This window comes from Malus sylvestris, chromosome 7 (genome assembly GCF_916048215.2).
Source record: "Malus sylvestris chromosome 7, drMalSylv7.2, whole genome shotgun sequence".
NCBI lineage: Eukaryota > Viridiplantae > Streptophyta > Magnoliopsida > Rosales > Rosaceae > Malus > Malus sylvestris.
This window is the reverse complement of record NC_062266.1, coordinates 13,036,382-13,108,470: the sequence shown is the minus strand read 5'-3', so window position 1 is coordinate 13,108,470 and position 72,089 is coordinate 13,036,382. Positions and strand designations below refer to the sequence as shown.

The 72,089-nt window shown below is 37.4% G+C and overlaps 5 protein-coding genes and 1 long non-coding RNA gene across 11 annotated transcripts in view; 4 read left to right on the top strand and 2 right to left on the bottom strand.

The window, feature by feature from the left end:
- LOC126630011 (uncharacterized) overlaps positions 1-1,841 on the bottom strand; it is a 2,724-nt gene extending 883 nt beyond the window's left edge. Inside the window, exons 1-3 of the long non-coding RNA XR_007625925.1 lie at positions 1,303-1,841; positions 1,110-1,155; positions 901-928 (exon numbers count right to left, since the gene is read on the bottom strand). This is a non-coding gene — a long non-coding RNA (uncharacterized LOC126630011). The remainder of the gene's footprint in view (positions 1-900; positions 929-1,109; positions 1,156-1,302) is intronic.
- A 4,270-nt stretch (positions 1,842-6,111) lies between these two features.
- On the top strand, positions 6,112-7,192 carry LOC126630355 (uncharacterized). The gene is made up of 2 exons (XM_050300447.1): positions 6,112-6,965; positions 7,058-7,192. Exons 1-2 carry the CDS (start codon positions 6,614-6,616, stop codon positions 7,108-7,110), a joined length of 405 nt encoding a protein of 134 aa, XP_050156404.1. The 5' UTR covers positions 6,112-6,613; the 3' UTR covers positions 7,111-7,192.
- A 21,368-nt stretch (positions 7,193-28,560) lies between these two features.
- Positions 28,561-30,366, top strand: LOC126630101 (uncharacterized). Its single transcript, XM_050300253.1, has 2 exons — positions 28,561-29,046; positions 29,170-30,366. Exon 2 carries the CDS (start codon positions 29,521-29,523, stop codon positions 30,364-30,366), a length of 846 nt encoding a protein of 281 aa, XP_050156210.1. The 5' UTR covers positions 28,561-29,046; positions 29,170-29,520.
- A 4,017-nt stretch (positions 30,367-34,383) lies between these two features.
- On the top strand, positions 34,384-34,800 carry LOC126630100 (uncharacterized mitochondrial protein AtMg00810-like). The gene has a single exon (XM_050300252.1). It carries the CDS (start codon positions 34,384-34,386, stop codon positions 34,798-34,800), a length of 417 nt encoding a protein of 138 aa, XP_050156209.1.
- A 16,303-nt stretch (positions 34,801-51,103) lies between these two features.
- LOC126628101 (uncharacterized) lies at positions 51,104-54,290 on the top strand. 5 transcript variants are annotated; one of them, XR_007625257.1, is made up of 5 exons: positions 51,104-51,469; positions 51,552-51,673; positions 52,429-52,489; positions 52,775-52,878; positions 53,328-53,666. XR_007625257.1 is itself a non-coding variant. In XM_050297683.1 (5 exons), exons 1-5 carry the CDS (start codon positions 51,467-51,469, stop codon positions 53,784-53,786), a joined length of 312 nt encoding a protein of 103 aa, XP_050153640.1. In that variant the 5' UTR covers positions 51,104-51,466; the 3' UTR covers positions 53,787-54,290. The 5 variants fall into 5 exon arrangements, 1 of the variants encoding a protein (XP_050153640.1); XM_050297683.1 differs by lacking the exon at positions 51,552-51,673 and adding an exon at positions 53,738-54,290 and having other exon boundaries at positions 53,328-53,422; XR_007625259.1 differs by lacking the exon at positions 52,775-52,878.
- A 227-nt stretch (positions 54,291-54,517) lies between these two features.
- Positions 54,518-57,311, bottom strand: LOC126629967 (putative expansin-B2). 2 transcript variants are annotated; one of them, XM_050300137.1, is made up of 4 exons: positions 57,053-57,311; positions 56,825-56,937; positions 55,333-55,520; positions 54,518-54,906 (listed from the first exon to the last, which is right to left on the bottom strand). In XM_050300137.1, the coding sequence occupies exons 1-4, from the start codon at positions 57,237-57,239 to the stop codon at positions 54,576-54,578; spliced, it is 819 nt and encodes a 272-aa protein (XP_050156094.1). In that variant the 5' UTR covers positions 57,240-57,311; the 3' UTR covers positions 54,518-54,575. The 2 variants fall into 2 exon arrangements, with proteins under 2 accessions (XP_050156094.1, XP_050156095.1); XM_050300138.1 differs by having other exon boundaries at positions 54,518-54,894.
- Positions 57,312-72,089: the final 14,778 nt, after the last annotated feature.

Genomic DNA, 72,089 nt, shown 5'->3' with positions numbered 1-72,089 from the left:
GCATTTAGAAAATAGATAACCCTTACATAATGCGGCCTGGAACAAAGCTCGTAAAACAAAGAATTGAGATCATCAAGCACCAACTAAATTAACAATTTTCGGATAGTAATTGCATTGTGTACATACAAAAGTCACTCGCTAGTATAATGCAATAGTTCTTTGGTGGCAGGATCAACAACCAACTGCCAAAACTGGTTCCAAGATTCAACAAAAACTTACAGATGAACCCAAAAACGAAGTATGGCATGATGAAAAAACAAGAGGAAAGAACATCAGGAATATGGGGGAAAATTGCAACATTATTCAATAGTTCAAGCAATCTGTCAACAAACGACCCTTTAATTACTAACATTGTACCCATCACCTTATATCCTTTATGAGCATCTGCAATGACGAACAAGAAGAAGCAATAAAAGGAATTAACTTTTCGAAATCTTATCTATAATTCCAAGCAATAATCACAAGTAATTTTCATTAAATTCCAGAAATGAATTGTATAGTGGACAACTAACAACTACTAATTGATCTTTTGACATGTCACAACAGGCCACACCGCAATCAAAATTTAGGTCCAGTGACATCAATCGCACTCTAGATTAGAATTTCATTAACCTTCAATGTTTATCGTGTTTGAACTCCAATCCAAATCAGACATGACTATGTATTCGAAATATGCAAATGGATTTGAGTGTGTAAAAAGGATTAAAGGCAACTGCAGAAGAAGATGGGATGGTGCTTAGATAACTGCACATGCTTAGAAACAGAGAGCTATTCTTCCTGCCATTCAATCAACAAAATTTGAAACATCAATTTGTTGCTTTCCTAATTTTATTATGCCAATGCAAAATGCAATGCCAATTAATATGCAGTAAACTGTGTTTAAGATTAAACAGTTCTTACCAAAGAAACATGCGAAACCCGCCAGGGCCTAGCTCGTCCCATAATTATAGCAAAGATTAAGAAATAATTAGATGAAATTAAAACCCATAACCTCATGTATTCCACACACAAAAGTAATAGAAGAAAAAAGCACAGCAGACATGCAGAGTTATAAACAATCAACTTAAACAAAATTAAGAACCAAACAGATGAGTGAATTGTTTTCGTACCTCAAAATCGCTTTGACTTTGTAAAATTTGGAGTCTGGGACCTAACCTACGAGCAACCAACAATATGGAGTCAGAAGCCATGCCAAAATTTAAAATTTAAAATCCGAGACACCCAAATCATAATTTGAATGGAATATGCAATAACATTGAAAACCCATGAACCATTTTTCCAGAAAATGGGAAGAAGAAAAACCAGAAGAACTCTACGCTCGTACGACCGGAACAATGGGCGCATTTGTTGCGTGCTTTAGAGCGATATTGGGCTGACAGAACCGAAATTTTGAAGCTTGGTGCGGATCGAGGTCGAACCCAAAAGCGGAAGCTTGTTGAGGTAGCAATGGAGGTGCGGCTGACTCCGAATTCAAAAGCTTCCACGACGACGACGAAATATTGATGAGGACCACGACTCCTCACTTCCCCTTTGACTTGCACCTGCCCTTCCCTCACCAACACCTCCTAACCCGGCACACCTCATTCCCATGATCCCTCCCTATCAGACTCGGATCCCAACGCGATTTCCCATTAAGGCTCTACATCCACCGATCTTCCCAAACCCAACCCACCCCCTCCCTTGATCCCTCATACCAGACCCCCGATCTTCCCAAACTCAAGAGCCTCCACGATTTGTCTGGAGAACGTAGAGAGAGAAAGAGGGGTTGGAGAAAGAAAGATAAAGGTAAGAAGAAGAATCTGAGGGAGGCAGAGCGGAAGAGGAAAGTAAAGGAAAAGAGATGGAAGGGACCCGGGACAGAATTAGGGTCGAATTTTAATTATTATTATAAGAGTTAGTGGGCATAATTATTATTATAACAACTATTTTTTAATTATTATTATAAGAGTTAGTGGGCACAATTGTGTAATGTGGTGGTGGAAACCCAAGTTTTTGAATTTGGAGAAGAGGAAACTTAATCTAAATCCAATTTTACAAGCTTGTCACTCCCCGATCTCGACATAAATCCCGGATTGACACTTGATGTCATCAAGTATCCGTACGTCTATCATACCCTGCCTCCGGGATATGGCAAAGCGCAACTCAAGCATCAATTCGCATAGTAATTTATTTTTTCTTCCTGATTTCTGATTGGTTGCTCAACCCCTTATAAATTCTGATTGGTCCTCCACCATTTATATTTTAGTGAAACGACTTTAAATGTCTGTAACTATACCATTATAATCCGAACTCGCAAACGGTTTTCGTTTATACGTTCGTGGTCTTGAGATCTATTTGAAAACATCAATTGTGAACTTGAAAGGTCAACGAATTTTAAAGATTGATTATGAAAATTCAAACCCAATAGTTATTCGATTTAATTCAAAAAATCAACGGAATTAAAATTAACTAATGAAAATAACATAAACGTGAAATACGAATTTAAATAACAAGATATGTAATTAATAGTGAAATTCTGAGAACGGGATTTCACAAAGCCATTATTAGTTATAGTCCAATTTTGTTTTAATTTTGAAGTTCTATCAAGGGTTAATTGTGTTTAGCAAGATAAAAGGCTTGCGTTGTTCTTTTATTTATTTTTTCCTTTTTCTTTTCGTTTTTCTTTTTTTTCTCTGTTTTTTTCTTTTTCTGTATGAACCAGACGGGAAACATAATTGTCAACAAAAAAATATACAATGCTGAGAGTATCTATATCATGGGCCAATTAGAAAGAAAACGTTATTATATTGTAATACTACATAAGTTGATAAAAGGACCCAAGAGGAGTCTAGCATAGCATAAGATAATTATATTTTCACACACCAGTGAAATATAACATAATACAAAATATATTAATTGTGCTTGTCATCGCTGCTTAAAATCTCAAATGTAACATTATGCATATTTCATGGCTTATCTGTGGGAGAGATAGGCCTTTAGGACGGATTTGTGCTTGATAAGTGCGTGGTTCTTCACTAATAATGATAGAACTAGTAGACTCTTCAGTTGTTGTTTCAACAGAAACCAAATTGACAGGGTATTGTTCTGTCCTACCTGGGTTTGCCCATGCTGGCAATACACGTCCTTGAGGTGCGCTTACACATCCGTTATTGGAGGGTAATACGTAGCCAAGGCGATCATCAGCAACAATAGTAAGAATGTATTGATTATCAATAGAACGACGCCCGACATTAACAAGTTGTCGTGGACGTTGAGCAAGAGGATTCGTTGTGGAATTTGTTGTTGTAATGTTGGAAGCAATAGAAGAATGTGATGTTGGAGATTTGGTTCCAATTCTAACTCCATGACATTGCCTGTCCGCCATTCTCAATGATGTAGAACTTGATCAAATTCAAAAGAAACACAAGTGTATGAAGCAACCTTCTAAATTTCCATATACAAATTAGTAAGGAAGTGTGGATGTTTTATACTAGAATAAAGGCACAAATCCATAATTGTGCCAACATATTCTTTTGCTATAGAGTGATTTATTATTTATTAATGTTTACTGGACACAATTTCTAACATTTGTGTCAAAAAAGGAATTTATAATTATTAAGATATATTCTCTATTTGAAGACCCAATGAGAAGTAAAGTGATTGATTATTTATTAATATTTAGTGGACATAATTTCTATCATTAGTGTCATAAAAAGGAATCTACAATTATTAACTCATTTGTTTATCTGAAGACCAACTAAATTTTGCACAGAGACCGACCCTAAGAGCACAATTGTTGGTCATGAGTCACTGCAGGTAGGACTTTTAATACATTAAAAAAAATAAATAAACACTTGCTATAAAACCAAAAACCATATCACCAAGTATAAAAAACAAACATGCAGGAAGATAACAATCTAAAAAGCAACTAAAAAAAGATACGAATCTAACAAACATTCTTGCACCTGGAAATGATCCTTTGTAAATCTAAAACACGTCATTTAGTATTATGGTGTAGTGGTATTCTTGTTTACTTATAAGTGAGAGATCTGAGGTTCGGCTCTTGCGAAAAAAAAATTTGAACAACATTATTGCTAACTTATTTTGAGGCTAAAATATTGAGAACATATAGTGCCTCTAACAAATAATTTTTATAGACACAAAATATTTTTTGTGCCCATATTCAGTAAAAAAGTTGTCATTTGACCCCATTCGGCACGGTTTCCGTGCCCATTACTGTTTTGTGTCTGCTTTTTTTAACATTGGGCACAATAGATGATGCCCTCTATAGAATGAGAACTGTTTAAGCTTTTTGGTGATCAAACTGACATAAAATTCTCAATTGTGTCATTTGTTTTGTACCGAAAGCTCATTTTTTTTGTAGTTTCACACAGCAATGGAGTCTCGTGTGAAGAATTCAGAAACCACGTTCGCAGATTTGCAAACGAAATAAAGTCCAACTATGAATTGATTCTACAGAAACTCCAATGTCTCGTTGCGAGGGGTGGTGGGGGGTCTTCAGGTGGCGACAATTCATCAAAACTGATGCATACAGATCCCAAGATTCGTCAAAGGATGAACCCTAATCTTGGCCCCAACATTGGGTATCCTTATTCCTGTCCCAATTCGCATTCGCCGTTCATCAAAATGGCTTCTCACATATCTGTTGTTAAATCGAATCAAGTCGTTCTCAAGCTTCAATCATTCCATGAGGAAAAGATTCAGGCCCGAGAGAAAGCATATGAGTTCTTCTCTCCGTTTCGTCTGAGATACAAGCCCAAGACTCGTCCTTGTTTACAACCCATATTGAAGAAATTCACAAAGGTTCGCGACTACGGTAAATACCACGATGGTGATCTGCACTGTTCCGTTCCAATTCCAAATTTCAAGAAAGTTTTGGGTTTTTTTGGGAGTGATTTGGCTGGGAAGAACGAAAAGGTTTTCGATTTACTCGACAAATGATTGTGATCTTCAATTAGGCTATCATATGCCAATTTCTGACACCGGGGGTACACATATTCGCGGGTTCTTTACTTCGAATGTTTAGACCAAAAATGCTCGGAGTTCTAAATGTCTTGTTTGTAATGGTGAAGTCATGAAAAATGGTACTATTGTGCATTTGAAGCTTAGCTTCCATGAGTTGATTCGTGACATAGGAGGACATCTAGTCCAGGCCTCTTTAATTTGAAGTCTATTGGGGACGATGTTTTGGAGACAGCCATCTACTGAGGACGATTTTTTGGAGGCAGCAAAGCCCTTTGGGTTGGATGATGAGACGACCTTTCTTGCTTTCAACCTGTTTGATAAAATGTGTTACTCAAGTTCGATCCACTACCATATCAATCAAAAGAATACTGGTGGAATTTCCAAAGTTAAAACCTTGAGGACAAGGTTGATTTTTAAGGGAGGGGTAATGTTAAGATGCCAAGTGGCATAATTTAGTTAGCCCAGGTATCTCAATTGTTGAGTTGGAGATCTTTAGCCTGCAACCAGCTATATAAAGCTGAGATATGTGTAGATGTAAGGGTGAATGAATATTTGATTGTATTAGTGTTCTTGTTAGTATCTCTTACATCTGGGTAAAGGTAGAAGTGGGGTTCTATCACTGTCTATTGGAGGAAAAGAAGTACTCATTGAAGCTGTCTATCAGGCCATAACTACGTATAAATGAGGAGTAGTGCTTAAGATGTTCGTAGGGTCGTGAATTGTTAAAACTGGGGCTAAGGTGGTGAGCAGGAGATGGCAAGACATCGTATTTATGGAGAAATTTGGGTGCCAGGGAAGCTTTTTTTATTTTTTTTATTTTTTATTTTTTATTTTTTATGGGGAATTATGTTCCTACACTTTTGTTAGATAAGTGTGTGTGTGTGTGTTATTTGATGATAGCAAGTGGCTCGTGGAATATTCTTATGGTTTATGAGAATTTTGAATTTCAGGAAGCGGAAGCTATTCTTTCTATTCAATTGTTGGGGGAAAACCACGATCCCTGTATTTGGCACTTCAATTTAAATGGTCGATATATCGTTCAAAGTGGACACTAGGCTGCTATTGAGTGTAGAAATTTGGTGGAACGAGTTAATTCTATTCAGGGAAGGTCTCCTATATCTAAAGTATGGCAGTATATTTGAAGCTTAAAGATCCCACCAAAGTTTTGTCATCTTCTCTGGAGAGTTGCACATGATATCCTTCATACGAGAGTTGCATTTTTTATTTTTGCGGAGAATGGTCGACTCGCCCAAGTCTTTTAGATGCCATCTAAGGGCAGAAAGTAGTTATCATGCACTTTGAGAATGTCCAGTAAACCAAGAGGCATGGAGGAAACTTGGTTTCCCGGATGCGGCTAATTTATGTGATTGGGTGATGCAAGTTTGGAATGTTCTAAACCATGTACAGCAGTGTTTGTTTGCTATTGGTGCATGGACATTGTGGAATGTTCGCAATTCTTTGTGGCTTCGAGATGTGAATACGGAGGTAGTGGAAATTGTTTGTTTGGTGAAAAACTATGAGGAAAGCATTCAATAGGCTCTTGATCAACCTCATATGAGGTCTTCTTTTCTAGCTCCTATATTAATTGCAATGGACGTCCCCTCCGGAGATAGGTGGTTACAAACTTAATGCGGATGGTGCTCTTGATATGTACAGTGGCTATCATGGTGTGGGTGCAGTGATGAGCGATGGTTATATTGGTGGGTTCGTTTGCGATGAATGCACCAAGTCTGATTTATGTTTTGGCAGTGGAGTAGTACGCAATGAAAATGGGCCTTGTGTATGCGGTGGATGTTGGTTGGTTGCTGTTAACATTAGAGTCGGACTCCTCCAATGTTGTTCAGACGGTTATGGGGAAGATGTTATTTTACAGCGGAGGAAGCTTTTGCGGATGTTATTCGTTGTCTCCTTCGTTCTCATCAGCTGCCTGTTAACTTCGTTCCACGTCAAGCAAAATGTGGTGGCACATCGGGTGGCTCACTGTAGTCTTAACCATCAAGGTGTATCATTTTCAGACGATGTCGGTCCCTATGATTAATGAGTTGTTTGTCTAATGATTATAACGTAATGTGATATGTTTTTTTGTTTCTAGCATGGGCGGCTCTTTTTCCTCCCTCGGGGTTTTTCCTGGCTTACCTAGGATGAGGTTTTTTCATGGCCACGTTATTTTCGGTTTCTTTTGGTCTGTTATCAATGAAATCCTTTATTACCTTAAAAAAAGTGTGACATTCTTCCTCCCTCTAATTCTTCTTTGTCTCAAATCCAATCATCTTGTTGGATCTACGCTTTTCCTACTTTGGCAAGCGAACAAATCAAGAATATTTAGCAAGATGGTAGATGGCTCGATACGAACAACTGTGGCGCTGCAGACAGATTTAAAATTTATGTGGTTGGATGTTTTAAATTTTTTTGTTCTTGCTATGTTTTGTACTTATATATATATATGTACATATTGCAGACAATTCATTTTAAATTTCTTTTGTTATTTCCCTTTTGGATATATTTTAGTTTGTTTATAGTATGGATTTTCCGCTATATGTCTTTATGCGGTCTATCTCTATTGGTGGTTCAGTTAAGTATGTGGTGGTGGTGGCCGTTGAACCAGTGATTTTTCTATGGGATGGTACTATTCTAAACTATACTTAGGGAAGGGGGAGGTTCTTAGTACTACGATTTAATGGTATTATTCTATAAATCTTAGGTTTCAACCTCATGAGTTTGATACCAATGTATCCCCCAACACTGTAATGTAAATATATCTTTGTATTTAAAATAAAATAGGAAGGGGGAAAGTTCGAACTTTAGTTGCATTCGGAAGAAGAGGAAGACCTTATTTACCAGGTAAATACATCACCACTTGCGATGTGTTAATTTCACTAACACTCCTAAGTTTTATCGTGTTTTCAGAAAATCCTTTTGAGTTTGATAACAGTCCATGAGGTTTTAAAACATATATTTACAAAGATGCTATAGGGTTTCATATGTAGTTTTATTAATGTTTAATGAAAATTTTTAGGGTAAATTATAATTTCAACCTCAGGTGTGGGTGAATTGCAACCTCATATGTCATCTTTAAATCTTTACAATGTTATACAAGGAGTTACCATTTAGTTGCAATATCATGCATGTTTACATTTTTTGTCAAATTTATGGTTAATTGATGATGTGGCAAATGTAAGTCCATATTTATGAAGATGTGGCAGTCAAATTTTTCCACGGGACAATATTTTGTATCTCCCTTCATCTCTCACCACCCCTTGACCTCTCATCTCCTTTGGTCTCACAAATTCCTTCTTAGTTTCCCAAAATCATGATTTTTAGATGATAAAATTCACAATTTCTTATTTTTCCCAGCACTCTGGACTCTGGGTTCTCTCATCATCTTCGTCATCCTCGATTTTATCTCATCAGCAATTTAGTAGCTCTGCCCTCAGCCCATTAACTAGACAGCACAGGTTGTCTCTATGACGGATAGGGATTGTAATTTTGGTATTGTTCATGTGTGTTGATGGGTTTATGCTTGAGTTGTTTAATTCGTTTAGTTTCTTTTGTGTTTTTCAATTCTGTTGTGTGGTTTGTTTGAAAGTTGAAAGCTTTTATTTTGTGGATAATGAAAGTGGACTGCAAATATCTACTTTGCAGGACACCCTTCAATTTAATGTGAGTGCAAAAGTCTTTGGAAAACATTTGGCAGGGTCCATGGAAGTTCCTATTGAAGTATAACCCTTATAGCAGATTTCATCCTTTAAAGTTCTTCATTTCAGGGTTTTAATTCATGTTTCTAGCTTTGTAATAGACGACTTGGATTATAACATCTTAAGGGTGTGTATTGTGTTAACTGTCGTAGCACATGTGAGTGTGTTTTAAGTGAGTGTGCGATATGCACCTGATCAAACACACACGCTGAAAGTGTGAAGGAATTGTAACGGCTATTTTCCTTTTTTTAGGACCAACATACTCCACCTTTCTTCCTTCATTGTTCTATACAACTCCAGCTCGCTGAGCTAATCAATTTCTCGTTAATTTCATTTCAAATTCTACCAAAACAATCCACAAACAAATACAAACACTAACATGGTCTTAGAGCCTGATTCGACTTGAATCAAGGGGCGTGGATCTGCGATTTAGTTATTGGAATTTTAATGAAGAACTCAGTTGAATTTAAGGAAGAAATGGCCAGATTTGAAGCTGAGCTTCGAGCTTCAATCTTCACTAGATGCAACTATGACTTCTGGTGCATTAGGATGAAAACAATTAGAGTCCCATCATGACTCTTATTCCTTGTATTTACTTAATAAAGGTCCATAATTGATTGCATTTAATTAGGACTCCAATACGTTTATTTCCTTAAGGCACCGAGAGTCCTAGAGATTTCATTAACTTAATTGCCAAGTCAATTATTCCCTCATTTATTCTTGGCATAATTCTTTGTCATTCACAAAATGGTTTTACAAAAAATTCTCAAAGAGGATTGTAGACAAGTTATTGATTAGTCTTACTTCAACATCTGAGAATATAGTGTCTGTGATTGAGGGAACTAAGAAAATCAGTGAGGTAGATCCAACATAGTTTATAGCAACTCTCAAGGATTTTGAACAAAGGTTGTTGATGGAGATGTGAATGAGAGGGCCTTCAACAGTCTTAGTATTCAATTAAAGAGTAGCTCACATGCTAGTTGTTTCAAGGGCAAGAAGCCTTGAAAGAACATGGAGAAAAAGATATTTGTGAAGCCTAATGAGAAGACTAATGCAGTTGTGAAGAATACTAGAAATAGGGATAATTTAAAGTAGAGTTTGTAGGACTTGTGGAAATTTACACTATGGTGAATGTTGGTTCAGGGGGAAGCCAAAATTCCATTGGTTTGGCAAATTTGGTCACATTTCCAAGAACTGTAGAAGCAAAGCAGTGCAGTAGGTTCACTATGCCAAAGAGGTTGGAGAAGAAACAGATATGTTCTTTGCCTACAATTCTGCATCAGTTGTTAAGGATGAACATGTGTGGTACATTGATAGTGGTTGCAGTAACCATATGACATCACATAAGTCATTTCTGATCAATATGGACAGAAATGTGAGTACAAGGATCAAAATAAGGATTTGACAGATTCTACAAGCTATTGCAAAATGGATGTTGGTGAGTGAGACCAAAAATGGTACTAGGAACATCAAGGAAGTGATGCTAATTTCGATGTTGGATAACAAATTTTTAACTGTTTGACAATTAATGCAACATGGTTAGAATTTCTGTTATTTGGAGATGACAAGGTTAGAGTATTTGAAGACAAACAATTAAAACATTATGTGGTCACTGTACAAATGACTACGAATATGTGTTTCCCTCTAATAATGGAAGATATGAATCCAACTGCATTGAAAACCATTGTTAAAGAGAATGCTTGAGAATGACACAAAAGGCTTGGTTACCTAAATTTTCAAAGTTTGCAAATTCTAGTCGACAGGGAAATGGCTTATGGCTTACCTAAATTGAAAGAAACAAATAGAGTATGTGAAGGATGTGTAGCTAGGAAACAACATCTTTCAGTAGAGAAGTAACTTGGAGAGCAAGTTATCCAATTGGATTGATACACTCATATGTGTGTGGTACTATGTAGGTCACAACAGTTGGTGAAAATGCATACTTCTTAACATAGATGATTGTACAAGAATGTGCTGGTTGTATTTCTTGAAACACAAGCTCGAGGTGCTTGAAGCCTTCAAGAGGTTCAAGCTATGGTTGAGCTTCAAAGCTATTATCAAATCAAGAAATTGAGAAGGGACAAAGATGGTAAATACACTTCTATGGAGTTCTAAGGGTTTTGTGAAGATTTAGGATTTAAGAGGCAGCTCACAGTGGCCTATTCTCTTCAATAGAATGGTGTTGCAAAAAGAAAGAATAGGATCTAGTTGAAATGGTTAAGAGTATGCTTCCTGGCAAGAAATTACATTACTTCTTATGGGGAGAAGCAGTTAATACTGCGGTGTGTATTCTCAACATATGTCCAACAAAAGTAATGGAAGATAAAACACCGTTTGAGGCATTCAGTGGTAGAAAGCCAGGAATCAAGCACCTCAAAATGTTTTGCTACATTTGGGACTGGAAAATTGAAAAAGATGTCTTGAGTCATTTCATTGAATTTGGATGTGAGTTAGAGGTACAAAGAGTCTGAGATAATTCAAGTGACCACTAAGAGAGAAATTCAGTTAAAGGGAGTACTTCTCAGCAACACATATTTGTTGACTCACAGTATGAGTTTAGAGAATCAAGTAGTCCAAGTTACACCAGTTAAATTGAAAACACTCAGTTGTGTATATGTTAGATGTAATTTGAGCATTATTTAGCCTGAGAGATGTGAAGAAGCGACAACTAATAGTGCTTGGAAAAAAGCAATAAATAAAGAGATTGAAATGATTGGGAAGACCAAAGCATGGGATTTGGAGGACAAACCATCAAATAAGCATGTTGTTGGAATCAAATGGGTGTTCAAGACCAAGTTGAACTTGGATGGAACTATACAGAAACACAAGGAAATATTGGTGGCTAAAAGATCGACTTCCATGAAACTTTTGCTCATGTGGCAAGGTTAGACACAATCAAGAAATTTAATTGCACTGGCAGCACATAAAAGCTGGAGATTGTATTAGTTAGATGGGAAATCTTCATTTTGCAAGATTAGGTAAAAAGTCGACCAATCTGAGGATTTTGTGATTGCTGGAGCTGAGGATAAGGTATATAGACTCAAGAAAGCCTTATATGGTGTCAAACAAGTGTCAAGGGCTTGATATGAAGAGAATAACTCTCACTTGCACAAGTGTGGGTTCACAAGGAGTCCAAGTGACACTACTACAAATTTTTACATACATGACGCATTTTATGGGTCATGTTAAAAGTTTAATGACACAAGGGTTTAGCGTCATCTTTGTGGGTGTCATTAAAGATATTTTTAATGACGTTGAAAGAATGTCATGTATTACTTTTAAGGACGCCTAACAAGCGTCATTGAATTAAGAACTTGTGTCATCTATTACCATTTAAGACATGAAATAAGTGTCATAAACATAGGAATAAGCGTCATGATATACTAATCATGACATACACACAGTGTCATGTATAGCTTTTAGAGACACCTAACAAGCGTCATTGAATTAAAAACGCGTGTCATCTATTTCAATTTGAGATGCAGAATATGTGTCATAAACAGAGGAATGAGCGTCATGGTATAGTAAACATGACATCTGTATAGCGTCATTTACCATAGCACTGCAGTGTCATTGAATATTACCAACGACACACAAAGCGTGTCATAAACGATTCAATACATGTCCTAAAATATGTATGATGACATATAAGAAGACTTACATAATTCATCCAAGAAGCAAGATATTTACCTCAAATTAAACAGTATTGCTTCATAAATTTGTAATTCATCCACTACCAAAGTATTACAAAAGACAATATAATGTGTAGAGTTTCCTACTAAAATAAAACTATAAGTTCACTTAATTTAAAATTTCACAAACCAGCTAATCTAGTGTTTCATCTATTGGGATGAAGTCATCAACATACTCAGCCCACTCTATTCTTAACGCATCAATTTCATGTTGAGTGTATGTAGCTTTTTCTTTGAACTGCAACAAATCACAACCAAAGAGAACATGTCAGGACAAAAACTAATTTCAATCATTTAACTAATAAGGAGGTGGTCAATTAGCATCAACTAGCCCAGAAAGAACAAGGGTTCTCTAGTCGTATTTTTCGCTAATGTGTTTTTTTTTTTCCACTTGGTATAGAGCTAATAAAACGTCAAGCGGTCTAGCAAAAGATTTAAACTTTAAAGGCCTCATCTTGATGGTAAATAACACCAAGCTCAAACACAACATGGCTTAACAAAATCAGCTCTGAACCTATTTATTTATCACATTCAAACGTAAACAAAAGATAGACTAGCATTACAATTTTATTGAAGACAAAAAAAAAAAATCAAGAATTAGAATCTGAATCCAGACAAGAAAAAAAAAACAAACTCATTGATGACTTGAATCAACTCAATACACGAATACCTAGGATGGTTTTGAAGAGCTAAAATCCAATTGGGCATCTTTTGGAAGATTCAAAAGTTCCAATTTCTATTGTAATTAACTTTAATTAAACACTACAAATCACGCTAACAACAATCCATCTCATCATCAATAGTGTGAACATTCAAGTAATTTAGTTCAGTTATGCCGATTTCCTTCATGGGTTGCCAATGATTTGAGTAAAAACCATGGTTAGCTGTAAATTAATTTGCCTGAACTATAAATTACCTACAAAGAACTAATACTAATAAGATAGTAGCGAATACACCCGCTTAAGTGCTCTTTGTAATAGTAGTACTAACCTTGGTAATAATTGAGCAGTTTGGATCATTAATGATTTCCTTCATGTATTTCATCACATAATATCCACATTCTACAGTTCCTTCTTGCAAAGGGCACTGCATATACAAATAAAAAAGAATAAAATGTAAGTTAGTCAGATTAATTTAAAGTCAAAACACAATGTTCCTTACCTTTACTACTTTCCAATTGATGTTTTTTCGACCCTTTATTCCCTTTTGAGCTTTAAACATCTTCAGTGCTCTGCACATAGAGGATAAGAACACATGAATATATACAAATCTTGAAATGCATGAAATAAAGACAAACATATATCCAAATACTTACAGTTCAACAATGTCCTTCATTCCAGGATCTATCTGTATCCAATTAAGCGAGTCCATATAATACACTAATTCCTCATAGGGGTCAATAATAGCCAACAACCAATGAAACCTACAAAACATAGATAATTGCATTCTTTATTACACAATGGTCAACTACTGATCTGTTAGGAACAAAAAATTCAAAACACATAGTACTAATAACCCTTTGTTATACGGAGCAAAAATTAATTGTCCTTTTTTGCAGTTCTGTAATCTAAGAGCCAGTGCATTTGATCTTTGTTCCTTTCTGCCAGCCTTTTGAGAGATTCTGCCAGGATCTACAAATCCAAACAATCCATCAAGATTGTTCTTCTTCAACGTTGACCAAAGTTGCCTACAAAAAAAATGAGGCAATTAGTATCTTATCATTACCCAATGTGGATTGCATGCAATAGATTGTATTGTATATAAATTTAAGATTATGTCAAACCTGATGTAAATTGAAATGCAAACAGTCGATATTTCAGCCATAGAACAAAATTGAATGATGTCATCTCCACCAATAAATGTTGTGTGCTCATTTCCAAATAGATCAGATTCCATGATGATAGGCACTGTAACATCCTTATGCATGTTTTGAGCTATGAGCATAAGTGAACGTAAAGCCAAAGGTTGTTTTTGGGATCTTTGTCTGAGGGGAGGATTCGTTCTCGACTTTGCATAGATAGATTAATATAGTGAAATGAGACATATTAGTACTATAATTTTTTCCACATATTCATAAGAAAATGACGTAGGAGTACCTCATCATTTGTCACAACAAGATGCCGTGGCCAAGCTACGTGACTCCCAATTGCTTGTTTGATATTCACAGCTTCACAACTAGGTATTGGAAGAAGAACATCTTCTTTAATTGCTACATCAATAGAAACACGTAGATTCATAGGCCCAAGTGGAACTCCATGTATTGGCCCGTCTAATGGAATGACTGATCCATATGCAACAATGTTACTAGCAGTGTCTATAGCGAGCTTGCACTGTTGTACCTTAAAAAAATATTTCATTAATAATCAACTACTGTTGGGACAATGCTTTGCAAACTGAAATCTTCTCAGCCTTAGATAATGTATAAGGTGCTGGGGGAAGAAATGTTTTGTTATTTCCATGTTTTGGTGCCAAATCCGTACGTAGACCCAAAGCAATTAGATCATTCCGGGCTGCGACGCCATCCTTTGTTTTTCCAGGAATGTTAAGTAATGTACCATAGATACTCTCACAAACATTTTTCTCAATGTGCATAACATCTAAACAATGTCGAACATGGAGTGACTTCCAATATGGTAAATCAAAGAAGATTGACTTCTTTTTCCAACGAGTTTGAGCATCAGCCTTTTTATCAATTACTTTTGCCTTTGTTCCACTCCTCACCTTCCTTTTTCCAAGGAGATTTACATTCTTCTTACCCCATGATATTTTGATTCCTTCAACTTCATGCAATATTTCTTCCCCACTCAACGGAGATTGAGCTAACCCAAACTCTTGAGTACCATCAAATGGTTTTTTTTGTTGTCGGTAATGATGATTTTGTGGTAGGAATCTTCTATGACCAGTAAAGATTACCTTTCTCCCTAACTTTAGCCATTTAGAAGATGTTCTATCACCACATATAGGGCATCCAGAGTATCCTTTCACACTACACCCACATAAGTTTCCATAAGCAGGAAAGTCATTGATGGTCCATAATAACACAGCCCTTAACATAAAGTTCTCCTTATTGTATGCATCATAAGTTTCAACACCAATCTCCCATAGAGTTTTTAAGTCATCAATAAGTGGTGCCATATAAACGTCAATATCATTACCTGGTTGCTTAGGGCCGGATATTAACAGTGTTAACATCATAAATTTTCGCTTCATGCATAACCATGGTGGAAGGTTGTAAGTGACCATAATCACTGGCCAACAACTATATCTACTGCTTAAAGCACTATGGGGATTAATCCCATCTGTTGAAATTGCTAGTCGGAGATTTCTTGGGTCATCACCAAATTCTGGCCACATGTGGTCAACAAGCTTCCATGAGGGAGAGTCAGCCGGATGACGCAACTTACCATCAACTTCTCTATCTTGGGCATGCCATATCAAATTCTTTGCTGTCTTGCTATTATAAAACATTCTTTGAAATCTTGGAATAGGGGGAAAATACCATAGTACCTTTGCAGGTACCCCCTTACTAGGCTCCCTAGAACTTTTGTTAACCTTCCATCTAGAAAAACCACATGTAGGACATGCAATTGCATCTAAATGCTCTTTCCTGTATAGGATGCAATCATTGGGGCATGCATGTATTTTTTCGTACTCAATTCCGAGAGAAAACAATGTTTTTTTTGCTTCATACACAGAGGGGGGTATTTCATTCTTCTGTGGGAGCAAAACTCCTAAAAATTCTAGTAAATCTGCAAATAGTTTATCACTACACCCATTCTTTGCTTTTATATTGTACAATCTGACCAAGGTTGATAACTTTGTGAAGTTTGAACCAGGGTATACAGGCTTCTCTGCATCCTCTAACAACTTCTCAAATTGTTTAGGATTTGACGCAAAATGATCATAAGCTGCTTCCACCATCCCGATAATGTTATCTTCAACTATTTCTTCCCGATTACTCATTTTCTCATTCTTACTATCTGGAACAGCTTCTCCATGCCAATACCATGTACAATAACTTTGATCTATACCATTGAAAAAGAGATCCTCTCTTATCTCTTTAACCGTCCTTGATTTAATGTTACCACATTTTAGGCACGGACAACGTATGTAGTTAATATCAGTAGCGTGAAGCATCGCATAATTCAAAAAGTTTTCAACCCCTTCAAAATACATTTGTGATCTTCTATCCATAGACATCCAAGATTTATCCATCTAAAACAGATTGTAAATGCAAGCCAAAGGTCAAGTACGTATGTGTGTGTAAATGCAGGCTAAAGATAAAAAAGAATTTATTACTTCTTGAATTATTTACAGCTATAGTAAATGCAAGCCAAAGGTCACGTATTGTGTGTGTGCACATAGATTTGCATGTACATATATGTGTGTGTATAGCAGCGTATAAATAGACGAGAGTGAATTCAAGACAAACTGAACATAAAGCTCATTTATCCAATGTGCACTTGTGGGTTAGATATGTGTGTCTGTCTACCTACAAACAATTGAATGCATTGATAGACACCATACTGCTATTAGCCAACACGAGTTATTATGTCCAGTTCATATGTCACATAAGACCATAAACAGAGCTTATGAGGAGTTTTATCAAACATGTGGTGTGCTATAAGCACCAACTCCCACAAGAACACACAATCTAAAGATTAAAAAAAAAACAAGAAGATAAAAGTAATAGTTAATCTAATTCAGAATTGGTATTAAGGGGATGACAAAGTTATTAAAAAAAAAAAAAAAAAAAAAAACAACGATCATGGCAATGACTAACCAAATCAAATCAAATAATCAATCTCAACTACAATTTGTACAACAACTACTTTAGCAAATGACAAGGCTAAACTAAAATCTGTCCAGCCACATAGCTCCAAATAATCCATACAACTTCACAAAAGAGATTAATATATAAATTATTTTCTAGAAAACCCATAACCATTCCAACAAACTTACCTTACACAATTAGGTTTTGAGTGAAATTTGGGGAAGACAATCAATCTGGTTGATGAAGGCTGGGCGTCCCAGAGAGAGAGAGAAAGAGAGGGAGAGATAGAAAGACAGTGAGTGTTCGTGATGAAGACTCTGTGATGAAGACTCTGGGCGTCCCAGAGAGAGAAAGACAGGGAGAGATAGAAAGACAGGGAGTCTTCCGCCATGAGTCGTGAGGGTTGATATTTCATTCTCTATCTGGGAGTTGGCCTGGGACTGGGAGACTGGGAGTGGGTTGGGTAGTGGAGCAAATGAGTCGTGAGGGTTGGGAAGTTTTGATGAATTCGCATACCAGTCTTTTATTTTAGTTGCGTTTATAAATCTTTCCCGTTGGTTTTTTTAGTTGCGTCATCGATTTATTTTAATAACGTTTTTAATAAAAAAATGTCATTAAAAATTTTAATAAGTGTCATAAAAGCTCTATTTTGTAGTAGTGTGAAGTAACTTTATACATCAAGACCAGGATAGACAATGAATCAATCATAGTCTCAATTTATATAGATGACAATATTTAGACAAAAGGTAGTAGTGATTTATGGCTAAGTTTAAAGAAGATATGATGAAAGGAATGAGATGACAGACTTGTGTTTGCTCTACCACTTTCTGGGAATGAAAATTGTATAATCTAAGCATGGGATTTTTATAAATCAGATGAAGTATGCCTTGACTTTGCTTGAGAAATTTGGATTAAAGGATTGCAAACCAGTTAGTACCCCATTAGTTGTGAATGAAAAACTTAAAAAAGGATGATGGAAGTGATATGCAGATGAAGTTGTGTATAGGCATTTAGTTGGAAGCTTGCTATACTTAACTGCAACAAGGCCTGATATGATGTTTGTAGCAAGCTTGTTGTTAAGGATTGTGCATATTCTTACCAAGAAACATCTTGGAACTACTGAAAGGGTTCTAAGGTACATTCAAGGTACTTAGGATAATGGGATTAAATATGTATAGGGGAAATCATTACTGTTGATTGGATATTGTGATAGTGATTGGAGTGGAGATGAATCTGATGTACAATGTGACTTTTTCTTGGGCTTCTGTCAAGCAACACAGTCTGGCTTTATCAACTACATAGGCTGAATACTTTAGTGTTGTAGAAGCAACAATTTAAGCAGTGTGGCCGAGATTTGTGTTAGAAGATTTTGGAGAAGAACAAAATAAAGCTACTCATATTTATTGTTACAACACTTTGGCAATTTCCATGACAAGAAATCATGTGTTTCATCAAAGATCAAAACACATTGATAGAAGGTATCACCACATTAAAGAGGCTTTGCAGCTCAACATTATCAATTTGATTTACTGCAAGTCTGAAGAGCAATTGGTTGATATTTTTAGAAAGGCATTGCCAAAGGACAAATTTTACATGATCAGATGATTGCTTGGAATTAAATCTCTAACAAGCTTAGAAGGCAGTGTTGAAGTATAAGCCTTACAACAAATTTCATCCTTTGAAGTTCTTCATTTTTGGGTTTCAATTCATGTTGTTCTTGCTTTGTAATAGACGGCTATGATAGCTGTCATGGTAGTTATGAGTATTTTAATTGAGTGCGTGTTGTGCACATGATCAAACACATGCTGAAAGTGTGAAGAAATTGCAACTTCTATATTCCTTTGCATGTGAGTGATGTGTAACTATATTTAGATCGAATTTAGGGGCAATGTGATTCACTTTTCTTCCTCAATTGTTCTTTGCAACTCCAGCTTGTTGAGCTAATAATTTTCTTGTTGATTTTATTTCCAAATTCTACCAAAAAACTCCACAAACAAATAAAAACTCTAACAGTTCCTGGCAGTTATAGTCTCTTTATTTTTGGTCTGAACATAACATAGGCAGAGCAAAGTAGATAACCATCGAAACCTTTTTTCCTGTGCTCAATGCCTTCCATCAGAACTCTTGCCCACCACCCCCACAAAAATAGAACGCCCGTTGCCTGCCTCGACGTCCACCCTCGCTGGCCCCCACCTCAATCGCGTCCAACGCTTAACCGTACCGAAGGTTTGGACACCGCCTCCGATGTTGGTGGCACACAACACTCATCCCACTGTCCTAACCTGCAATGCTATTGTGGCTGCAATATACCACACCACATTAGCAAAAGAAAAAAAAATCTATTTTCTATTTGTCATACGTGGCATATTATTGACTGCCACATCAATGGAATAGTAGGACATACAGTTGCCACACCATCTGTTGAGTAAAAATTGTACACAATATGTAAACCAATAATTCACTCAACAGAATTTCACCCTTGTTCATTTTTCGAAGAGAGTTTTATTAAATTGAGTTCGACCTATTCTAGGCTACGCGCCTATTAATTACAACCCTTCTTTTGGGAAAGAAATACCCTTTAGTTCTAATTTGAATAAATCGTAATTTGGGGATATGGGCGTTTATTTGATTTTGCGACTGCACCTAGGTCGAGCCCTAGATTGCCTATGTACCCTCGTTGAGGGATCAAGTCACTTGTAGTTCATGATGTATTTGTTGGGGTTTGATGCCTTGTGCAATTTTTAGCTCGTGCGGGCGAGGACTTTGAGCCATTAGACATTTTGATGCCTTGTGCAGTTTTAGTTCGTGCGAGCGAGGACTTTGAACCATTAGAGCATGTCGCGGCTTCGTACCATTCGAATCTTGCTGTGGCTTCGTGCCATTTGTATCGGCTTTGTGCCATTTGTAGCGGTTTTGTGCCATTTGACCACTTCAGTAATTAAAGGGAATTTGATCCATGCCGTGAGTTTCACCAATTTGAAGTGGTGAGTTCATCGAGTTTTGTACTTTGAGATGGTTCACATCCACAATATTGAAGTGGTTCGAAGTTATCTATATTTGTATTGCTTTTGTCCTCCACTTTGCTCCGTGTCTTGATTTGATCTTGGCCCAACGATTAACAATGACCACCCAAAGATTTTGAAGACAAGCGTTAATTCAATCATGCCCATGAATTAATTCAAGCCATAAGTTGCGTGGGTTTGTCCTTGTGGAATCAAATCAATCTTCAACTAAAGTTATGACAAACTTTGTCCCTTCACCTTAGGAATTTGAATGAAACTTGGTCAGCAACTACACTAATTCTGGTGCACCTTGACCCTGAGCGTATCCTTCAACACTAGCAACAAGGTTATTTTCCAGACAACCATCTGGTCAACTTTGTGCGTTAGTGCAATGGTGAGTTTTAAGCTTTGCTTTCAAGACTTCCGTCATGACTTGGAGAGGACCATGAAATTAATCCGTCATGTTCCTCGTTTGCATTTTTCTATGCATGTGATCGGTTATAAATGAGGGAATATGCGTGTGGAATTTAACGGTTTTGTACCACTTGATATTTGATACGGCTTCGTGCCGTTTGAAATTTGAAGAGGCTTTGTGCCATTTGAATTTGGAGCAGCTTTGTGCCATTTGATTTTTTTTATATGGTTTCATGCCTTGAGATAGTTTGCATCCATAGCATTTGAAGTGATTTACGTCCTCCACGGAATCGATGCCGTTGCCATATTGTGAGTGCCATCTTGTCTGGCCCAATAATTAATCACATAGTTCAAAATTTGTAAAGTTCCCATGAATAATAAAAAAATGTTTTTTTTCTTTTTCCTTCAATCTCACATGGAGCAACATTCCCTGTAAAATTAGGAACTTTGTTGTGTGAGCAGCATCCATTGGACATCCAGGAACTTTGTTTGCAGACTTCTCTCTTAATCTTGAAAAGTTTTGGAGTTTCACTTGGTCAAAGCAGCAGGAACAAAAGTAGGCCTATCTTTCTTAAGGTTGCCATGTGAGTGAGTTTTCCAATTAATTTGGGAAGTTTGACAACAAGCTTTTTCCCTCTCTGTGAACTTGGGATAGCTTGAACTCTTTCAAGTCCAAATAGAAATTCACGTGGCAGAGAAACAAATATCTTTTAGCCATTTATTTAGAGATGTTGCAAATTTCCTCTCTTTCCTTTTATCTTGTAGCATTTGTCAATTTTATTTCAATGCTTTTGGTTAATACTTTTATCTTTGAAAGACATATTTTCCCTCCTTTCTAGTCGATTCTTTGAAGAATGGAGCAGCAACAACACGCCAAATATTTTTAGTCGTATTCCTCTCATTTTGATTTGAAGTTTCTCAATGAGCTCCTAAAACGAAGCAGTAGCAACCATTTCAACTCCAAGTGTGGTAGCCACTGCGGACTTCTGTCGCATTTGAGCAGCTCGAACATATTGTAGCGGTTTAGAGGAGTTGGTGCAGTGGTAAGATAATGCTAGAGACATTGCCATGTCTTGGAAAGAATCTCCATTGGGCATCACATGTTGCAGAATGTTGATAACGGCAAAGACGCAATGACGGTAGTGCTTTTCTTTGCCGATGTCGGTACTGGTACTAGGATCTTGGTGAAGGATTGTAGAGAAGTCGAAGGTGTCGACAACGTGGCAATGGCGGCTAATGATCCCTTCCTCCATTGATGCGACTTCCTTCGGTTTCTTCTGGCTTTATGCGACACGGCATCACCAAACCCATCTTTTTCAAGCCACATAATGCATAGACTCCTTCTGGAAGACCACCATTATGCAACACTGCATCATCAAATCCATCTCCTTTAAGTCGCATAGTGCACAGACTCCATCTGGAAGACCACCGGAGACGACAGTTGGAGACGTGGCACAACTATTACTTCCGTTTGGGTTTTTGTCTAACATTGGTGGTTGCTAGCATATAAGTTCTTGTTGTTGACCAAAGTTTTTCAAGACAACGTTTGCCTGCAAAATAAATTTACTGAGGAGAAAATGATGAGAAAAGAAACATAGTTGTACCTTCTGATTGTTGCTTGTAGTTTGCTCTCCTTTCTTGAAAGGCTTGGTTCGGAATCATCAGTAATGGAATTACTTCGTCTTCTCTTCCGGCAGTACTTCGTTGCTTCTTTCCTCTCTCAATTTCTATCTCAATCTCTGCAGAGTACCTCCTCCTTTCTTACTGCAGCTGATGCCTATTTATAGACATCCTAGGAGGGCTCTATAGTTTTTTTTATTTATTTTTACGTGTGGGAGATGGAGGCCATGTCTTCCGCCACTTTCTCTTAACCTCTCCCACTAACTGTGCAATCTTCCACGTCTTGCAGAAAAAATAGGAAGCCCTTGTTCCACGTTACTTTCCCCCTTTTGTAGGAAGAAATACATATTTTCTTTTCTCCCTTTTTTTTCATTTTTTATTTTTGATTCCCGTTTCTTCTCCTTGTAGACTTGGATTTCCAAGTCTAAGTAGGACTTCACATGGGTGGTAGCATTCCTATTTTCTTTTGAGAAGTTTGTTTGCTGCAAAACTCATTTTTTTTTATTTTTTTATTTAGGGGTTTATCTCATGCTAGGCGACTAACAGAGAAGGGAATTCAAATTCCCCCATTTTGGTAGTTTTAGATAAATAGCATTCTTCCAAACCCTTTTTGAATTTCTTTTGATCAGTTCATCCACACAAGCTTCTCCCACACCATTCTTTTACTATTTGTTATTTTCTTTGAAGAGAAGAACAAAACGGTCAGTAAGGCTTCATTCACTTTTTTCCGTTTTGTTTGAATTTGAATGAATATTCCACAACTTCATTTTTTATTCTTGGTTTGTTGCAGGTGTCTTTTGGTGGTGACTCTTTGCTTTGGAAGCTTGCTTGAAGTCTTCGTACAAAACGGTGGGATTTTTTTTATCTCTTTGGTTTTGATGTGCAACTTTACTTCCATTCATCTTCAGTTATTTTGTTGCTCAACACCATCACTCAACGGTCAAACTAATATTTTGACTAATGGATGTATGAAATTGTAGCTAAAATACAAGTTTGTGTATGGAATTGAACTGTTTTAAATTGTTGTATAAGGTTGTAATTGCACCCAAACTTTAAGGGGGTAAAATGTAATTTACTCAATCCCTTATGGTAAATTTTGTCCTTGAGGGGCTAAAAACGCACGTAAACTTAAAGTTACAAAAACATGATGAATCTCAGGATTGTTAATGGAACGGAACTTACGCCTGGCCAAAAGAAAAAAAAAAAATCGTCTTCACTTAGAACTTGGTGTGAGCCGTTCTTTTTCCTTTATATGATTAAAATTTCTGATAATATATTTTAGGATAGTGCTATATACAATTTTATTTTTACTTCGTACAAGTCCTCTCAATTTGCGACCGTCGAATCGAATGAATTGAAGAAGATCAATGACCAAATATTAACAAGAGTGTGTGAGATGTAAAAATGAATGTATAGATAACACTATCTTATTTTATATTGGGGCCTCGATTTAGTACCCTATCCGCTCTGTACAAATCCTTATTTCCTAATAATAAATATTCTGTTTTTTTTTTCCTTTTGAAAAAGCTACTTCAACAATCTGAATATATGCTTGAGCCATATTTTTGTCATTCTTAGGTGCTTTCTTACTAGTTTTGGGCAATTGAGCTGCTTTTATTTCGTATATTTTTCACTTCGTCCACTCGGATCTTCTTTTTCTTTTCCGAAACAATAGCAATTTCATTATAGTATTAAGAAGTTATACAAATATGAAAAAGCGCATTCTGAATTAATATCAGTCTTGTAATAAGACGTTAAGAATGTACGTAATAAAAACTACTTGTAATAAGATTTGATTAAATTGACCCCTCCATGGACAGTGTTAGGAGGAGACACAGTTAGCAATATGAATACTGTAAAAGAAATAATCATATATAGTCAAAGTTTAGCCTTCAATTTCATAAATGTCAGTTTTTATAGAATTATTATTATAGAAAGAAAAAAAAAACCTTAAATAGACCTAAATACCCTAAAAATCAAAACAAAATTACACCTAAAATTGTTGGAGTTCATTTTCATTTAAATTCATAGCAGGAGTACTTGCTTGTAACCGGACCGCCCACCCTCGCAACCCCTTCCTCATCTGCTCCTCATCTGTTTATCCCCATTCTCCTTCATAAGTTCATATGGTTTTGAAATGTTCAATTAAAATAAATAATAAAAATAATAATTAATTTTTGTTCATATACTTTGGCATGCTTTGGAACCTAACAATGCAAAGGAAATATATTGGTAAAACTGGAGGAGCATCTGACTAATTGGGAGCGACGACAACATGTTCCATCCGTTCTGTGAGACTCTGATCATTAGGAGCTCTAACTTTTGCCAAAAGCCCATCAGAATTGCATGTAAACAAACAAATTTCAGTTTTTACTACAAAAACAAAACATAAAAAAACATTTGTGAATGCTTGGGGAGGTGGGGATGAGGCTGTCAGGTGTGTAAGTTGTTGAGCCAAAAAATAATTAAGAAAATTATGGAGGTGACATGTGGACTTTTGCGTAAAATGAACAAAATTACCCTCGAGACACTCCGGGATTCCCATGCGCATGCAACGGGCAATAACGGCTCAATCAAGGAAGAGTCAAAGGTGATCAAAATGGTATTTATTCAAATCACTTTCATCGCTCCTCATCAAATTCTTATTCAAAAGGTAACTCTCAAATTTCCTATTTAATTTAGGATTAATTGTCATGTTAATTGCAAGATATTATTTCACATAATATCTTGCAATTATTCACCCAATGACACCATATATGGCCGACCACTATTCTCCAAATAGGGCTGGCCACTACCTTATAAATAGCCCTATTATCCCACTAAAAAGCAAAGTTAGTTGCTAACCACAAACTCCTAAACATGTTCTTTTCAGAATTCTAACTTTGGCATCAACGATTCTTTGACCAAAGCCCCCTCTACCCCCCTCGCCCCCCCCCCCCCCCCAAAAAAAAATCATCTTGGGCGCGTGAGGCTTTTGGCCTTAATCGAGGTGTTATTATTTTTCAAGTGTATTTTTGTCAAAGGAGAAGACAGTGGGAATTTGCATCCACAAATTGGTGCTTTCACTGAGAATTTGATTCACACGCTCAAAGAAGACTCCCGCATTTAAAGTTTCTCATTTCTCGTTTATTTGTAAATTTTTTGTACTTTTTTATTCCAAGAATTTTTTAATTCTTTGAATAGAGGTAAGGGAAAAATACAATGACAGGAAATTCAGAAACCATGATGAATGGAACTTCCTACGTTCAAAGATTCGGATCAAATGATGGATGACTTGATGTAGCCCCACCACAATGATCCACGAGGCTCAATGCGACGACAAGAAGAGCGGTACCACCTTAATGGGGCACCACCGTGGCTATCCCAAAGGTAGCCACGAAAGCAGTAACCACCGTGGTAACCTACATCGAGATCCAAGCCCATGGTGAAGGTTTCACCTTGTAACTGCAAACCCAAGCCCATGCCATCTTGTACCAGCAAGCCTAGACCCGCGCCACAAGGGAGCCCAGCACGGCCTAGGAGGTCTAAGCAGCCCAGGCCCAGACACTAGCAGCTGCAGCCTGGCAAGCCCAGGCTTACGTCACATAGCAACACCAAGCCCAGGCCCGCATCGCACAGTAGCAAGCCCAAGTCACGCCGAGAGGAGATGAGGCCCAGCGCATGCGCTCTTCAGTAGCCTAGCCCATGCTAGGGGTCCCACCCGCTCCTGCGACTTGATCCACTCCTACGGTCTAACCCATGGTCCACCTTGCAACCTATACCAGTCCAAGACTAGTTCAACAGTCCTAACTTTAGGTTTCTAGATCGATAATTGAACCGTAAGTATTTTCACCCTATTTCTCCACAGATTTGACATATCTCAACTCAAATCTCGTACTAGAAGTTGACAACACTTGTCTCGGTAAGTCATAGAGTTAACAAGCACCCTCACTTAGTAGATAACCTTTGTGAATTAGCTCTTGCAGCATATCGAGATACAACATTCCTTAAACAAGGTGTCCCGAAGTAGGACAATGGTGGATGACGAACCTTTCTAGCAGCGTCCAGGCAAGCAGCCCCTCGACCAACCATGAACCGAACGTTCTGGTAGTGTACACTATTAACTGGGTGACCTAGATAGCGTATACTCTCGTCTTAATGTGCATAGAAATGTGCACTCTCAGTTACGCCCACGAACGAGCATACATTCATGGTTGGGGCTATACTCCAATAATTAATATGAGCAACCATTTAGGCAAAATGTTCATTTATGGCTAGGCCCGCAAAGAGCATCTTCTACCTCATATAAAAGCACTTAATTTGGCTCAAGTTTAACCAACAGCTTACGAGTAATTCACTCGCATGCTAGGAATATACCATATAGACTGTAGCGGAGGCATACACGAGCCGAGCACATAGAAGAGCAGCCTAGACCAGTAGGTCATGACCGAGGGCAACCAAAAGCTCAACTACCCCAACAAAGTCAAATTCAGGAAGAAGTAGAAAGGCTACTTACCGAACAATTGCGTGACTTCCAACACAATGAAGTCACTAGCGAGGCGCTCCTAAAAGACATGACCAGTATAAGTAGGTCACCTTTCACGGATGAGATCGAGCAGGCAGAGCCTTCACGCAAGTTCAGCATGCTACATTTCACATCCTTAAAATGAGATGGAGTCTAACCATTTGTTCAACTTCAAGAAGAACCCAAAAGAGTCGCTCCGCAGCTATATGAAAAGGTTCAAAGTAGAGAAGGCAAGGATAGTCGGTTACAACGACTCGATAACTGGTGCTGCCTTTCAAAAAGAACTCCTAGTAGACCATCCATTATTTGGAAAATTGATCATGAAAGAAAATCTAACTCTAGTAAACTTATTCGCTATGGCAGAGAAGTATGCACTTTGGGACGAGGCTCGACAAGCAGACAGGGCAGTCGAGTAGCCTTGAAAAAAATCGGCAGTAGCTTGAAAGAAGAAGGACGGGAAACAATACAACAACGAAAGCAGGTAATAGGCCAAATGCAGGGATTGATCAAAGACTAAATGAGGCCCGACGCTTAAGAACTACTCTAAGTTCTCAATCCCAATCCACCAAATCCTCCGCGACATTAAGAGCGAACCATGGTTCAAGCTGCCGAAGCAATCAAAGGAATATACATCCAAGTTGGACCATACCAAGTACTGCGTATTCTATTGAGGTTTTGGTCACATAACCAACGACTACTACACTTGGAGGAACTACCTAAAGAAGCTGATGATGTCGACATATACTTGGACAAGCAAGCTACATATCCAAAAAGAAACATAGACGCTGACAAAGAGTCGCTAACCAAGATAGTTCAAATCAATGGCATCTTCGCTGAATCTGAGCATTTGGGGTCCACCAACAACTCCAAGAAGAGGAAGATCTAGCAAGTTATATTGGTTTTTTAGGTCTAAGCAAGCAACAACCAACCTGGACCCATCGTTGGCTTCAGCAAGCAAAATGCCAAAGGCGTTGACTTCCTACACGACGACTCATTAACGATATCTATCCAATTAGCTCACTCTATAGTCGACATAATGATGGTTGACAAGGAAAGTGCAGTCAACCTACTTCAGCTCTTAGTAATTCATAAAATAGGCCTGGAAAACACAATCATACGCCAAGCGAAGATACTCACCAAATTCAAAGGATACATCTTGACTGCCATCGGTAACATTACACTTGAAATGTGAACACCGGCAGTTATCTCAAAACAGATGTTCACGATAGTAAGCGATCCGTCTCCCTACAATAGGATTATAAGGCGACCTCGGTTGATAAAGTTGGATGTCGTAACTTTCGTCAAGTATCAAAACATTCTATTTTGCATCCTAGGAGAAGGAATCGGAGAAATCAAGTTTGACCAGGACACATCTCGACGATACACTGTGCAAGTATTGAAGGAGTCACAGAAGAAGACCTTTACCCCCTAAAGGTTATCGAGGTCTAAAGGGACGACAAAGTTACCAATTAGCAATTTCAATACACGGATCGAGAAGATGGTGCCTAAATCAACGCGACAGCAGACTAGACAGGATTGAAACATGAAGAGGACGCCGAACACATCATTCTTGATCCCTACCAGCCAGAAAAGATTGCTAGAATCGGCTCACGGCTTCCATAGGAAAAAATAGTGACATCTTTGCATGGTCACTTTTCGAGATGCCCAACATTGACCCCAAGATAGCTTGCCACAAGTTGCACGTCGACGTTGCCGCCAAATTAGTGATCCAAAGAGAAGACATTTCGTACCCGAACGAGTGGCAATTATTGAATCAAAAATCGACAAGCTACTGGAGGTCAGGTTCATAGAAGAGGTATGACATTTAGTATGGCTTGCCAACGTCATGCTAGTAATGAAGAAAGAGAAGGGCAAATTGAGGGTTTGCGTTATTGGATATACATGTGCCACATAAGGCAATTGCCACGTTAGCACTAGCTTTAGAGATAAGCTACTTTTGATATGTGGTATAAATAGGCTTTATATTCTTTTCTTTTTCTGTTAAGTCGGTGTGTATGTAAAAACAGAAGATCAGAGAAATACAATTGAGCTTTCTTTCTTCCTCTACAAGATTACTAGGGTTTATTTTTCTCACAGATTCTTCAGCTCATACAAGAATGTTAAGATGGTATCGAGAGCCAGATATGCTTACGCGATTGATTCTGGGTGTGTTCTTTCCGCTGCTCCGTGAGATTTTCTTGATTCTTTCTCTCGATTGAAGAAAAATTGGGAATTTTTTTTCGAATTTCTTGGATTCATCTGTGTTAAAGGTCGATGCCTCGATGAATCATCACATATTGTGTTTTTTTTTTAAGTTGAAGATTTGACTGCTTTCTTGAAGGCCGATGCCAATTAATTTCATATTGGTTGATGAACTAAGGTCGATAACCAATTGTTCATCAAGATTGTAGATTCTTGTTGTTAAATTCTATGTTTGGAAGAAGATTTAACTGTTTTCTTGAAGGCCGATGCCAATTAATTTCATATTGGTTGATGAACTAAGGTCGATAACCAATTGTTCATCAAGATTGTAGATTCTTGTTGTTGAATTCTGTGTTTTGGAAGAAGATTTCTCTGGGTTTTTCTGTTCCCATTTCTGTGTGGTGTCAATTTCTACTCACGCATGATGACTGACTCGGTTAAACTTGAAAATCTTTTGGGAATGTTGACTATTAAGTTGAATGATGACAATTTCATCAAGTGGAACTTTCAATTCTGTTATGTTCTTCGTGGGTATGATTTGTTTGATCATTTTACTGGTGAATCAGTTTGTCCTCCCAAATTTCTTGTTACTCCTTAATTAGGGGTTACCAATGAAATTAGTACTGCATATAAAGCTTGGGTTCAAACTGATATGGCTCTTTTGAGTCTTCTTATTGCCACTTTGAGTGATGATGCCATGGAATATGTTGTTGGTTGTAAAACTACTCATGAAGCTTGGACTGCCTTACAAGATAGATATATGTTTGTCTCGAGTGCTACTGTGAATCATTTGAAAGCTGAGTTACACACTATTCAGAAAGGAAGTGATAATGTTGATAAGTTTTTGTTGAGGTTAAAGACAATTAAAGACAAACTTATTGCAGCTGGTGAAAAGATTACAGACAATGATTTGGTTATTGCTGCATTGACTGGTTTACCTGCTGACTTTGATACGATCAGAACTGTGGTATTGGCCAGAGATACACCTATCTCGTTGAAAGAATTCAGGGCTCAAGTCTTAGGGGCTGAAAAGATTATAGAAGCTAGGATGCAGTCTCTTGTTCACAGCATGGCAGCTATGTATGGTAATGGTTCTGTTCCATTTTCTTCTGGTGGTAATTCTGCATATCAATTAGTTTCACATGCATCCAGTCCTTCTACTGGTTCTGATTCTACGATGCCACAGTCATCCAATTTTGGCTTTGGTCTTGTTGCTCCTGATTCCTCTAATTCAGGTGGCTCAACTTCTCAGACTTGTCAGCAGTTTCCTCCTCATAATGCTAATGTTTTTAGTGGGCCTAGAAATAATTTTGGTAATCATGGACATAGGTCTTTTGGTCATAATAATGGCCATACTTCTTTTGGTAATACCTATAGTACTCAGTCTGGTCATAGTGGTTATAATTCTTCTGGTCATAACTATGGCAATTCATCTGGAGGTAATGGTTACAGAGGCCAAGGGAACGGTGGCTATCGACCTAAGTGGCTATCGACCTAAGTTCAATGGTAATCGATCTGGTAATTACTAGTCAGGTAACACTACCACTAGACCGAATATAGTTCCTGAATGTCAGATTTGTTCAAGGAAAGGACATACGGCAGTGACTTGTCAGTACAGAAATGAAACTACTCCGGTTGTGCAAGAATGTCAGATTTGTGGTAAGAGGGGCCATATTGCCATTGATTGTCGACACTGGGGTAACTATGCTTACCAAGGGGCTCCTCCTCCTCCTTCCCTTAGTGCCAATTATGCCTTTCAAGATTATCCTTCTCAGTTTCAGTATCCTAGTGTTCCACCTCCAGTTCAGTTTCCTGACCTTTCTGGTTATCAAGGGGTTTCTTTCACTACTCCACAAGTTCCTCCAAATTTTCAAGCTTCTGTAAATCAAGGCCAGTCTTCTCTTATTTCATCTAGTTCTCAAGATCATGATGTTTCATCTGATATACCTGCTTTGAATGCACAAACTTCTTCTGGTCATGGTTCTTGGATTCTTGACACTGGTGCCTCACATCACATGAGTCCCAATGTTAATCTGTTAGATACAGCTATTCCTTATACTGGAGATAAACGAATTGTTGTTAGCAATGGTGATGGTTTAACTGTCAATCACATTGGCACTGCCTTCTTACTTACATCTTCACATACTTTATATCTTCGATGAAGGAAGATTTTGTGAAAACATGTTCATTTAAGCAACATCTATTAGCATGCACTTAAAAACAAAACATTAACCAAGAAATTCAAAGCCTAGTAGATTGGTGAACCAAGACTCAACTCAAATCAAAGTGAGTTGAGAAATTTATACCTTTGTAGATTCCTCTTTGCATAAGCAAAGGCTAATCACCCAAAGAGAGGGTCTTCATTCCTTGCTTCTTAGATCCATGGATTTGGATGGAAGAATAGATTCTCCAAGTTCCCAAAATTGAGAACCTTTAAGTTTCCACACCAAGGATGGATTGATGAAGAAATGAGTGACCTAGAGGAAGCAAGATTGCAAGTTAATTTCCTCTAGGGTGGCCGGCCTCTTTAGAGAGAAAAGAGAGCTTTGTGTTCTCATCTTTTCTCCAAAAGAAACCCTTAATGAATTTAGGCTATAAAGTCCTTTATATAGTCCCTTCAAATAAGTGACCTAAAGAACCAAAAATCTATTCTTCTAACATGGCCGGCCACAAGGGTTTTATGGGATTTTGGGCCTTTGTGAATTAAGTTGTCATACAACTTAAGTCAATGGGCTTCACGTTCGAAGCCCATTGGGCCTTGAGGCCCAAAACTAACCCGTGGTCTTTTAACGAACTTATTCGTTTGATTAATTAACATATTAATTAATCATTGCCATAAATAATTAAACCATTTAATTATTCTTACTCATCTCCGTTGTTTCTTCAATCTTTACCTTACACGGTGTACGATCCATTAGGTTCCTTTTAGTGAGGCAGTGGGCGATTAAAACTCTTTCAAACCGATTGTGAATTGAAACTTACTTTCAATTCTCCCTTTAGTGATTATACACGTTTAGGGCTTCCACAAACCATGAGTGACACCTAGCAGCATATCATGGTTACCCAAGCTAATCAGAAGAGGTGGAGAACCTATTCAGTTTAGGATTACAAATGCAATACGGTCTTTCTCTAATACAATACTCTTGACCACATTGTTTGGTTTGATAGTTTATTCATGTCTACTATCCAATGTGATTCATTTACTTATATGATTACCTTGAATGTGATTTGGAATGCCTTCCTAAATCTCATTCATACTCTGATTAGAGATTTTCAATCATATCATAGAGTATTCTCCCCCAAATGGTTTGAAGGTTAGATATCCCTTGTTGCGCATTCAATTGCCTCCATGGCTAAGTGGCTTAACCCCAACGATGCCATGGACACCCGGGGATGGGGTGACTTTGACATAATCAAAGATCAAGGACTTAACCACAAGACAACTGTGATGCCTCAGGTCAAATGACTACTTTGCATTATCCCAACCATGAGTTCTCATGTGATATGAATATGAGAACTCTTCGTTGATCGTGTTCAGTGAACTCATTCTCTATTGAGCACCTACGTACTTGTCTTGATGTCACACACACCAATGACTCGAGACTAGTCACTCTCCTTGAGAGAAGACACAGCACGTACTGATCTTAACGGATTGTCAATGCCCAATTGGCAATCCTATGATCAGGAACGTTTAGGATGTGTCTACGAAAAATGGTCTCATGAATCTAACTTCTTTAGATTGCATTCTCCCAATCACATATTCCTTGGATTTATCGTTTAAGCATATAACATTTATATGAGACGGCTCAAACAATAATCTTTGCCCTTTATATTTAAACTACATTAGTTTAACTTTGTGAAATGTCCGTAAAGTATCATCATATGATTGGTTTTAGGGCACATTTCCAACATTCGAAATGTCTTGCATGTGCCGATGTTAACAGTCAATTTGTTGTATGTTCAGCAGTTTTGTAAAGACAATCATAGTTGGTTTATTTGTGATGATACTCAGTTCTATGTGCAGGACAAAGCAACGGGGCTGATTCTTTACCAAGGAAAGAGTAACAATCGTGAGCTTTTTTGCATTCCTGTCCATCTATTTCCCAAGGTGTTGACTCCAGATGATTCTTCTTGTTCTGCATTTGTTGGCAAAGCAGTTATGTCATCTTTGTGGCATCACAGACTTGGACTTCCTTCTAATGATGTCTTGACAGCTATGCTTAGAAGTTCAAATATTTCTTTTAGTCATGATGTACCGGATCAACCTTGTTCTCATTGTTTTAGTGGTAAAATGAGTAGATTACCATTTGTTGAATGACTAGATAGAGTTGAGATTCCTTTTCATAAGATTCATAGTGACATTTGGGGTCATTCACCAATAGCATCTATAGAAGGCTTCAGATATTATGTGTCATTTGTAGATGAAGCAACTTGGTTTGTATGGCTCTTTCCATTAATGAATAAATCAGAGGTTTTTGGTACATTTGCCAAGTTCTTTGCCTATGTTGAGAATCAATTTAACATAAAGATTAAGGTGTTACAATCTGATGGAGGAGGAGAATTTCTGAGCACTGCATTTAAGGATTATCTTGCTAATCATGGTATTGTTCATTTTATTTCTTGTCCATATACACCACAGTAGAATGGTTTAGTGGAAAGAAAACATCGACACATCATAGAAACTGCTATTACTTTGTTGACAGCTGCTAGTCTTCCCCATAAGTTTTGGTATCATGCTGTGGCACATGCGGTGTTTTTAATTAATCGAATGCCTAGCAAGACTATTGGTAGGGTTTCACCTTTTCCGAAGTTGTTTCACACTTTACCAGAGATTTCATCTTTAAAAGTCTTTGGCTCAGCCATTTATCCTTATCTCAGGCCATACAATGATCACAAGCTTCAACCAAGATCCACTCAATGTGTTTTTCTAGGTTACTTTTCTGGTTATAAAGGAGCTATTTGCTTTACAAATTGACACACAAGTTCTTTCTTTCTCGACATGTTCTACATGATGGGACTATTTCTCGGTATAAAGCTCGACTTGTTGCTCAGGGTTTTAGTCAAGAAAAAGGCTTGGATTATACAGAGACTTTTAGTCCTGTGGTTCGGCACACAATTGTACGGATGATTCTTGCATTGGCTACAACTTATAAATGGTTTCTCTGACAACTTGATGTGAAAAATGCCTTTTTACATGGAGAGTTAAATGGGGAGGTGTACATGAAGCAACCTTCAGGGTTTGTCAATCTTCAGTGTCCAACACATGTGTGTAAGTTGGTTAAGTCCTTGTATGGGCTTAAGCAAGCTCCCCGAGATGGAATTCTAAATTTACAGGTTATTTGGCAGCCGTGGGTTTTCATACTTCTTCCTCAGATTCCAGTCTTTTTGTTAAACAAGTGGGTACTGATGTGGTTATACTACTTCTCTATGTCGATGATATAATCCTTACAGGCTCCAATGTTACTTTAATTCAATATGTTATTGATGATCTTGCTGGTGTTTTTCTCTCACGGACATGGGTCAATTAACATATTTTTTGGGTTTGCAAATCCAATACAAGTCCAATGGTGCTATGTTTGTTCATCAGGAGAAGTATATTAAGGACTTGATTCATAAAGCAGGCATGGATAATTGTAAATCATGTGCTACTCCTTGCAAGCCTCATAGTTCTGTTTTGGTAGCTGAAGGGGAATTGTTGACAGACCCTACTTTGTACAGAAGCCTTGTTGGATCATTGCAATATCTAACTTTTACAAGGCCAGATATTGCTTTTGCGGTTAATACTGTGTGTCAATTTATGCATGCTCCTACTGATGTTCATCTTGGTTTGGTAAAGCGAATTATTCGGTTTTTACAAGGCACAATGAAATGTGGATTGACTTTTACTTCTGGTAGTGGGATTGATATCAGAGGTTATAGTGACTCTGATTAGGCTGCTGATGTTAATACTAGACGGTCTATCACAGGTTATGTGGTCTATCTTGGTGCCAATCCCATCTCCTGGCAATCCAAGAAACAAAGTTTTGTTTCTCGCAGTTCCACCGAAGCATAATATAAAGCTCTTGCACATGCTGCTGCTGATATTGCATGGATTCGATTGATATTGTGTGATTTGTGTGCTATTGTTTCCAATCCACCTCTTTTGCTGTGTGATAATCAATCTGCCATTGCATTGAGCTTGAATCCTATTCATCACTCAAGGATCAAGCATTTAGAAACAGATTTTCACTTTGTCCGAGAGCGTGTTCAAAAAGGAGATATAGATGTGCAGTATGTGCCTACCCAAGACCAAATCGCAGATATACTTACCAAGGCTTTACATGGCCTCGATTTTCTTCGACATTGTCACAATCTTAATCTGGGGTATCCCAGTTAAGATTGAGGGGGGGTATTGGATATACATGTGCCACATAAGGCAATTGCCACATTAGCACTAGCTTTAGAGATAAGCTACTTTTGATATGTGGTATAAATAGGCTTTATATTCTTTTCTTTTTCTGTTAAGTCAGTGTGTATGTAAAAACAGAAGATCAGAGAAATACAATTGAGCTTTCTTTCTTCCTCTACAAGATTACTAGGGTTTATTTTTCTCACAGATTCTTCAGCTCATACAAGAATGTTAAGATGCGTAGGGTACACAGACCTCAACAAAGCATGCCTAAAGGATCCTTATCTAGTTCTCCGAATCGATCTACTAGTAGATTCAACTTCCGGGAACCAGTTGCTCAGTTTCTTAGACACATACTCTGGCTATAACCAAATAACCATGCATGATCTCGACAAGGAGAAAACTATGTTTAAGATTGGGTGAGGTACCTACTACTACAAAGTCATGCCATTCAGCCTCAAGAACGCGGGAGCCACTTACCAACGACTAGTAAGCATGATGTTCAAGAAGAAAATTATAGTAACCATGGAGGTTTACGTCGACGACATCATGGTAAAGGGCAAGCAGCAATCATACCATATCGTCAACTTGACCGAACGAACAGCTGCGCTCAACCGCTTATTTTTGTGGTCTACTAATCGATCCAAGTCTTTCTTCAAAGTAATAAAGATGGCACATCGAGACAAATAGGATGATGAGTGCAAAAGAGCTTTCCAAGACCTGAAGAAGTATCTCACATCACATCCCTTAGTATCCAAGCCGGAAGTAGCGAATGACTTATACATCTACTTGGCAATTTTAGAAGTAGCAGTGAGCTTTGCCCTCATACGAGAAAAATGGGGCCCAATTGCCTGTATTCTACACTTCTAAAGCTTTTCTTGATTTTGGTGCTAGTTGTTGTGGCTCGGGAGGTCAGACCATATTTTCAAGCTCATACAGTTATCGTTATGACTTAGTATCCTCTATGATCAATCCTACGTGGTTCGGAAGCTTCTCAAAGAGTAATGGAATGAGCATTGGAACTTGGCCAATACAATTTAGTTTACTGACCTCGCATAACGATAAAGGCCCAAGCCTTGATGGACTTCATAACAGAATTCATGCCTAACCTAGGTGAGTAACAACGTGCCCCAACGATGCCCCAGAGGTAACCGAATAGTCAATCTGCTTGACGGGCACCACCTCGCAAGCCGAGGACTATCAATTGTCATGCAGTTCCTACCTTATAGCTAAATGTTCATTCATTTCACTCGTTTTTCAATGAGGAATTCAGAAGTTATTTACAACTTGGCTCGGCTGCATACTTACAACAACTAATCACTTATGTATTTCAAGAAAAAATTGCGCCTTTTTAAGGGACTTATTGCAGGAATCGCACCTCTCTGGGAGCCAACCTTGCTCTCCAGTGCTATAGGGTAAACCAATTCTCTAACACCCATATGTGTCTGCTCTCCGATGCAAGAGGATAAACTATAAACTTCAAATATCCAGACATGGATGAGTCAGGCTGCCTTGGTGTAACTAGTGCATGACGGCTTGTGCCGAGATTCTTAAAAGTAGCCACAATAGTCATTTTCAAGGCTTATTTATCTGAAGGATTTTTGGTCTTTGGCCTAATCCGAGGGGAACCGGGCCTAAAAAATGGATAGGGCCACATAACTCAAAGGATTGAAGAAAGCCAAAGTTAATAGCCAAGTGGTCATGCAAACTCGTCTACTTCTGTAAGTAAGGCGTCCGACTATCAACCCTATGGCTAACAACTTTGCAAAAGTTCTACACCAAAACCTACGGCTGCATAGGTTACATGGGCATTGAACGAAATTTTGTGAAAAACATGTTCATTTGAGCAACATCTATGGCATGCAATTAACAATTAAAGGCGGAATCATGCTTGTATGCATTTAAAAACAAAACATTACCCATGAAATTCAAAGCCTAGTAGAAAGGTGAACCAAGACTCAACTCAAGAACAAATTGAGTTGAGAGATTTTATACCTTTGTTGATTCCTCTTTGCATAAGCAAAGGCTAATCACCCAAGGAGAGAGCCTTTATTCCTTGCTTCTTAGATCCATGGATTTCTTGGATGAGGATGGTTGAAAGGATTTTCCAAGTTCCTAAAGTTGAGAACCTCTAATTTTCCACACCAAGGAGGGACATGAAGAAAAGATGAGTGACCTTGGAGGAGGAAAGATTGCTAGCTAATCTCTTCCAAGGGGCCGGCCTCCTAGAGAGAAAGGGAGAGACATGTTCTCTCCAATTTTCTCCAAAAGAAACCCTAAGGATGAAATGTCTATAAATTTCCCTTATACCACCTCACAATGGAGTGGCAAACTTGCAATTAAGCCAAGTTCACTACCCCTCTCTATATGGTCGGCCATTAAGGGTTCATTGGGCTTTCATGCCCTTTGTGTTTTCAAGTTGTCATACAACTTGAGTTAATGGGCTTGACATTCAAATCCCATTGGGCCTTGCGACCCAAAACTAACCCGAGGTCTTTAACGAACTTTATTCGTTTGATTAATTAACATATTAATTAATCCTTGCCATAAATAATTAAACCATTTAATTATCTTTACTCATCTCCGTTGTTTCTTCAATCTCTACCTTACACGGTGTACGATCCATTAGGTTCCTTTTAGCGAGGCAGTGGGTGATTAGAACTCTTTCAAATCGATTGTGAATTGAAACTTACTTTCAATTCTCCCTTTAGTGATTATACACGTTTAGGGCTTCCACAAACCATGAGTGACATCTAGCAGTATGTCATGGTTACCCAAGCTAATCAGAAGAGGTGGAGAACCTATTCAGTTTAGGATTACAATGCAATACGGTCTTTCTCTAATACAATACTCTTGACCACATTGTTTGGTTTGATAGTTTAATCATGTCTACTATCCAGTGTGATTCATTTACTTATACGATTACCTTGAATGTGATTTGTAACGACTTCCTAAATCTCATTCATACTCTGGCCAGAGATTCTTAATCATATTATAGAGTATTCTCCCTCAAATGGTTTGAAGGTTAGAGATCCCTTGTTGCGCATTCACTTGCCTCCATGGCTAAGTGGCTTAACCCCAATTATGCCGTGGACACCCTCTGACAGAGTGACTTTGACATAGTCAAAGATCAAGGACCTAACCACAAGACAACTATAATGCCTCAGGTCAAATGACTACTTTGCATTATCCCAACTATGAGTTCTCATGTAACATGAGTATGAAAACTCCTCGTTGATCGTGTTTAGTGGACTTATTCTCTATTGAGCACCTACATGCTTGTCTTGGTGTCAATCACACCAATGACTCGAGACCAGTCACTCTCCCTGAGAGAAGACACAACACGTACTGATCTTAACGGATTGTCAATGCCCAATTGGCAGTCCTATGATCAGAAACGTTTAGGATATGTATACGAAAGAGAATGGTCTTATGAATCTAACTTCTTTAAATTACATTCTCCTAATTATATATTCCTTGGACTTATCGTTTAAGCATATAACATTTATATGAAATGGCTTAAAACAATAATCTTTGCCCTTGATATTAAACTAAATTAGTTTAACATGTGAAATGTCTGTAAAGTATAATCATAAGATTGGTTTTAGGGCACATTTCCAACAATCTTCCACTTGCATTAGAGCCAATCAGCTTGGTCATCAATGATGATACCTCTTCTGTAGTCATTTCAAAAATGGCTGAGTAGTAGGCCTAGACAATGGATATCTATATGTTAGCCATAGAAGCAACCTTGAGAATAATGACGTCACCATTATACATGATTCTTAATCATGTGGTTTAGTTTCTCATTTGAGTTCGGATCATGATGAGACCTTGATTCCTTGGCTTGAGCTATCGCCCCATTAGTGTCGTAGTATCGGTACACTAGAGACACTTCCTGGTTGAAATCGAATAGAGAGTTCATGAATGAACTTTCTCATCCAAGCAACATTGTTGTAAGCTTCTATATGGCAATATATTTTGCATTCACAATGGAACACACTAAATTCATTACTTTTAATGTTTCCATCCAAATATCTCTTTAGTCATAATAAAGAGATATCTGATTATCTCTTCATTCATAATGAAGAAACATCCAATGATGGATTAGATTCATAATCTAATACATTTACGCTTCCATTACGTTACTCTAATTCTTCCTCATTCTTGAGGAATCCATCCTTTATTATTTCTCAAATACTTAAGAATTCACTTTACAGTTGCCATGGTTCTGATCCTGGACTTGCATTGATATCGTCTTGTACCGATCTTGGTACAACTCATATCAACGTTTTTCATACAATATGAAATACATAAATCACCTTTTTGCGTATACATAAAGGATTCTATTTGCGCATTATTTCTTTGGGAGTCAAAGGGTACGTTCCCTTTGAGAAGAGCTACCTCCTAGTCTTATTAGAGTTGTTCTTCTGATTGAAGTTTATCATCATATGAAAAACTTCCTAGCATCTTTTGTCTATCATTAGGGCTTGATATAATCCAATTATATCCTGAAATCTATCATTATAGATTTCCATCCCATGTTTATAGACTATGTCTCCCATATACATTCTATCGTTATAGAATATTTAAAGTCATAAGTTTAACGAAGAAGTATTCTTTTCATTTCCAAAATTAATATATCATATATGTGTGTGTGTATATATATATATATATATATATATATATATATATATATTCAAATTTAGGAACATGATTAACTCCCACTAATCTTTTGTAAACCTAGTAAACAAAAGATTTATTTACATCTTTATGAGAAATCAAACGATTTGATCTTTCTCTCGTAAGACGCTTATAGCTCCCACTAGCTTGCTAAGATTCATGATGGATGGATCTCTACAACTTACATGTCTTGTGATTCATAGTTTTAGACATATATTATCAAGACTATCTTAATAATGGTTTCGGAAACCCATATTATGTCCAAACATTGAATCACCATTTAGTTGTAGCTAGCAATCTTCGAATTAATTGAAACCAAGACTACGTCAAAGATGGTTTCTTCAAAGTCAACTAATCTCTTTGATTGTAGTCACCTTAAGCTACCAATTAGCTATAAAGGTTTCATTATTTAGGGTCAAATGGTACTTTACCATTTCCTTGAGTATATGTCGTATATACACTCAATGTAGTCATAAGGATTTTCATTCTTATTTCTTTTGAATTAAGACTCTATGACATAATCATAAAGTTCAAACCATTCAACCGAGACAGTTTATAAATCCTTCTCGACTACCTTGGAGCTTGTGGTATAGGAATTGGGTTGTTATATTTGTTGATCACTATCTTGTCTCTCAAAGAACCCATTCTTTGAGTTCTATCCCTCGTTCATTTGCTCTATTTTAGGCAAATCCTAGTGTAGGATTACAATGAACTACCCAACAAGCAACATTTGTTAGTTGGTTTATAGAAGTGATATCCAAATGTTAATTTAAGGATACCCACAAGATAATTCTTTAAACAAATATTGCTTATTAGCACACAACCCCAAATCTTAACATGATTAAGATTTATCTTTCTTTCCAACTACATCCTATGGAGTCATGAAAATTTTGGAAGATCTTATAATTGACAATCATATTGTCTTAGAAGTATATATCCTATATGTGGGTAATTGATAACATCCAACAAACTAAATCTTATTCAAGTTTGTTCTTCTCCTAATGGAGAAATCCATTATCTTATGATGCTTCTTTCCTTGATATCTTTCAAGGAAACTGTTCTAAAGTGTTACCTTTCCTTGGATCAAATCTAAGGAGGTAAATATTTTAGACGTCTTACTCATCAACTTACATTCTTGAATTCTTTGAAACCTTTTGCAAAGTATTCGGACTTGTGTTTATTCAAAATAAACGATAGTCCAACCGAGAGCGATCTTCGGTGAATGTCATACAACATGAGTAGTATTATGTTGTGTAGAAGTGCCACTAACATCTAAGTGAATTATCCTCAACAACTTTGTGATTCTTTCTTCCTTTTCCAAAAGAATAAAGATTCAAACATTTTGCCTCTATACAATTATAACAAGAAGGCATTGGATCCGGATCTAATGATCCAAAGCATCCATCTATGACCAACTCGTAATTTATGTTTTAGAGGTATCACAACTCAGTTGGGATTAGTCACTACCTTGCAACCTTTTGGGTTTTAAGCATCATTATATTCTAAATAGTTAACACTACCATATAATCTCTACTATAGAGATAATCAATTACAATAATCTAATCATTCATTAATAAAGAACAATGTTTTGTCAAACAAAACATTTATCCATTTCTCATACGGAATTAAGTTTCTTTATTCGATTGGAATGTAAAGACAATCTTTGTTTTTCCATTTTCTTTGGTAGTTCATATGAGGAAGTAAGTACTACCTGCTTTCGCAGAGATCTACATTTAATTCATGTTCCAAATGTGAAGTACTTTCTCTTCTCTCATTAATCTTCTACTTCTTATTAGCCACACTTTTACAACGATTGTAAAACATAGTTACTAATACGGAATCAAGCATTCAAGTAGAAGAACCAACTGTTTTGAACTTTTCAAGAACAATTTACAACACCTTCGAAAGGTGTGTTCTTGACGCTTGCAAGACATTTCTTGCAAATACCCCTTCCAATGTCCATCCTTTCATAAAGAAAGTTTGTTCCCTTGGAGTTATTTCGCTTTCTTCATTTGACTTCTCCTTTGACTACAATAGTCATGGTCCCTAAACTCCCACTATCTCTCTTGAAACTTATTTCAATTGTGTTATACACATCAAACGATTTGGAGAGCGTGTGGTTATTGTTCACTATATAGTTTACAATAAACTTAGTGAACCATTTGGATAGGGACACAAAGGTGAAGTCCTTGCCTAGTTTCCGTCTCTAGAAGTGGTTTAACACTTCAACACTCAATGATTCAAAATCATAATAAGTCCATGTTGATGGACTACTTTTGTCAACCAACCATTTTGTTCTAAACATAATTACAAACTTTCAAGAGTTGTTCAAGGCAACTCTCATTTCTTCATACAACAATTTGTAGGTGAAGAATCATGGCACATAAAGTGTCCATGCCCTTGTGCTTACTTCTCAAGTTAGCACTAATGTTTGCGTTAACTAAGGGTTGTTCAAAGCAACTCTTACTTCTTCATACAACAATTTGTAATTGAAGAATTATGACATTAAAAGTGTTGTTCTCTTTATGATAGTCTTATCTAACATGTTCTTCCAATGATACATTATCAATAGGAAGATTGTGAGGATGAGACTACTTAGGTACATATACAAGCCATTAAAGACAATCTATGGGATTGTGGTACCAAGTCCAGAAACTAAAGTATTCGGCTTTTCTTTGCCAAGTTTTGGATAGCGTTTGCAAATAAATTGGTGAATAAATACATAACGAATATAAATTGATTGATTTTAAGCCATTTGATTCGGGTCTTTAAATCAAATAGCATCACCCACTATTTTTGGCAAATTCCATATCCCTCATCGGAATTCGAGAGTTTTGGAGGAAACTCTTAGTAGGGTATGAGAGACTCATCATTACCAAGCCCACCTCACAATGATATGATGTTGGCTAGCATCAATAATAATGAGAGAGTACGCTTATTCATTTGCATCTCTTGCAAGTACCCATCTTATTTGGCCTCTAGAGAATGAAGCCTCACAATGATATGATGTTGGCTCCATTGCACTTAGTTAAGTCATTCCCACCATGCAAGTTCGAGTAGGGGTTCAAGAACAACCTCACAATGATATGATGTTGATCATTCTCGTTGCCTACCTTCACAACATCATGTATACATATAGAACTCATCTTGAGTGTAAGCATGCACTTTGTACTCCCCCATGATAGGGTGAAGTCGGTGTACGAGTCACAAACGATCGGAGCCTACCACAGTGGAAGGCCACGAAAGAGTGTTCAAAGCACTCTCACGCTTATCAACTTAATAAGGGTTTGGTTGAGGCTTTTAGGTCTCATCACATATAAGCATGCATTTTAATCTTATTAAAACAATTTGGTCCTATTACAACTATTGGTCCATGTGATTGATTTAGTAGTATATAATACTCCCACTAAGCTTGTAAAACGGTTTTTAAAGCAAGAGTATATGGTACTACTAACATAAGGTTTGCATTCATTGATGGACTATATAGTTGCCTTAGGGCCTTAGGATGACTATGAACCTTTGATTAGATCCAACACGAGCCTAGTGTTGAATCTCGGTCTAGGGATGGTGATTTATTTTAGTTACGCGTTTAATCATGTTAAGGCGTGTTTTTCTTATTGGGCGTTGGACCCATCTACTCCAATTTCATGCATATCAAATAAAACAAGAAATGAGTACTTCAAAGTAAAGAAGAGCTTATACTCTTTTACAACATTTGATCAAAACAAATTACTTTAAAGTAAAGAAGAGCTTATGCTCTTTTACAACATTTGATCATATCAAATTACAACCAAAATCTAATCTACACATTCCCATGGTTCAAACAAATTTGAGACGGCCTTTCACATAGCTTAATTATCGTAGGCTTAGGTTCATAATCACCCTTTCTTTAATTAATTAACGCTTTAACTAATTAAACTTGAATGCAACATTTTCATTTGGTTTTTGTTTCCATAGAATTGATTTAAATGGAGCTAAATGAAATGAAAATTCAATTCTCATTTAAAGATACAAAACTATTTTGTTCTCAACTAATTTGGGCCAAATGAAATAACCTCAACTTTTTGGGCTATGTTGCAAAACACAAACTTTTGAGGTCACTTTGTAAGAACACAAAAGTCCACTACTTCATGTAATTACAACTAGAACCCCAAAAACTTCATTAAAGGAGCAAAACAATTTGTCCTTTAGTGATTTTGGGCCTTTCCGTAAAAACGTAAACTTTCGGGTCAAAGTACAAATACACAAAAGTATCAAAACTTTATGTAATTGCATAAAAGCCCCAAAAGTACCCTACTTTTAGGGTGGCCGGTTTTTGGTAGTGTGAGGGAGTGGTTTTTTGATAAAATACAAAGTCATAAAGTCATGCAAGTTGAAAAAGATGAGTGATGGGTTGGTGTGAAAAAGTAGGTATAGGTGTGTAAGAAAAAAGTACCAATCATGTACAAAAAATTCAAACACTCTATCAACATTTCAATCACCTTTTCAAATAAATGTCTTGTTGATAGAAAAGTCACACCATCCAACACAAAACAAATACTTTATGTAATCAACCAAAAACTTTGAATAAAAAACACCAAACTTTTTGTTCTTGGTAAGAACATTGAAGAACACACATGAAAACTCATAAGAGCTCCATGAATGTTTTCACTCAATAAAATTCAAAATTTCACTACTCAAAAGGGGGTTAACATCCTAAGGTACTTAGGAGTTCCAAAAGTCACCTTAAAACACTTTTAACAAGACAAACAAGAACCCAAAAATCCACCCTTTGGATTTGGCCAAATTTCCCCAAAAACATGGCACCAAATTTTAGCTCCAAAATTTCATGCTCATATGAACTACATCTACAACATTTGAGATGGCAAATTTTCTAACAAAATTTACATTCAAAGAAGCAAGAATAAAGCTTGTAACAATTACAATATTCAAATCATAAACTATGAAAATACAAAACCCAAAAGGATTCACCAACTACTAGACCTAGGCTCTTGATACCACTTGAAGGAAATTTTGTGAAAAACATGTTCATTTGAGCAACATCTATGACATGCAATTAACAATTAAAGGTGGAATCATGCTTGTATGCACTCAAAAACAAAACATTACCCATGAAATTCAAAGCCTAGTAGAAAGATGAACCAAGACTCAACTCAAGAACAAAGTGAGTTGAGAGATTTTATACCTTTGTTGATTCTTCTTTGCATAAGCAAAGGCTAATCACCCAAGGAGAGGGCCTTCATTCCTTGCTTCTTAGATCCATGGATTTCTTGGATGAGGATGGTTGAAAGGATTTTCCAAGTTCCCAAAGTTGAGAACCTCTAATTTTCCACACCAAGGAGGGACATGAAGAAGAGATGAGTGACCTTGGAGGAGGAAAGATTGCTAGCTAATCTCCTCCAAGGGGCCGACCTCCTAGAGAGAAAGGGAGAGACATGTTCTCTCCAATTTTCTCCAAAAGAAACCCTAAGGATGAAATGTCTATAAAGTTGCCTTTATACCACCTCACAATGGAGTGGCAAACTTGCAATTAAGCCAAGTTCACTACCCCTCTCTACATGGCCGGCCATTAAGGGTTCATTGGGCTTTCATGCCCTTTGTGTTTTCAAGTTGTCATACAACTTGAGTTAATGGGCTTGACATTCAAATCCCATTGGGCCTTGCGGCCCAAAACTAACCCGAGGTCTTTAACGAACTTTATTCGTTTGATTAATTAACATATTAATTAATCCTTGCCATAAATAATTAAACCATTTAATTATCCTTACTCATCTCCGTTGTTTCTTCAATCTCTACCTTACACGGTGTACGATCCATTAGGCTCCTTTTAGCGAGGCAGTGGGCGATTAGAACTCTTTCAAATCGATTGTGAATTGAAACTTACTTTCAATTCTCCCTTTAGTGATTATATACATTTAGGGCTTCCACAAACCATGAGTGACACCTAGCAGTATGTCATGGTTACCCAAGCTAATCAGAAGAGGTGGAGAACCTATTCAATTTAAGATTACAATGCAATACGGTCTTTCTCTAATACAATACTCTTGACCACATTGTTTGGTTTGATAGTTTAATCATGTATACTATCCAATGTGATTCATTTACTTATATGATTACCTTGAATGTGATTTGGAACGACTTCCTAAATCTCATTCATACTCTGGCCAGAGATTCTTAATCATATCATAGAGTATTCTCCTTCAAACGGTTTGAAGGTTAAAGATCCTTTGTTGCGCATTCACTTGCCTCCATGGCTTAGTGACTTAACCCCAACTATGCCGTGGACACCCTCTGATAGAGTGACTTTGACATAGTCAAAGATCAAGGACCCAACCACAAGACAACTATGATGCCTCAGGTCAATAGACTACTTTGCATTATCCCAACCATGAGTTCTCATGTGACATGAGTATGAGAACTCCCCGTTGATCATGTTCAGTGGACTTATTCTTTATTGAGCACCTACATGCTTGTCTTGGTATCAATCACACCAATGACTCGAGACCAGTCACTCTCCCTGAGAGAAGACACAACATGTACTGATCTTAACGGACTATCAATGCCCAATTGGCAATCCTATGATCAGGAACGTTTAGGATATGTAAACGAAAGAGAATGGTCTCATGAATCTAACTTCTTTAAATTACATTCTCCTAATTACATATTCCTTGGACTTATCGTTTAAGCATATAACATTTATATGAGACGGCTTAAAACAATAATCTTTGCCCTTGATATTAAACTAGATTAGTTTAACATGTGAAATGTCTGTAAAGTATCATCATATGATTGGTTTTAGGGCACATTTCCAATAGGCATGTCTACTTATAAAAAAATAGCACGCCTACCGCTAGTCTAAGAGTCAAAGGTTAGGCCTAAACAAAAAAAACGAAGATGAAGAAATGTGAAGGAAACAAGTGTATTAAATTTTCTAGAAAAATTAATACACAAATAACAAAGGTTGATGGAGTTCAAGCAAAGAAAAAAAAACAACAAAGAAAACAAAGAAAATCCTAAAGGCTACATAGAAAACTACTCTTCAACAACTTGGACATCACACGACTACTCGGTCACCACACCTTTAGCAGCTGTCACACTCTCATCAGTGGCATCATCTAATGCTTCACCCCTAGCTACCCCAACTTGGGTATCAATTTCTCCTACTACTTCACCAATGGAAGCCTCAAAAGTAAAGCAAGCAAGTTTTTCGGAGAAATAGAAAAAGTCTCGAAGTTTTTCCCAACAAACTCAAAGTCAGACGGCCTACCAAAGAGATGATCTATATTGCCCATCTTTTAGAAACTGGCCTAACTCTAAACAAGCGAAGCCTCGAGTTTAACCTTCTCACTTTGAGCTGCTCGTTCTCCTCGAGTAGACCAACACAAACGCGCTGCAGCTCATCCAGTTCTTTCTTCAGATTGTCATTGATCTTCAGTGCACCTTGGAGTTCCAACACTTGAGGTTCAAGCCTATCGATGATCTTCTTGAAATGGATCACTTGATTATAAGAGGTAATCAACTCTCCATCCTTTGCGTAAGCAGCAGAACGAAGCTCAGAAGCAGCACATTCAACATCTTGAATCTTAGGTATGTAACGACCAATCTCCTTCTCTACATTTTCATACTTAACTTGGATCGCGTTAAGCCTAGTCTTCAAGTCAACGATCTCTTTGCTAGCAATCTCAAGCTGCAGAGAAGTAGGGGCAGAGATATTGGACCCTTTCAAAGCGACGATCTCAAACTCCAACTTTTTTATCCTCTCAGCTGAAGAATAAGCCTCAATTTCCATAATCATTGTTTTCTGCATCATAGAGCATAGACTCAGCTACCAGAATCGCCATTTTTGCATCATGGAAAGCAGAGTAGTCCTCCTATATTAAGTCGTATGCTTCGCAAATGAACTTGGGCAAAGAACTGCTCTAACGCCACCAAAAAGCTTGGCACACGAGTCCATGGCTTCAAGCAGAGTCCACCTTATCGTTTTTCATAGTAGCAAGCCCCTCAAAAGGTGAACCAAACTTCACTCCCGACGGATGTATTGGCATAGAAATCAGCACTAAGGGCACGACGGAACCTCTACGCTGAGTAATCTTGTCAACAATTGTACTAGCTATCTTTAACATGGCAGACGTCACAGGTTTAGATCTAGCAGCCTTATCTTTCTTCCCTTTGGAAGAAGTCAAGTCAATCACAAACATCTCGGTAGCAGGTGGACCCTCACGAGCAGCGGATGAGGTCTTTGGTTTTTTCTCAATCTGTATCTCTTGAGTAGGCATGAAATTTTTTTTTTCCACCTTCATTCACAGCAGGCTCCACGACAGTGATCAGACAAGCTAATGCATCCTCTTTGATCAACTTTATCTCCTCTCTCGGGGGTAGCCCACCTTTCTTTTGGGGAAGAAGATTAAGCAGCCAACACTATTCACGGTACTCAGCAGAGATACATAAAGCAACATGCGCCTTTTTCATATCTAGAGAAATCTTGGGAGTTGAGCCAAATTCCAAATCTACATAAGCAAATGAGGATAATCAACATATCAGAAAGTAGCTCAGCAAAAGCACAAAGCAGCCTAAAGACCAAACAGTCTACTTACCGATGATGAAAATTGTCAGAACACGTAACTTAAGGGAAGAATCAGACTCCTACTCTCCACTTATCTCCAAAGTCTCCTTAGCCCAATCATGATCTTTCTTTCTCAAATGATCGAAAAGAATATGATGGGATCACAGCTGCCCAACTCCGTCAGACTTTATGGAATATTCTAATGGCATCTGGTAACGGCGTCAGGTTTTGTTAACTGTTTAACGAAATATTCTGTCAACTCTAACAGAATATTCCTGTCTTCTGTCAGATTCTGCCAAGCGTGTGGCCAAGGGTTAGGAGGCGTATGGCTGCGCGTCCGGCCTCTGGCCAGCAAGTGGTTGACACGTGCAGTTCCGTGACTTCGAGTAGAACATTTTCGTATGTTCAAACCTTCTGTTTGAGCAAACTATAGGTGTTATTCCTAGCTTTTAGTGTATGTCCTTATTAATTAATTAGTATTATTTGTTTCGCATATAGGGGTGACTTACCCCGACGATGTACGAGGACAAGTGAGACTAAGGGTTACGATCCATCAACATATCAATGAGAAATGAGTAGGCATATTTGTTTTCGTGTGTGTGTGTATATATATATATATATATATATATATATATATATATATAAACTTATAGTTTCCACAAATGCTTTTAAATTGATTTATGCATTTTATGCCATGTTTTATTAATTTTAAAAATGTTGTTATGTGGTTGAGATTTATATATTGTCATGGCATATTCATATGCATTTTACCTGCTGGTAAATGTTGCATTGTTGTGAAATGCTAAAATAATTACGGGACGCGCAAGTAGGTCCAGGTAAGGTTATTATGTTGATTGAAATTGTTGAATCATTATGGCATGCTTACATTCATATAGTCTGCTCATCATTGCTAGTGCTCAGCCCAGGGCCAGGGTAGTCTTTCACGTGTTCTTCACATTAGCATTGCACACTCATCTTGGATCCAAGTAGGTGCTAGTCCTATCGTACAGATTGCAATAGGCAATTCTGACTCGTATATGACAATGAATAACGCTAGACTTCACATGATTGTAGCACTAGAGGGTATATTATTACACCTAGTCCTGTCATACAGGTTGCATTAGGCGACTTCGACTCGTGTGCTAGCATAGATTGATGAGTAATAGGTGCAGTTGTACAGGTCGTATTAGGGGACTCCGACTTGTGTGCTAGTATAGATTATTGAGTACATGATTATATTTATATTACTGATAAGATATTGTGTTGTGGCATACTTCTGATTTTACTGTTAGCATGCATTGGATTTCATACTTATACGTAGTATGATTTTCTAGAAACTATATATGTTTTACAGCGAGGGGTTAGTATGTTCAGAAAATAAATGGATTTTGTAAACCTTTGTTTTTGTGCCCACTCACCCTTTTGTTTTTCGCCTCTCCAGCTCCTAGATAGCTTACCTACTCTGTGGTGTGCGAGGATTAGTGGCGATTCGAACATATTCTTGTTTAAACGTAGGAACTTATCCCTGTGTGTATTAAGTACTTTTCTAGTTTCAACTGCACTATTTGTCATCTATGCTCTGAACATTTGTATAGATAAGTTCTAGTTTCTACTACATACTCACCTTAGTAGTTTAAATAAGTTCTAGTTTCGGTTTTAATTTATCCACATTTTTACATCACTTGCACCTTTGGTTACATCACCTTCAGGTGACGGATAGCATGCCTCGACTCCAGTCGGGATGTGTCACAAGTGGTTTTATCCATAGAGGGTTAAAAGTGGAGTCAAAACCAAGATAATAATAATTTTGGGAATTGTTATTGGCACTCCAAAAATCTCATTCTACACTCCAAACTTTCTATATTTGAAAAAAAAAATACACTTGTGAGGAGTGTAGAATGAGATTTTTGGAGTGCCAATAACATTTCCCATAATTTTTATACAATTGGTTTTATCCTTTGATGGTGCATGAAGAGCACTGCTGAAGCTACGTGAGGGTGAAGAGTGGCGGCCATCCCTCCCCTCGTCGGAGAACACGACTGGAACGTTAATTAAGCCATTCCCTTCGCTGGAAAAACCCGACGGGTTTAACCCTCCATATCTTTGGTCATTTGGTTCTGCTGCTGCATAGCAACACTGAAAGTCTTTCTTTTTTAAAAAAAACATCCAGGCCAAAAGGACGTCGTTTTGGTCATGGTAAAAAAAATAAAAAAATGAAACAAAACAGCGCCGTTTTGGTATATGTGACAACCCATCCCTAATTTTACGATTTTATTAATTTTAAGTGAGTGAATTGACGAAGATTCCCTCAGAGGCAAGGATTTTTACCTTCATTAACCATCAGTTAGAGAGACGTAGGACTCATTCTTTTAGTGTATTTGCGTAATAATCGTCACGACAAACGCGTAGGCGCAAGCAGAAATGAATTTAAAGCTACGATGAAGATTTTATGAACTTACGAACGTGAAGGGCAATCGAGTAATTTCTGTTAGGTGATTTTTGAGTGTGTGTGTTGTTTTGTGTACCGTGTGGGGCCCACACCCCATTCCTTCCATCTCTCCAATGTTTCCCTCCCCGTGTCTTCTTCTCTGTCTTCTCCTTTCCATTCTCTCTTATTCTCTCGAGCACCCTCTCTATCTCATCTCTCCCTCTTAAACTCTCTTTTCTCTGTGAACCACAGAGACGCTAGGATGAAACCACACCATCACAAATGCTCTTCCTCCTCCAATATTCCTTCCACCTGGACAACTCCCCATCCATCTCAAACTCTCTCGCATTCCCTGTGAAACCAGTGCAACCGTGCACAGCACCACTATCACTGCACCACCATAACTCTACAGGAAAAATGGAACCTCATTAGATCCCCAAGTCATCATCCTCTATGTCCCCCTCGTCCACCTATGATCTCGGTGTTTACACTCGAACTCTCTCTCTATTCTCTGTGCACAGAAGCACTGTGCAATCATGGTAAGTCTTGAAAATCTCCTGGTTTCTCCTTTTAAACATGTTTTGGTATTGTTTGTAACCCTTGTATGTGATTTGGAGAAAGATTGGCGTGGATTGGACAAGGGGGAGGATTTTTCAGTTTTCTAGGAAATGAAAACCGTGGCCATCCGACCACTTTCAGACCAATTTCCCAGTCAGCACGGATCACGAATGAGCTTCTAATAGGTATAGAATTGTTCTCTATATTTCTACCTTCAAAATGGTTTTTGAATCATCGAGTTTGGTTAAGTATCGAACTAGAAATTAGCCTTCAAAGTTGGGATGAAATATCTTAGATTCTGGAAAACTTAGACCGTGGCCATTTGGCCACTTTCAGGCCATTTTTATAGGCTATCACTGACCTTAACTTGGCCCTAATTTGTATGGTTTTGTTCTCTACATTTCTAACTTCAAAATGGCTTTTGAATCATCAAGTTTGGTTAAGTATTGAACTAGAAATTAGCTATGAAAGTTAGTAAGAAATTTCCAGATTTCTGGAAAATTTGGCCATGATCATCACGCTACATTTAGGTCGTTCCTCCATTCAACTCCAGTCACGATTGGACCCCGAACTAGTATAAACCTCCTCCCCACATTCCTAGCTTCTTGTTGGCTTTTGAATCATCAAATTTGGTTGAGAATCAAGCTCAAAATAAGCTCAAAAATTTGAGGGAAAAATATGCAAAAATCAGAAAAATTGTGGTGACGATGCGTGCACTGCGCGTGGCTGCTTGTGCAGCCACCTTGTGGCGGCTCGTGGCGGTGCTGGGAGGAACCCAAGGTCCCTTCTTAAGTTCCTCGACGTGCTGGACCTGAATCCGCCCTCCGTTTTCCAAAATTCAATCGTTTTAAAATAGTTTCTTTAATAGCCGTACTTTGTACGAAAAACGCGTTTATACGTTAATACGTTATATATTTACGTTAAATGGTTTCGTTTCTAGGCGAAATGCATTGCAAGGACTCTTGATGCTACGAGATGGGTTCGACTCGACAACATGATCTGTGAGTGGGTCTTTTCCTTTTTATAGTATGTGTGTGTGTGTGTGTGTGTGTGTGTATGATTGATAGTTTCCATTTATGCATTTGAAAAGAATTTCTTACGTATGCTTGGATTAGACTAAAGCTTATCAGAATTAGTGAAATGACGAAATTTGTGAAATATGCTACATCCTACGAGATGCACATGTATGCTTATAATCTCTTATGCCATAATTATATCTACTACTTTGAATGTTAGTATGTTGATTACAACTATCGAATCACTGTGGCATACTTATATTTATGTAGTTTGCTCATCATTGCTGCACCCCGGTGTTAGTGCTTGCCCCGAGCCAGGACCAGTCTTTCATGTGTATGTTCACCTCCGCACCGCACACTCATCTTGGATCCAAGTAAGTGCCAGTCCTATCGTTCAAGTTGCATTCGGCAACTTCAACTCGTATGTGACCACGTTTAGTGCCAATCTTCATGTGATTGTAGCACTAAAGTGTATATTATGATGACACCTAGTCTTGTTGTACAAGTCTCATTAGGCGACTTCGACTAGTGTGCTAACATAGATTGATAAGCATCAGTTCAGTTGTACAGGTCGCATTAGGCCACTCCAACTTGTGTCCTAGTATAGATTGATTGAACACCTGATTTTACTTATTACTGTTGAGATATTGTGATGTGGCATACTTCTGGATTTACTGTTGATTGCGTTTGATTTCATACCCATACGTAGTATGATTTTCTAGAAACTATACTTGCTTTACGGCTAGGGGTTATAACGTTTTAAAAAGGTTTTTATTAAAGCTTTGTTTTCAAGCCCACTTACCCTTGTTTTTCGCCCCTCCAGGTTTTAGCAGCTCAACTTTTGTATCGGCGAAGATTCTTGGCAAATCTTGGTGTAGACGAATACCTACGATGGTGTAATTCTCACCCTATCTTACTGTACGGTACTTATGCTTTGACATCACGTGTGAAATGACTTCATTCCCGCTCACAGTGCACTCTTATATTTAGGCACTTTTAGGTTTAAATTTATTCACATTGAGAGAGATGTATTTTCTTTTATTATTAAAGAGCCTATTATGCGACATTTTCATGATACGAAACCTTGCCAGCAACAATTGTAATTTGTTTGTATTGATCAATTATGGAAGACATTACTATATAAAGGATTTGGTTATTGCTATTCTTTTGAACCTTGCACTCTTTTAACTTCGCCCCTCCCTTCGTCAATTCCTGGCTTTGCCATTGGTGAAGAGTGCGCAAAAGGTGGAGTATGGATCGTCTTCAGGAACCAGGAGGGTGAGTTTGTGGCTGGACTCTCGGTCCACATTGCACATGATGCCTCTTCGTTGCAGGTGGAGTTGTTGGCAGCTAGAAAGGCTCTATTGTTTGACAAGGAGTTGATCCCAGATTTTGAAAGGATTCTGTTATTGTTCTCGCTGCCGTGAAGAGACAAGAAGAGGATGTGTCCACTATGGGACCAATTATCAATGACATTAGGAGGCTGTTACTTTCATTTCCCAAGGTGAGAGCTTCCCATGTTCAACGGGAAGCCAATTAGGTGGCACATCGCCTAGCACGCGCATGAATTGGTAGTGATACTGAGATGGTGTGGTTTGAAGATCCGCCGGATTTAATCATGGATGCTTTGTTGGAAGATTGTCCTAGATAGTAATTGATTTTATTGTACTTTTAGGAGGATAGTTCTCTTTGTTTGAATGTGCGGGACACTCTTTTTCCCTTCGGTCGAGTTGTAATCCCCGACAAGGTTTTATCGAGGCCCAATCAATATGCAATATGCACCCTATCCTCCATATTTGTGTACATGTTCTCTTCTTAATGAATATCGTCTTTTCCCTCAAAAAAAATATTGTTTTACAAATAATAATAATAAATTAGAATAATGAAAATGTCAAAATCAAGCAAGAGAAGGTAACATATTTTTCCACAATTGGCAGCTTATTGAATTTAATTTTTTTATAAAGACAAACCGAAATTTATTAGATGTACGGACAATAAGTTGACTAATGGTAATTAATTACTATATGAAATCTTATTTATCAAATCATCAAATACAAGATTCCGGAGTTTATTAGACTTCGAAGTTGACAACCGACCGGTAAGTCTGGCCTGGTTGCCAACCAGTCGGAATAACATTATTTGCTACAACGGACTGGCCGTTGCTTGCAGTCAGCCTAATTGATAATGGGGCTTGCAATGTTGAGCCTGAGTTTAGTTTCCAAACTGCACCCCACGATTCCTGCATGGAGAGCCACGAGTCCGAGTCATCATTTTGTTTGAGGTGAACTTCCATTAGGTCACCTGCTCCATCTTCAAATTCTATTAGAGTTCCAAAATAGTAAGGGTCTGAACCCGAGTCGACGCGGAAGGTTATTGTCACACCAGGATAACTGCAGTTCACTCTGTTATAGCAAAGTTTATACATTTAGTAAAGATTAGAACATTAGAACAATCTTAAGGTTAAAAAGATGAGAGTTTTAACGAAAAACTCACGGTACTGTTCACTTTAATGAAAAACCACATTTTTACACTAAAAAGTCAAATCTGGTACTATTCACTTTACCCTTTATTTTGTCCTTATCATTAAAACTTAAAGTTTTCAAGCTATTTTCATTAGTTTTCCTTAAAAAGATTGGAATAATAGAGTTATTATTTCTTAGCCGTAGGGACTTGTACAAATATAGAAAATAGGGGATCAGTATCCTTTCAATAGCATCTCGTAATTAGTGATTTGAATAACTTTTGATAACATAATTAGCCAGATAACATGTCAGACTATTTGGTAAGAGGGCGTACTTTGACATCATATTCAACATTCTATTTAATACCTTTTGTATTGAATCTGCAAGACTCCCGCATTCCGCAATTGACCCTCATGGCCAGAAATCGCCATGGCACCGAAGGCAGTGCCACTCATATCAAAATGAACAGATTCTGAAGTACATCCTGGGCACTCATCAGTTATAATCACAGTTGCCTGATTGCCTGAGCATGCAGAATTCCCCGTGCACTTCACCTGCAATTAGGGCCAGCCCAGAAGTTAATTAATTTAGGCTTCTTTTACTCATTTTGATAGTTGAGATATAATTTTCTGTATATTCTCGCCTGAGAAAGAATAGTGAATTTCTATTAGTATGTGTCACAACTTTTACATGAGCCACTACATAATTTTAACTGAAAATGACTTTAGCCCCTAAAACTTAATTTTTTCTGCATAAACCCGACATAAGTTCTTTTTCTTGAATAAAACCCATTGATTAGATTCCACATTAGCAAATTCATTAATTATGTTTGACTTCACATATTAAAAAAAATTTGGATGCCTAAAATACCCCTATTAGATTTTTATTTTTTATTTTTATAAACCCTATTTGAATGTTTGATGTACATAATTAATGCCATGCGGATGGATGGTAAGGGAGAATTAATGATTTCACAAAAAAAAAAAAAAACGTTAATGTTATAAATTCATTGCCTAATATATAATAACATAAAACATGTCTGATAAATGTTATTATACATGCTTAATTAAGTCAATAAAATTATGTTTTACATATTAATGTAGGTAAATTACTTCTTTCTCTCTCTCTCTCTCTCTCTCACACACACACACACACATATATATATATGCCTGATTTATGTAAAATTCATGCAAAATAATTTACCTACAAAAAAAATTTTGATTCAAATAGTGCACCTACTATTAAAATTTTTAAATGTTAGATTGCTTAAAAAAAGAAAAATATTATACCCAGTATATGTAAAATACATGAAAAATAATTTACCTACATAATAACAAACCCATATATGCAAAATACATGCAAACTAATTTACCTTATAAATTCATTGTTTAAGTTTTAATTACATATTGTTTTATTTATTTATGAAAATAAGGTAACTATTGTTTAGTTTTTACAAGAAACAATGTATCTACTAGTTTATTTTCACCTCTTTTTTTTAATTTTCACAAGTTAATGTATCTACTTTTTCAATAGAATGTATATTGAACTAATTAGATTTGGATTAGGCAATTTCACATAAAACAAGAAAAGAACTTCTTTTTTTTTTAATTAAAAGCCAAAAAAAAAAAACTTAAACTAATTGAATGTTGTTGACAAACAAAAGACAATAAATTAAAAGTCTACAAAAAAACCATAATAGCCATATTAATGTTGGTGGCATGGTGTTGTAAATAATTTTAAATGTATGGACATCTTTTATCTTACATGGCATCAAATTCAAAATTTGGGTTTTATTTAGATGTTTTAATATATGTGGGTTTATGTCTAGAGTTCAACAGTTATAAGGGGCAATTTTAACCTGATAACAAGTTCCACATCCTTTTCCTGATTTGAATAAAGAAGGGCCTCCAGCCGACACCAATTTAGAGAATGGAGGGTTTTCTACAGTATCCAGATAACCACAAGCACCCCCTACACAAAACATAAAAACATGTTTTCAGTATATATATCACATTCCCAAGTAATGTGACAATCAATTACATATGTTAATATACGAATAAGCGACCAATATATAGAAATTCTTTACCATCAGTCCCAGCACCGTCAGCGGGTCCATACCAAGTTGCACCGGCCGGTGACCAGTCAGACTGAAGCTTTGAGACGTTAAAGAGTTTTGGGTTGAAGCAACAACTATGGTTTAGGTTTAGTAGAATAGAAAACAAGGTTACAAGAGTAGTGATAGACAATGAATTATGTTGAAGAAAAAGAGCCATGATCACGCTGCTAAATTAAAGAAAGGAACGCTACTTAAACCAGTGGCAATTTATGTCTTTGTATTCTTGCGATATTTTGATTTGGAAGGATGAAGAATATGGCTATTGGGCTGGTATTTATAGAGACTGAAGCACTGACGCAGGCTTAGTAATGGCTCGTGTGATTATTTATTTTCTTACGAAACAAGCAAAGCCTAATTAAATATTTTAATATAAAAGGCAAGTCAGTTCGTTTTTGTAATGAGAAACATCTCAATCACGTATATTCTTTGGGTTCTTATATATTAGGTTCGTACAAGTTACGGGACATGGGCTATATTTCTCCTTATCCTAGATTTTCATGATATCATCATATTTCATTGTTGGGAGATATTATAATTTTCTCTCAACATTATGGAGCATGGAAATTTAAGCCTTGCGACCTCGATACACCATTTGAATCTTTGGTTGATACTGAGAGAGCAATCAATGAATGACTTTCAATCATTTTAAAATAGGTTGTAAGAGAACTAATCAATGGCTTACAATCATCTGTGTGTGTAACTAGCAAAATTCCTATAATTTGGCGAAATAAAAAAAAAAAAAAAAAACTTTTACATACGTAGAAGTTCTAAGGAAAATAAATTAGAACTCCCAAATTAAGCATTAAATTGATTACCAAAGCCTTTCTCCCAGCCAAAGAATCCATTCGTGACAGAGTGCTCATTTCCCATGATGTGAATTACGTTGTATTGATTTAATTCATCACTTGCTATGTATCTTGCCACATATTATGTGTGGCATGGGTCATATTTGGTGTGGGCAAGATGGGTAAGCAAGAAAGCACGTCAAGAAACTTAGAGGGTGTATTCAGTTGAGATTTTAAAGGATTTTAATCAATAGAAATCTAAGTGTATTCAGTTAGGATTGTAAATAAGTTTGAAACATTATACAAAGAATGGAGTGTATTCGGTAAAATCGGGGTACATGGTTGCTCAAGAGATGAATCAAGACGGGGAGCTCAGTCGTAAAGGTATGGGACAATCGAGTGGGGATCAAAATCAGGATCTGGTTTGGTCGGAAATTTGGCGCTTGGAGGTCTTTCCAAAGTTGCGACATTTTATATGAAAGGGATGCAAAAACATTCTTGCAGTGCGTACTAATTTGCAATGTCGTGGTGTCTGTTTGGAGACGATATGTCTGCATTGTCAGGAAGCTATGGAAACGCAGGTACATTTATTTTTCCATTGTCCTTTTGCCCGTGTTTTTTGGTTTGGATCTCCAATCCAATTCGATTCGGCAATGGTGGAGGGTGGTGACTTCCTGGAGTGTTGGCAATGGCTTTGTCATAAATATGACGATACTAAGGATGCCGGAAAACTAAAGCGTTGGATTGTATGTGGTCTTTGGCGAATATGGAAGTGTAGAATTAGTGTGATTTTTTAAAAGATTGCCCTGGAGCCTCGTGTAGCTTTGGAGCTCTTGCACCAACAATGGCGTGAGATTGAGAAGTGTGGTGGGGACAAAGTGATGCAGTCATGTCGTCAGGTTCAAGGAGGTGGGGAGATCGGGGGCGGGTGGACTAAGCCTCCGTTTCAAACAATTAAATTAAATTGTGATGGGGCTTGGTGTAAGCAAACTGGGCAGGGTGGCTTTGGGTGGGTTTCCAGAGATTTTGTTGGTATTCAAAGGAGCTGGAGGGGCGGGAAACATTCTATGTGAGTCCAGTTTGATGGCGGAGGCGGAAGCGATGAGGGCGGCTTTGTTGGCTTGTGTGCAGAAAGGCTTTGGGATAGTTCAATTGGAAACAAATTCAAAGGTTATGGTGGACATGTTAAATGGAGTATTGCAACCAGATGCCGTCGTCGAAGGTTTTCTTTGGGATATTCAACATCTAAAGCAGCAATCAAGTTCGGTTGAGTTTATTTTCACTCCCCATGCTTGTAATGGTGCTGTGTATCAGGTGGCGTCTTATTCACGCATGTGGGGGCCTATCATATGTGTGATTGCTTTGAACCGGAGTGGTTGTTTAGCTCTCTGGCTTCTGATGTAAACATTTCAATTCATATCAAATAATATTTACACTCTGACAAATAAAAAAATTGGGAATTCATGTTAAAGAATTTTAAAATATTGAGGAAGTAGAGGGAATTGGAGAGATTTCCTGGTGTATTTAAAGCATTCACAAATCTCACCTCTCTCCATGTGATTTCGAGGGAATTGAATCAAAATTTTACATAAAATCTTTACAAATCAATTAAACTCCATCAAAATCCATGAATTTATAAATTGCTCAAAATCCGAATTAAATACACAACGGAAAAAATAACCATCATAGAATCCATCTATGTCATATATAGGAAGTATAAGATAGAAGTATTCCATATGTAGAGTTATAGACAAATCATACAAACCTTACTTTTTTCCTTAAAAGATTTCATTAATTTCTCTATACCTCATTTTAAAAGTATTTCATGCATTTGAGTTGTTTGGATGGACACTAATTTTCATGTGGAACGGTGAAAAACAATTTTTGCTATAAAAAGAATAAATATTCACTAATTTGTTGTAATTTGAATTCCATACAAATCCGTTGAGGATGGTAGAACTACAATCTTCATATTTAAAACAAAATACTTTCCAAGATCAAAGAATATTAAAAGAATTGATTTTCGCACACATTTTTTGGTTTTTCATGTACACCTCTTTATTTGTGATCATAGGATTGAATAAATCAAATGAAATAAACCACCAAATTAAATATGGGTCTGTATGAAGCTAAAAGGCCATGTGAAAATTATTTTTAATTATTAAAAGAGAGGACAATTGTGACGACCCGTCCCTAATTTTCCTATGTAATTTCTCCCCGAGTATGTGTATTAACGGTTATGCCCTTAGTGGCGAGTGAAGTGGACGTATTTATATCACTTTTATTTTATTTCTCGTTATCGCATTTAAATTGTGCACGTTATTACGAGACTGCGTAGATTTTATCAATGTGAAAACACTATTCTGGATAGATTTTCGATTTCCTTTCTGTACAAAATCCAAAACCCTATCCCTAGCCTTCTACTTAGGCCATCCTATGCACTCCACCAATCTCATCCATTCCCTCATTTCCGTCCACCAATCAGAAAAAGAGAAAAAAAAAGGGACTCTCTCTCTCTCTTCCTTCTCTTTCTCCTGTATACTCTCCCTCTCTACAAATCCCTTGAACGAACCCTAAACCTCTTAGATCAAACCCAAAAACTACCTCATTGTACTCATCTCGACCCCACGATCACAACCATGTTCTTGAAACCCGGAATGGACGAGTTTTCAATGTCGAACTCGTGAGGTCCCAACTCAGTGATCTGAGTTCATCAGATTTCAGGCCGAGTTAAGGAGTTTTGAAGGTAGAGGAAGCCTTCCCACAACTCCCCGAGACCTCTAGGACATTTTGAAGAAGCTTGGACGTCGAAACAACCGAGTTTCGAGGAGTTCACTTTTGGCCAGAACTTTCGAGGTGTTTTCCGACGACCTCCGTCCACTTTTTGGACTCCAAGCAAGTATAACGCAATTCTACTCTTCATAAGCTTCAAATCCATATAAAGTAGGTTGAAAATGGATGAGAAATGAAAAAGCTATGCTAATTTGAATTTTTTCCAAAAATCCGGCGAAAATCAAGTTGCAGACGGCGGCGGACGGCGAGGACAATCGGAGAAGGTGACAGAATATTCCGTCAGAGTTGACAAAATATTCCTAATGATGTCAGGTAACGCCGTTAATTGATGTTAGCATTTAACGGAATATTTCGTGGAATATTCCTGACGGCGTCAGGGTAGCTGATGGCACTGGCTTGCACGTGGGGGCGCGTCTGGCCATGCCATTGCAGGCTCGTAGGGGCACGTGAGCTATCCAAATTTTTTTTTTAATTTGGGATGTTCGTGACGTTGAGTAGGTCACGATGGTATATTTAAACCGTAGGTTAAGTAAACTATGGGGGTTTTATTTAGGTTTACGTATATGTGCTTTAATTAATTCAAAATTAGTTATTTCACATATAAGGGAAACGTATCCCGAACATTCGAGGCCAAGCTAGGCTCAGGGGCTACGACTCAGCGACGTACTTGTGAGTGAGCGGTTTATTTTTATATCTATACGTATTTATAGTTTCCAGAATTGCATAAATACATCACTTTACATTTATATTGCCAAATAATTGATAACTACGATATAATTGTGATAAATGCTGCTATATGGTTGAGATATTACTGTCATGACATTCATACATATTTGTACATGTTCATCTTGCTGCACGGTGTTAGTACTCACCCCATGGCCAGTGCCAGTCCTTCACGTGTATGTTCACATTGCACCATTTGCTCGTCTTGGATCCAAGTTAGGTGCCAGTCCTGTCGGGTAGATTGCATTAGGCAATCCGACTTGTATGTCACCGTGCTTCTGCACCAGCCTTGACGTGATTGTAGTACTATAGCATATTCATTACACCCAATCCTGTTCGTGTCAGAAATTATCTGTTCGAACACGTGTGTAAACCTAGATGGATGACCACTTAGCTATACTTGATTATCACATAATTATATTATTGTGGCATTTGATACATCCTGACTTGGTTTATTTCTGGTTATAATATTGTTATAATGCTGTTGATTTATTGTTTACATACCTACATAGTATGTTTTAAGGAAACTATACTTGTTTTACGGTGAGGGGTTAGTATATTCGAAAATAAAGGATTTCGTATAAGCATTGTTTTGCTGACCCACTCAACTTTGTTTTTCTCCCCTCCATGACCTAGATAGTTGTACTCTTTGTGGCACTCGAGGAATCTTTGCAGTTCTGACATTTTCTTTTGTTTAGACGTACGAACTTATCACTGTTATGTAATAAGCGTACTTTAATTACTTTGACTACTCTTTTGTAGTCTCACTGTCTATTACGCTCTAAATAATTGTAGTGGGTTCTTCCCACGATTACGCACTCTTTCACTATATAGTGTAATTAGTTTCAATTAGTCTTGAAATTATTCACTTTTTACATCACTTACCCTTATAGTTACGTCACCTCACGGTGATGGTCAGCATGCTTCGACCTTCCCAGGTCGAGGTGTGTCAACAATACAAAGAAACAATGAGATTTTGCATCTATTTTAGCCTTAAACCCTAAACCCTTTTTTGAATATCTAGTTTTTTATGCACTCTAAGATCCTTTTCCAAACATACTCCCATTTCGAGTTAAGAGATAGACAAATAGAAACATCTCATTGCCGGTGTTCTTAGTGATTAAAAGGGTCTAAGACTAAAAAATGGGCTATTTATCATCCAAACATTATTCTTACAGCTAGATCTAAACTCTTGGTCCCTACAGAAAGAAAAAAGAATTTCACGTTCTTCCCTTTGGGTAAGGGAGGATTAGAAAAATCTTATTGATTACAGCTTTCTTTAGACCTCTATGAAAAGCATGAAAAAAATAAGGCTTGAATGGTACGATCCTTCCATCCAGGGCCGGCCTAGGCCCAGTGCAGGCAGGGCAATAGTCCAAGGCCCAAAAAAATTAGGGGCACCAAAATTATTAGGGTCGTATATTTATATATATTTTTATGAGAGTATAAATTTATAAAATTTGGTTCAAAGACACAGAAATTTAACTAGAAGTGGTGGTTTGTCATTTGAAAATAATGAGGAGGTCTTGCGTTCAAAACACCATGTGTGCTTATTTACTTTCCATTTTTTACAAATTTCCTTTTATAAGAGTATAAATTTATAAAATTTGGTTAAAGGATCAAGAAGTTTAATTAGAAACAATGATTTTTGTTGTTTAAAATTAACAAGAGGTCCTAAGTTCGAAATGCTATGTGCATGTTTATTTTTTTCAATTTTTACAAATTTTTGTTTGGTTGTTAATTTATTTTTAGTTACTATCTAGTAGTTATGTGGGTTGTTATTTTTAAATATTCGTTTTAATTCAAGTCTAATCTTCAACAAAGAATAATACGTAGACCAAATTTGCAAATTATATAATGTGTCATCAAAATGTTTAATTTAGTGTCCATTCATTAATAATGCATATCAATTAAAGACTCGAAAACATCATTATTTTTTAGTCCCATATTGACAAGGTTAGTAAATAAGAAAAAAACATCTCACGATTTATTCAAAAACACATTCAAAGTTCAGATGGAAAACAAAACTCATCATCTATCTACTTGTAAGCCCGAAGTTTTTTTGTTTCCCTCTCTCAATACAAAATAAATTAGTCTTTCTGTGTTTCTAAATTATTGAGTTTGAAGTGTTTTTCTAAGTATAATTTTTTCGATGTCTTATGTGTGAAAATAAATAATTTTCTCACATGAAGTTAGGGCACTTTTTTTGACGTCGCCCTGGGCCTCAAAAATCTCTGGACCGGCCCTGCTTCCATCACCCCTAAAATGAAATGTGTGATCTCGTAGTTCTTGGCCTGTGAAGATAAGTTGTTAGGCGCTCTGTTTTATTTTCCAATTAGATCGAAGCTAAACTTATGGTCAAGAGATACTTGTCCATATATTGATAAGGGATGTATGGATTTTCAAGAGGAAATGAGCTATGGTGGTAGATTGTAGAGATGAGATGAGTCGTGGTGGTCCATCTTGGTTTGCCTAGATCCCATGAGTGAATAGAAAATTGGTTTTACATTGGATCTTACCTGAAACACCCCATCTATCCTCCTAAGTAAAAGTTTGGTTTCAAACCTCGGTTCGAATAGGAAAAGTGGTCATGCTAATGGCCTTAGATGATCCACATCTTAGGGCCATGGGCTGATGAACGCATTGAATTATCCATGTGGCTAAGAGTCTTCACAACCTAGGCACAATGATGAAATTATCAAGGGTGCGTTTTACCATGGAGCTCATAGCCTGTGGTGCACGGCTCCCGTTAAGAGACCACTATGCCCAAAGCAAGAGATGCCCCATCTTTTTTTTTTCCTTTTTTACACCCCTCCCCCACGTCGCCACACAAAAGGGACATTCAAGACGTAAAAAATGGATCTTATCAACTTGTTCTGACCTTGGATAATATGGTCATGAGCTTAGTCTTACTTCACCGTCGAAAAACAAAAGAAAACTTTCATCTTTAAGTTTAACTTAGACATAACTCACTTCTTTTTAGGTGTGAAATAGCATCAAGCCAAAATACTCAACAAGCATTGGCTCTCCTTGAAAAAGAATGTGATCTAGCCGCACCTTCAATACGACTATCTTGCTACGACTTCACTCCAGTCACTAGCCCTGCCATTAGTATCAAACCGTCGTTACATTGGATGATTTGAGATTTTGAATAAGACGACCTTTCATTTAATTTTTTTGTCATTTTGAAAAAGTAATAAGAATGAGAAGTGTTAAGCTTTTTATCATCCTAGGGTCAAGCTATTCTTCCACAGGGCCTCCCCTATAGTATTGCCATAACAATACATGTCAAAAGTACAATTAGGTTAAAAGTCAAACAAGATGTTGATGCACAAAACCGGAGGTCTTGGAACAACGTGAATCTGCATGAAATGTAGATAACACAAGATGTATCGTGGTTCACCCCAAGGTTTGGGCCACATCCACAATGATTGTATTTCTCTGACTGTATGTATGGATTACAAGGGTGAGGGGGGAGTCCCCTAGAGAAAGAGAGTGTTGTTGTGTTTGTGAGGGTATTGCCCTCTGTTGGGTTTTCTCCATCCCCTTTGTGAGGTGGGAGGAGTCCCCTTTTATAGAATAAGGGGCTCCTCTTTTTACATAATCATATGGGCTGAGTAATGAGGCCCAATGTATCAAAGTCTGAAGCCCATTATGTGTGGTACCAACAATAGTCCCCCAAGTCTTCAGTCAAAAGAGTTTTTTGGCTGGAGATCTTGACTGGAGACTTCAAATCCAATCCATGTATGGGTTGAAGTGGCTAGATGTCTTGAACCAGTACTCAACCCAAGGCAATGCTCAACATAAAGCAATACTCAGCTAGAGGTATCACACGTTACGAGACTGCTCGGCTGAAGGCGATGCTCATTGCGAGGCTGCTTGGCTAGAGGCTATGCTCGCGGCGAGGCATTTGCTCGGCTGGAGGCGATGCTCGTTGCAAAGGCAGCTCAGCTAGAGGTTATGCTCACTGCGAGACGGCTTGGCTCGTGGTATTCCTCATTGCAAGTATTTATTTTATGTCGACATGCACTCAATATGAGTTGATTATCGACATGACTCGGCTCCCCTTGTCAGGTTCGCATATTGGGTCTATGTGTCGGATCTGCGGATCGAGTCCGCAAGTCGGGTCTTTGAGTCGGGGCCATACGTAGGGTCATCGAGTTGGGGCTATCTGTAGGGTCATCGAGTTGGGTCCGGGCACATAGGTGTCCCAATAAGCGAATGTCCGAGTAAGTGAGTGTCCAGTCAGACAAGAGATCACCATGAACACATGGGTCATCAGTCTATAAGTTAGTAGACTTCGTTAATCAGCAACAACATTGATAAGTGGACCTAGTTGCTCAATAATTCCTGGCAATAAATGACGGTATAAGTATGACCGTATAATGAATAAATCAAATTGACAAAATTTGTCAAGGTAAAATATTGTACTATGTGCCTTCTATAAATAAATAATTCTAGGCTGGGAGGAGAATCAAAAGCCTGTCACCCCCTCTCAAACCTCTCACATTACAGAGCTCATTCTCTCCCTCTCTCTCCCTCAGATAAATACATATTCAATGTGGATGTCGCGCAAACCATGGGGTGAACCACGATACATTTTGTGTTATTTACATTACATGCAGATTCACGGTCGGATTTACGTTGTACCAAGACCAACAGGTTTTGTGCATCAACATTTGGCGCCGTCTGTGGGAATCGACACGAAAAGATATGTCGGTTGTCTTTCATTTTTTCACCTCCACCGTGAATCTACAGAAAACCCATCTCCCCATTTCATACGATTTCTTTGTAAACTTTCAGAATCCTCACCCCACAAACTCAAAAGCCTAAACCTTTTTCCAACCCAGAAAAGGAAACAACAAAAAGCAATAATTTTTTATTTCATTATTGGAGGACTTGGGTCAATCGTAAAATTGGTTGGCAGCCACAAATTCTAGGCTGGGAGGTGAATCAAAAGCCTCGACCTTGGAGTTGGAAGGCGATTCGGGAAGTCCCACTACGGAATCGCCTCCGGAATCGCCTAGAGATGCACCTACACAGCGACAATGGAGGAAAGCAGTGCACAGAGGCAGCTGGATTCAATTTCTCGTCACCTTCTATTGCAACCTTCTCAACCTAACCATAGCCTTCAACAGGCGATGTTATTAAGTAATGGGAAATCGGAAAGTGAAGGGTCAGAGACTGTGGTGATAGGAGGCATGGCGTTAGACATTCATGCCACACCTTCCATCCCTTCAAATCCCAGAACCACCACTCCTGGCAAAGTGGAATGTGAGGGCAGAAATGGCTACTTTGGTGTTCGCGAGCCTGACATCTCCGCCGTTCTCGTCGTTGCGCAAATCTCCAAAATCCCTCCAGATTATGAACGTTGCTGCCCATCTCCAAGCTCATCTTCACCGACCCGACCTAAACCCCAAGTTCGCTCAAGCAAAAGTTGATCGAGAAGTCAGCAATTAGTGTGGTCTTATTGAGAGCAGGACGACCAGCATCTACGGAGTCAGCACTGGCAGCGATGTGAACGATGAGAGCAGCTCCAGTAGTTTGAGCAATACCATTTACAAGCCCCACAAGGCAAATGATGTTAGATAGGAAGCGGTGCAAGCTGTGCGATCTGATCATGATGGAACGCTGGGTAAGGAGCATTTCAAGTTATTGAGGACATTGGGATGTGGAGATATAGGCAGCGTTTATTTAGCTGAACTGATTGGCACTAAAACTTGCTTCGCCATGAAGTTGATGAATGGGCGCACTACGTTTGTTGAATCTGCGAAGCAGATTTTGGAAAAGAGGAAATTGAACCAGACGTGAAGCACACAAGGAAATTGAATCTGAGAGGTGGTTTCCAATGGGGTACGCGCGGGCCTCATCTACCTCAGCCATCTTCGCATGATTATCTCGTACTCAAGTGCTTCTGTCGGTGATTAAAGTTTAAAAGTCGTGTGTGACATTGTGCATATATTCTGAGGGATTATTTACTATGTCTCGAATGTGGTGAGAATGTGCTCGAGCCAGGCCCCCATACTCAAGAAATCAGGAAAGCAGTGGAAAAGAGAAAGCAAAAGAAAAGCAGGAAAGCAGTAGGGAACAAAACAGAAAAGAGAAAGCAAAAGCAAGGAATAAACACCCCATATGTGATTTACTTTTCTTATTTCTGAATAATGTAATTTATTTTTCGTATCTTTCGGGAACATCTGTATAAACCCATCAAAGGGTAATATGTATAAACCCCTTTAGAGGGTAAAAAAAAAAAGGCAAAGCCCAAAATAAATGGGCTGACATGTCGTGAAGGAGGAAGGCCCATAAGCCCAAAATAGCACCAACCAGGTGACCAAAAGTACGCCCAGTACTCCACAATTATTCGGCAACCTGCCTCTATTATCACCAACCAGGTGACCAAAAGTACGCCCAGTACTCCACAATTATTCGGCAATCTGCCGCTATTACCACCAACTAGGTGATGAAATGTACAACCCGTACTCCAATATCATTTGGCAACCAGCCATTCATGCCACCAACCAGGTGATGAAATGTACAACCCATACTCTAATATCATTTGGCAACTAGCCATTCATGCCACTAACCAGGTGATCAAAAGCACGCCCAGTACTCTAAATTATACATGAGCATTACTCATGTCATTCATACATAAACATTCATGAGTATCACTCATGACAATCATACATAAACATTCATGACCATCATTCATGTCAACATTCATGAGCATCACTCATGTTAACATTCATGAGCATCACTCATGACAACGTCCATGAGCATCACTCATGTCAATCAAAACATTCATGAGTATCACTCATGTCAATCAGCTTCGAAAGCTTCATTTACAAAAGCTCTAGCTTCAAAAACTTCATTTACAGAGCTTTAGCTTCAAAAGCTTCATTTACAAAGCTCTAGCTTCAAAAGCTTCATTTACAGAGCTCCAGCCTCAAAGCTTCACTTACAAAGCTTTACCTACAAAGCTTCAGTGCGGGGTATACAAATACCGCCTCCAAACAACCGCCACTTCGGCCCATACATGGATTCAATTTGAAGTCTCCAGCCAACAAACTCTATTGACCAAAGACTTGGGGGACTACATTATGTACCATATATTGGGCCTTAACTGGGCCTCATGAAAAATTCTGGGGGGACTTAACCCATTATTGAGGAGCGAGCCCTTATTCTATAAAAATGACTCCCTCACCATCATTAGAAAGCATCAACTCTAGCCCATCATTCATGTATTGAGGAGCGAGCCCTTATTCTATAAAAGAGACTCCCTCACCTTCAAACGCCGCAAGTCGAGCCAACCAAGGCAACATAAGCCACGAGTCGAGCAGCCTCGCAGCGTGTGCTACTTCTAATTGAGCGTCATTTCAGATTGAGCACGGCCTCATATCGAGCATCAGTTCAAGACAACATCCAGTTACTTTGGCCTACACATGGACTGAATTTCAAGTCTTCAGCCAAAAGACTCTCTAGACTGAAGACTTGGGGGACTACTGTTTATACCATATTTAGGGTCTCGTATTTAGACCTCGTATAAATACTCGAGGGACTTAAATGTAATTATGTAATAAAAGAAGGGGCAAATATGTAATTAGGAGAGGAGCCCTTATTCTATAAAAAGGCCTCCTCACCTTCACAAACCCTAAGCCTCTCACCCCCTCTCAAAGCTCTCACATTACAGAGCTCCTTCTCTCTCTCTCTCTCTCCCTCAGATAAATACATATTCAGTGTGGACGTAGCCCAAACCTTGGGGTGAACCATGATACATCTTGTGTTATTTACATTACATGCAGATTCACGGTCGGATTTACGTTGTACCAAGACCATCCGGTTTTGTGCATCAACACAAGATCTCAATATAATTAATCAATGAGTGCAACTTTGCTCATCCTCCTTCAAAAGTGGAGGTGATGGTCACTTCCGTAGTTGATTGAGGTTAGATTAGTTTGATCTAATAATTTGAGACACAAATCTTAAAATTTAAACTAATTTAACAGCAATGAAAGAATTGAGCCATCACTCACTTTACGGGGTGAGCAAAAATGAGTAAAATATATAAACCCTTTTCATTAATTTGACGCAAAATTTTCATGCAAGTAGATTGCAAGAAAGTCATTGTTCAATGAGTAGAATATATAAACCCTTTTCAGTTTTGTTGAATAATTTAAACCGTAGTTACTTAGTGGTCCATGTAGATTCGGACCCACAAGATGATATGCAGTCATTGTAAAGAAGATCCTTATTTCAAGCCCAAGGTACAAGATTTCCGTTGTTTTGGTTTTTACGTGGGGTGAAAGCGAAATAGTTCGTTGATGCAGCCGTTAATGGTGGTTGTCGACAGTTGAAAATCGATCACAGTCCGACACGTCATGTACAATGATATCACACGGTCGGAAATATAGCCATTCCTCGACGTGCGTCTTCACATCATCCAGTTCATGCATAACGTGGAACTTGATATATGGCGAAATTTGTGTACATAATTCTTTTATTTATTTTTTAATATTTGGTCAAAGTACGTAATTCTTGTAAACCTCATTTTCCCATGACCTAATATGGAGTTTTCCATTCTAACTTCGTCATGCATGAGATGTTCTTTCTTTCTTTTATCTTTTTCCCCGTTTTTGGCCTTAATTTGGGTAGTTAAGGCAATTGATCACATGGTTAACATCACCATTGTGAAGGAAATAAGTTCATTCCACAAATAAGCTTTTCAAAACTTATTAGCAGAGAAAGGTTTGCACTTGAGTGTAGGCCTGGCAATTCCTGACACGACCCGATAACCCGACACGACACGACACGAAATTAACAGGTGTTCGGGTCGACACGATAACGAAACGGGTCGTTATCGGGTAACCCGATAAGCACCTGTTAAGATAACGGGTTTGTTCGGGTATACACGTGGGTAACACGATACACGATAAGCAGAATATTAATTTAATAATTTATAACCCTAAAAAAATACTATAATAATTATATATATATATTAATTTAACAATTTTATACCCCTAAAAACTATAATAATTATATATATATATATATATATATTAAATTAACTATAATAATTATAATAATTATATATACTATAATAATTATAATAATTATATATACTATAATAATTATACCCAAAAGATTAACTATAATAATTATATACACTCCTTGACCTTATATGAATACAATGATTGAATTCGATCTTCAATTTAAAATATTTAAACTAGTGGATACCACAAAATCTTATGTTATACTTAATAAAAGTATGAATAAACTATTAAGTATTAGTGAATCTATTGTTTTGATGGGATACTCATTCTACGAAACTAGTTTCAAAGATCCAACCGTCAAACATGTTTGTATATACTTCGAGATCACATATGTCAAACATTATAAAAAACAAACATTCAGAGATCAATTAACGGGACAAAACTTTTCGACGGTTATAAAAAGAAAAATCACAATTTAACGGTCATTTTAACTCTGATTTTGATGATTTTTTGCAGCTACACTCCTTGACCTTATATGAATACAATGATTGAATTTGATCTTCAATTTAAAATATTTACACTAGTGGAAACCACAAAATCTTATATTATACTTAATAAAAGTATGAATAAACTATTACGTATTAGTGAATCTATTGTTTTGATGGGATACTCATTCTACGAAACTAGTTTCAAAGATCCAACCGTCAAAAATGTTTGTATATACTTCAAGATCGTGTACGTTAAAAATTACAAAAAACAAACATTCAGAGATCAAGTAACGGGACAAAACTTTTCGACGGTTATAAACGAAAAATCACAATTTAACGGTCATTTTAACTCCGATTTTGATGTTTTTTTACAACCACACTCCTTGACCCTATATGAATACAATGATTGAATTCGATCTTCAATTTAAAATATTTACACTAGTGGATACCACAAAATCTTATATTATACTTAATAAAAGTATGAATAAACTATTAAGTATTAGTGAATCTATTGTTTTGATGGGATACTCATTCTACGAAACTAGTTTCAATGATCCAACCGTCAAACATGTTTATATATACTTCGAGATTGCATACGCCAAAAATTGCAAAAAACAAACATTCAGAGATCAAGTAACGGGACAAAACTTTTCGACGGTTATAAACGAAAAATCACGATTTAACGGTCATTTTAACTCCGATTTTGATGATTTTTTACAACTACACTCCTTGACCCTATATGAATACAATGATTGAATTCGATCTTCAATTTAAAATATTTACACTAGTGGAAACCACAAAATCTTATGTTATACTTAATAAAAGTATGAATAAACTCTTAAGTATTAGTAAATCTATTGTTTTGATGGGATACTCATTCTACGAAACTAGTTTCAATGATCCAACCGTCAAATATGTTTGTATATATTTCGAGATCGCATACGCCAAAAATTGCAAAAAACAAACATTCAGAGAGCACGTAACGGGACAAAACTTTTCGACGGTTATAAACGAAAAATCACGATTTAACGGTTAATTTAACTCCGATTTTGATGATTTTTTACAACTACACTCCTTGACCTTATATGAATATAATGATTGAATTCGATCTTCAATTTAAAATATTTACACTAGTGGATACCACAAAATCTTATGTTTATACTTAATAAAAGTATGGTATAGTACTATTGTTTTTTTTTTTTTCATAATTATTTTGGTAAACTTCTCATAA

What these genes read in the sequence shown, in the direction of transcription:
- LOC126630100 (XM_050300252.1), top strand. Translation starts at nt 34,384, where the DNA reads ATGGGTCAATTAACATATTTTTTGGGTTTGCAAATCCAATACAAGTCC.
- LOC126630101 (XM_050300253.1), top strand. Translation starts at nt 29,521, where the DNA reads ATGGCTCTTTTGAGTCTTCTTATTGCCACTTTGAGTGATGATGCCATG.
- LOC126629967 (XM_050300137.1), bottom strand. Translation starts at nt 57,239, where the DNA reads ATGGCTCTTTTTCTTCAACATAATTCATTGTCTATCACTACTCTTGTA. An exon ending in GATGTGGAACTTGTTATCAG is followed by an intron (nt 55,521 to 56,824) that starts GTTAAAATTGCC and finishes CCCTAATTGCAG; the next exon opens with GTGAAGTGCACGGGGAATTC. An exon ending in TTGCAGATTCAATACAAAAG is followed by an intron (nt 54,907 to 55,332) that starts GTATTAAATAGA and finishes TTGCTATAACAG; the next exon opens with AGTGAACTGCAGTTATCCTG.
- LOC126628101 (XM_050297683.1), top strand. An exon ending in TCGACTCGACAACATGATCT is followed by an intron (nt 52,490 to 52,774) that starts GTGAGTGGGTCT and finishes ATATTTATGTAG; the next exon opens with TTTGCTCATCATTGCTGCAC. An exon ending in AATTCTCACCCTATCTTACT is followed by an intron (nt 53,423 to 53,737) that starts GTACGGTACTTA and finishes CCATTGGTGAAG; the next exon opens with AGTGCGCAAAAGGTGGAGTA.
- LOC126630355 (XM_050300447.1), top strand. Translation starts at nt 6,614, where the DNA reads ATGTACAGTGGCTATCATGGTGTGGGTGCAGTGATGAGCGATGGTTAT. An exon ending in CTGTAGTCTTAACCATCAAG is followed by an intron (nt 6,966 to 7,057) that starts GTGTATCATTTT and finishes TTTTGTTTCTAG; the next exon opens with CATGGGCGGCTCTTTTTCCT.